General features: G+C 36.2%; 1 long non-coding RNA gene across 1 annotated transcript; it reads left to right on the top strand.

Moving 5' to 3' along the window:
* Positions 1-3,386: 3,386 nt before the first annotated feature.
* LOC144340333 (uncharacterized) lies at positions 3,387-37,948 on the top strand. Its single transcript, XR_013416322.1, has 3 exons — positions 3,387-3,702; positions 35,865-35,926; positions 36,366-37,948. It is a non-coding gene; the product is annotated as an uncharacterized LOC144340333 (long non-coding RNA).
* The last annotated feature ends 23,000 nt before the right edge of the window (positions 37,949-60,948 follow it).

Here is a 60,948-nt window from a genome sequence, read left to right as displayed (position 1 = left end):
AACATGTGACACTGGCAAAAGGGTCACTGATATGGAGGTAAGTTAAGATGGTTGGATTTGAAAGTTGAGAAGATTAAGTAGTTGTGAGGCTATGGTTCTTCTTGAACACTAAAATCATCCTAGATAATAGTTGGATGAGGGGACAAGAGTGAGACAGTAATCCTGATGTCATCTGTCCTTTTCCCCACACCAGGCTTGCCTCTTTTCACAGTCAATTTTCCAACTATTTATAGGAAGGAGTAATTGCTAATTTAATTGACTAGATAATCAGTGTGCCATGTTTTAATTGGGGAGTCACAAACCTATGCAATTGCGACTTCCTGCTTCCACAGGCTAAGTGGACCTAAGCCAGTCTCTGTTTTTTTTTTTTTTTCAGTTTTATGTGGCTAGCTAGGAAAGTCAGATATCTTCCTGTATTTCAGCTCAAGATAATATATCTTCACTCTAATTGGTTCCTCCTCTTAATCTTTATTCCAAATTTTCCCACCAAAGTTTACGTGGTTCTTGGTATACTTGGCTATCCCATTCGATTTTTAATATAGTTTCACCCATGAGTAGACATTCGAGGACTTAAAATTTCTGCATCCATTCTGAGTGGCTTTTGGTATTTTCCAATTAAAACTCCATTGCTGACCCATCAGTCTCTCACCACATTGCATTTTAATTCTCAGAATTAAAAAAAAAAAAAAGTCTACCATTAGTCCCATCACATCCATTTTATTCAAGGGCATGAAAGGCAAGAATTATTTTTTTCTATTTTTCTGGCTTGACTTCTTGCTTTTTTTCTTTGATACAGTTTAAACTTGATTAGTTCCAGCCTTCTGATGTTAATCTCTGTAGACTCTCTGTTGAGAATTTAGGAGATGTTCAAATTTTTAAATTTAAGTCCCAAATTGACCTTTTTAGACCTGATCTCTGATTTGCACTCCATTAAGCTGTTTATTGAACACTTAACTGTATAACAAAGGTTGAATGTTTTACATGCAAGATTTATTTTAATCCTAATTATACATTGTGCCTCTCATTATTTGATTCCTTTCCTAAACTGTCTTATTTTTCTCGTTGTCTTGTTACGTGTGTCTGTCCACTGTCTCAACCTGTACAGAATCTTTTATAGACCTAAGAAAATTTCCCTGCAGCCTAATTTCTTGGCCAAATGCTTGCTGATTTTCTTATAAATTAAGTCAATTCTAAATCAGAGGAAATAAAAGAGAGATAAAGGAATAGAGGTAGTAAGTATATTAAGTTCCTATAAGTGAACTTCAGGTAAATGACTTATTTTAATTTGTTTAGAATGTAGGTATTCAAGTAACTGTAACTGTGCTTCTTCCCTTTCTGTCTCTCCTCCTAATTTCTCTTAATACCAAAAATGAAGGATATGCTTTAGGTATTTCATTCAAGGTTAAGCACATTTTTAAAATGTGTTCTTTGCTTTCTATTTACAGAAATCATAGCAGTGAACAGTTTTAGACAATGAAATGAAGTGCAGGGATTTCAGTGGATTGCAAAGCCAGAAAAAACAAATTCATTACTATCTCTTTTATTGGGTAAAAAGCTATGTTTGTATTACCTGGGGAATTTAAGAAAAAGAAAAAAATTTTGGAGAAAGCTTATTGAATTTTGCAGAATAACACAGAGCAATGAAGGTGGATTGCCAGGTATAAGTTCCTCTAGCAATTATGAAGGGATAAAAAAAATCATACCAGCACAATGTTGGAACAAATCCAGTAGCTATTATTGATTTATAAATGTAAATCCAAACCAAAACTAATAGAAAATATAATTATTCTGTGACAATTCTTTTCCATACGTATTATACAAACAGCATTTCACTTAGCTTAGAAAGTTTTATTTTTAAAGCAGCTTCTGGCCTTGCTATAATAATTCTTGCTTTTTACCCAATTCACCAGTTGGATAATTTCTTTTAAAAACCTAAAAACTGAATTGTATAATTTGTGGATTAGTCAGATTTAGGTAGTAAACATGCATAACGATTTTTAAGGCCAAATTTTTATTCAGCAAAGGTCTAAGAGGCAAGTGCTGAAGGCTTTGTTGTTTTATTTGTTTGTTTTTATGAAATTGAATTTTTAAGAAAGGTGTTGGTATTTGATGGGTTGTGCAAGCCCTTTGGAAGTTATGTAGTACAAAAAGAGAGATTTTAATATGGGACATTCATCCAAAAATGCACATCCTGAACTGATTTAGAAAGCTAGCAGAGAACATAAGCAAACATAGGTCATACTGTATCATACTCTATAAGCCTGCTACAAAGAAAGGCAAATGTTTTGTTCACCTACTGTGCTCTCAATTTGTTCTATTCAGTGTTTAGTGTTTAAAAGAAAAAAGGAAAAGAAAACTCAAGCAATTCCACACAAACAATAAGTTAATTCAAGTATTTGGCCAACTTTAAATTTTTTAATAAGCTGTTTAATTAAAATAATCAATTTGGGTATACTGGGTAGACAAAATTTAAATAAATGCTTCAAGTTGATGTAATAAGAAACCCAGTTAAATGTATCTGTTTTATTTCTTTTCTTTACTTAAATATCCTCCATTGATAATATTAACTGCTAAACTGATTTTCTGTTCAATATAGAAATATGATGAAATCTTAAATACGCATTTGTTTCTCTTGAGTAGGTCACTTATGACTGATCAGGTTCAGATCTATTATTCAGTATTTTCCTAATCCAAATCTCTTGTTAGGAGTTTGGACCCTTTATTGCGTCATTTGACAAATGGTAAATTTTCCTTTTTTTGTAGTTAGTAGTGATTCCTTAGTGCCAAACAGCTCAAATATTTAACTCAATGACTGTCACAATCTTAGAAAACTCTCGGTTTAGAAAGATTGCTTTCTAAGATAAAACAGAATTAGCATCTAGGTGATGCTATATGAAGACAGCAGTGAGCATCTGGGTGCTATTTTTTTTTTTAACCTTTTATTTCCAGTTAAAAAGGAAGCGAAGGTTATCTTTAATAGCAGCTGGTGAAAAGATTGGAGTTTTGGAGGATACTTGGACTAGAAGCCTTGTATAGAGATACTTAGTGTGATTGTGTAGATATGACTCATGATGCTGTAATTTCCTAAATGGATTCAGTGCTTTATTTAACAAAACAAAACAACAATGTGCTTTGTTGTTAAGAAGCGAATTTAAGATCTGGCTGCTCTTGTCATGTTCTCACATCAATGAATGAAACACAGAAATCTGATACAAGAGGGGAAGACTGAGTGGTCAGGCAGAGAGAGGGTGCAGATTCCTGGGATCCAAAACAGGATTCAAACACACAAGCCTTAGTTTGACAGACAAGAGAATAAACTGTTTCCCTTTGAAATTTTGGTAAAGCACTATGTAATTGTGCAGTGGGATAGCTACTGATGACAAACACTTTTTTTTAAGCCAAAGATGATTCTATGTACTACTCAAAGTATTTAAATTATAAGGTATTTCAAACACAATGGAGACCTATGGAAAATTATATAACAATCCATGTATTCATTACGAAGATTATATACCTTTTTTTTTTTTTTTTGCCAAATTTGCTTAATATTTCTCTCTCTCTTTTTTTTTTTTTTTTTGAGACGGAGTCTCGCTCTGTTGCCCAGGCTGGAGTGCAGTGGCTGGATCTCAGCTCACTGCAAGCTCCACCTCCCGGGTTTACGCCATTCTCCTGCCTCAGCCTCCCAAGTAGTTGGGACTACAGGCGCCGGCCAACTCGCCCGGCTAGTTTTTTGTATTTTTTAGTAGAGACGGGGTTTCACCATGTTAGCCAGGATGGTCTCGATCTCCTGACCTCGTGATCTGCCCATCTCGGCCTCCCAAAGTGCTGGGATTACAGGCTTGAACCACTGCACCTGGCCAATATTTCTCTTTTTATAAAAATAAAATAATACATTATATGACTAAAGCCCAGCCATTCCATGCCTTCCTGACCTTCTCTTCTCAGGTTAGCCTCTCTCCTGAATTTGATATGTAGCATTCCTATGATTGTTACTTAGTATTTATTGTATATATTTATGCATCTCAAAGCAATATTTGCTTTATTTTACAGGTTTAAAAAATGGACATAAACAGTGTTGTATATCTTTTTTGCAGTTTGCTTTTATTCACCCTTAATATTATTTTTAAAGAGTTATCCATGTAGATACTGCATTCATTTAAATTACTGCACAATATTCATTAAACAGACATGCCGGTTTATTCAAATGTTTTTCTACTGAGGGACGGTTAGATTGTTTCCACATTTTGCCAGTAGTCTTCCAATGAACATCTGTGTTTTCCTCATCTTGTGGGTATGTGCAAGAGTGGAATTGTTGATTCACAGGATATGCCCACATTCAACTTTTATAGGTATTGTCAAATTGCTTTATAAATCAAATTGTATTAATTTTAGCACCTCAGCGTTTGTGTATACATGAAAACATTTCCTAACATCTCTGGTACTGATTTGGGTTATTGAATTAACAATTTTTCTCCAACCAAATGGGTTTAAAATAGTTTCTCCTTGGTTTGTATTTTACTGATTACTGATGAAGTTGTGTGTTTATTGAGATATTACTTAGCTATGAATGAATCTTATTTAACATGTTTATAAAAGCTTGAAACCAGATCTATGAGTATATTGGAAGTTATTACTGTGCTGATGCCACACTATTTAACTTACTGTATGTAGCGTTATGGAACACTTTAATATGTTGTGGGTGATGGCCTTTTAATTACTTCTCTTCAAAATTGTCTTGCCTAGTCTTGACCTTTTCCTCTGATGAATTTTAGCCATAGGTAACCAAACTTTGGGAAAGAGTCTTTTGAATTTATGGCGTTGAATCTATAGATTTGTTGGCAGAGACTGGCCATCTTTAAGTGTTGTTTTTGATATGGCATTTTTAAAATTAATTTAGGTCTTATTTACATTCTTCAGTAATAAAGTTCTTATACTTTCCTCACATGTTCAGATTTATTTATAGTTACCTAATAGTATTTATGTTGGATACATAAAAACCAATATTTTAGATCTGTTTTATTGTAAATGGTAGCTTTTAAATACTTTTTAAAGCATTTATTAATGATAGAAATATATTTGCTTTTTGATTATGATCTTGAATCCATAAAATATGCCATACTCTATTATTAATTCTGCTAATTTGTCAATAGATTTTCATAGATATTTTTATATAGGCAGTCTCACTGTTTATTTGTTTCCCTTGGGTATATACTCAAGAGCAGAATTGCTCGGGGAAGAGAATACATAAATGTTTAGTTAAGAGATACTGCCAAACTGTTTTTCAAAGTACTCATACCAATTTACATTTCATTCCACAATCAAAGAGTGTTACAGCTGTTTTTCATCCTTGCCAACATTGGGTGCTGTCAGTCTTTTAAATTTTAGACATTTTGGTGGGTGTGTGAAATCCCCTTGTCATTTTAATTTGCATTTCTTTGATTACTAATGACGTTTGAGTAGCATTTCATATGTTTATTGGCTAAATAGTGTATTGATATTCTTTCCTGTAGAGTGCCTACTGAAATTTTCTCCCTCTTTTAAAATTGTATTTTCTGCTTTTTAGATAATTGAAAATATCATGATGGGTACAAATATAATTGATTTGTAGGATACAAATCCTTTGTTTGATGGAAGTATTCTTCCCAGTATGCAGTTAGTCTTTTTATAGTCTTTTTTTTACCTTCTTAATGATATCTTTTGGTGAACAGATGTTCTTTATTTAATGAAGTCAAATGTATCAATTTTTTCTGTTATTACTAGTACATTTTATGTCTTAAGAAATTTTTATCTATCTCCAAATTAAGAATATATTCTCTTATGTTTCTCTTAGAAATGTGATCGTTTTGGCTTTCACACTTAGGAGTACAACTATTTCCAATTTAATTTTTGTCCATGATTATAATATTTATAATTATAACTAATTGCTTCAGCATCATTTATTGGAAATACCACCCTTTCTAACTGAGTTGAATTGGTACCTTTGTTATAAATCAGATGACTATGTGTTTGTTACCAATTTTAATATATTTCAGTCTTACCTGCCCTAATTTTTTCTACCACTCATTATGATGTCTTTCTTTGAGCTATGTTTTAAAATTTCCAAATATTTCCTCTTTGTAATTCTTTTAAATTTTACCATGAATATGTAATGACTCTGTTTGCTGTTAGGTACATATAAGCTCAAAAGCATTGTATTTTCTAGGAATGAACAAATTCCCTCATTCACTTAACACATTCTATTGAGTATCACACATTTATTTTTAAGGGACTAGGGACATAGCAATGAGCAAAAGAAAGAAAAATCTGTTTACATGGGCCCTACATTCTATTGATTGAAGAAAGATAAACAACATAAGATATATGTGTGTGTGTATACATATGCATATACACATATACATATGCATGTACACATACATATGCATATGTAAGTACCTATATGCTTGTATGCATACAAACGCATGTACATATGTTTACTTATATGTGTATGTATTTTTTAGATGGGGTTCAGTGTACAATGCAGAAAAATTGCTGGGAATGGTCACAGAGTATGTTAGAGCGAGATACTTGCAATTTTAAATAGGGAGAATGGTGAAGACCTCACACTTAAAAGGAGACATTTCAGCAAAGGCTTGAAGCAGGTACCTGCAGATACCTGAAGGAAGAAGATTCTAGGCAGACGGCACCGCAAGTGCAAATGCCCTGGATGACATGTTCTAAGAAAAGGAGCCAGTGTGGTTAGATTTGGTTAAGTGTGAGAGAAAGCAGTAAGAGACAAGTCATAGAGGTAATGGGACAAATAAACTGAGTAGGGCCTTGAGAGCTATCTGAATGCCTTTGGATTCTTATTTTGAGTGAAATGAGAATCCATTGGGAGGTTTTGAGCAGAGGAGTGATATGATATAGCTTCTGTTTGAACAGGATCACTCTGGCTGCTGTGTTAGGAACAGCCTGAAGGAGAACAAGGGTGGTAGTAGGAGACCATTAGGGGCTATTGTCATAATAGAGGGGAAAGACAATGGCTTGGACCAAAATGATAGATAGAGGTGGAGGTAGTGAAAAGTGCTCTGGCTCTGGGAATTTCTTTTGAAGACAGAGCCAAAATAATTTGCTGATGGTTTGGATTTATAATGTCAAAGAGCAAAATGTCAAGAATAATTTTAAGTTTTTGGTTCAAACAACTTTTTTGCTCACTGTGTTATGTCCTATTGTATCTTTATTAATTTGTTTTGCCTTAAAATCTATTCTAAATTATATTAATGCTGCTAAGTATTTGCCTTTTGTTTTCAACCTTTCTATGGCCTCCCTGGCTCATAGCTGAATTTTATTTTTAAAATCCATACTCAAATCTTATAAATTCTACTGGGTTAATCTATTTGCATTTATAATTATTAGTGTTATTTATTTCTATCGTCTTGTTTTGTACTTTCTATGTATCATTCTTTTGTTTTTTTTCTATCCCCTGCACCCCTACCTTCTACTGTAGTGATTACTCTTCTTTATTCTCTTTTTTCCCCTTTATTGTTTTGAAAATTATCTATTTTATATTTATTTACTTAGTAATTACCCTTAAATATATAACATACCATTCTTGATTTGACAGGCTAAAGGAAATCACTACTTCTCTACTCCTCCCAAAACATATCCAGGCAGAAAATTCTTGAACTTGAATCCTCCTTTCTGTTTTATATATTATTGCTTTCAGTATTTTATTTTAAACTTTTCCGAATGGAATTTCACATCTATTCACAAAAGCATAGAGAAACATATAATAAACACTATGTACCCTTCACTCGGCTTCAATAACTACTTGTAAAGTCCCATCCTGTTTCATCTATACCTCTTCATCCCCCCTCATCCCTTTCATGTATTCTTTAAGTAAAATAATTTCTTCTTTATTTTAAAACAAATTCCAAACATTTTAGATATAAATAATTGTATATGTTTTCCAAGAGAGAAATGAGCCACTGTTTTAGTTCCCTCTTGTTTATATTCCTTCAGATTATTTATTTTTATTATTGTTCTACACTGTGGTATCTGTTTAGATTTAGCTGCACATTTACCCATTTTATTGCTCATCTTTGCATTTTGCATCTCATTCATTCATTTTAGCTTAGCTCCCTTCCTTTGAAAGTACATTTTTAGTAGTTCTTTCAGCAAAAGTAATTAATTGTGACTCCTTGTGAATCCTCTCTGTATCAATTTTTAAAAATGTGTACTCCCTGTTGAATAATATTTATCTGAGAGTAAAATACTTGGTTGACAATTATTTTCCATAACATTTTGAAATTATTTCCCCATTGACTTCCAATCTTTACTGTGATTTTGTGAAATCAGTTATCAGTCTAGTTGTCTATTTCATAGTATTTCAATTCACTGCTATATGTGAGGCTGTCGAGTTTTAACCTATTTACCTTAGGTTTCTTAAAGCTGAGAATTCTTGGATGTAATCAATTCTGAAAATTTTTCACTATTGTCTTTTTAAATTGTCTCTCCCTGTTCTTTCAATTATCTTTTGGAAACTTATTTAAAAAATATTGAACTCTTCGTTGGTTTTCCATGATTTTTAACTTTTTTTTTTTTACGATTTCTGTCTCTGGACTAGAGTAATTTTCTCAGATTTATTTTTCAGTTCTCTAATTTTCTTTTCAACCATAGGTTTCATTTCTCAAAGCTCCATTGATTTTCAGATAGTTACTGATTACCTATTTTCATAATGTCTTACCTTTTGGGATAGTGCAATTTATTCCTTCTCTTATCACTTTAAACATGTGCATTTATATTCTCTTTCAGTTATTTCACATTCCTGTTTGTGTCTATTGACTCTTTCTCAGGGTCGATTTATCCCCAGGTTACTGTGACTCATTTTTGAAGATATGTTGCCTTTTTTTTTTTCCTTTGGTAGAAAATACCCCTTCCCTAAAGCCTAGAATGTGGAAGAATTCCTCCAGAGCAGTTTGGCCTTTTTTTTTTTTTTTTGCTATATGATCCAGGAACACCACTGATTCAGGATGAATTTTTGTGGTATTAATAATTTCTCAGATTAGAGTTCCCCAGACCACAAAGGTAGAAGAAATTAAGATTGAAAATCTGTGTGATTCACAAACCTGGAGTTTAAATTTGTGAGGGAATATTTTTATTTCATTTTTTTCTTTATTTTTGCTTTTCTAGAATTAGATGTTTTCCTAAGCAGATTTTTAAAATAAATAAATTTCTAAAACTCCTAGACTGTCACAATATGCTGCAAAAGAAATTTATATTTATTGTAGTAAATGGGAAAAAACTAGAAAATACACAATGAAGAAAGAAAAATTACTGATGATCCCACCACTAGGCTGATGATCACTTTCACATTTTGATATTCTTAAAGTTCTATTTTTTATAAATGTATATATTTTTCAAAAATGAAATTAGACCAGATAATATATTTTATAACTATGTTTTATTTAAAATAATATTTTATCTATTTTATAATATTTATTAAAATATTTAAAATTTATTTTACTTAAAATATTGTAAAAAACCTTGCATATCTTTAAATATTTTTCTATAGCACATTTTCAACTAGGATGATTTTGCTCTCCCACGGGACCTTTGGCAATATCTGGGGACAGTTTTTTGATAGCCATTAATGAGCAGTGACACTGGAATTTAGTAGGTAGAGGCTAGGGATACTGCTAAGCCTGCAATACACAGTACAGCCCCTACAACAAAGAATTAATCACTCCCAAATATCAATATTATCAAGGTTAAGAAACTGTTCTACAACATCATTTGAATGGGTGCTAATAAGATTGTCTTTCTAATGTGCTTTATTCTGATCATGATAGTCCTCAAAAACTCTAGTAACCTTTGTTGGTATTACTCCTTAAGCAGTAATATATGTTGTCTTGAAGTATTAATCATCTCTTTATGCTGTTCAGCTAGTCTATGTTCTTTAAGGAGCTGCTTCTCTGTGCTCTGTTTTGTTGATGACCAGTAGGCCCTCAAGTCTTGTCAGATGACCAGTAGGCCCTCAAGTCTTGTCAGATGGTAATAGTGAAGTTGATCAGTATTACCAAATTATGAGAATGTGAGCTCTCCTTTTGTAGAGAGGCAATGTAGTGTGTTGAAATACGCTTGGATCTGTCATCAGATTCAGGCTCTGTTTCTTAGCAGTTCATGTGACCTGGACTTATATTTTTCTAGCCTTAATTTAAGCAGCTATAATATGGACATAATAATATTAGCTTACAGGGTTTCTGTTAGAATATGAGAGCATGTGAGTAAAATGCCTGGTGAGAATAGGTAATATTTTTATTTTTTATTTTTATTTTTTGAGACGGGGTCTTGCGTTGCCACCCAGGCTGGAGTGCAGTGCTGGCAATCATGGCTCAATGCACCCTTGACCTCCAGAACTCAAGCGATCCTCTCTCCTTAGCCTCTCAAGTAGTTGGGACCGTAGGCATGTGGGTCCTCAGTAAGGCCCCATGGTTGGGCCAGGGAGCCCCTGAAGGCTGGGGAACAGGCTGCCAGTCCTGTGGACCAGAATGAGGACTCATGGTGCCTGTTCTGGGCATATCCATGGCCGCCCATGGACTAATTAGCATGCACTTCCTCCCCTCTGAGGTCCATAAAAGCCCTGGGCTCAGCCAGAGCAGGGCAAAGGATGGCCAGAGGACAAAGGGAGACATGGGACCTGATGACCAGCTGCAGAGAGGAGTACCCTCTCTGCTGAGAGCTGGAGACAATGCCATGACCAGCTGCAGAGAAGAGTACACTCTCTGCTGAGAGCTGCAGAGAGGACCTGCCAGGAAGAGAAGAGCTACCCTCTCTGTTGAGAGCTTCAGAGACCTGCTGAGATGTGGGAATGACTTGCTTGTGGAGAGAATCCACTCTCTCCAGGGCGTCCTCTTTGCTAAGAGCTGAACACTCGACTGGACAACCTGCCTACAGAGAGAAGCTATTCACTTCTCTGAGCTGTTCTAACACTAAATGAAACTCTTCTTCACCCTTCACTTGTCTGTGTACCTCATTCTTCCTGGACACAGGACAAGAACTTGGGCAAAGGCCGTGTGGCCACAGAGTTTTCCGGTCAGAAAAATCGACACCTCAGAGATCCTGTAACATTTCCATCGCCTCCAAAATCATATTTCGATATACTGCTTCTTTCTTATAAGGCTGATTAGGCCTTTGAAATTTAGGCAAATACTGAGAATCACTGAAGAATTGTAAAGTACTTGCAGGTACTATATCTTAATTTATTAAACAACTATCATACACAAGATACTGGGCCTGTTACTCTTGCATATATTAGTACCTCAATGAATCTTTATATCTATATTCTGATATAGATAATTGCATTTACAGATGAAGTGAAAAAGGTTGTATGAATACATCACAGAAGTTGTGAACAAACTCATTTTCATACCATTCACGTGAGAAGAGTTACTATGTATTTCTCTTACTGGCCCTGAAAAACACCAGTCATTTCTGTGGTAGTTTGTGGTAAACTAGGAGATAAGGATTTCTGTACCTCTGTGTTCAAGGTTTCAAGGGATTCTTCCAGGATAAGTAGCTATGGGCCATAGGGTGGAGAAAGAAATTATTATGTTTTCTTTCATGTATTTCCTGTCATCTCTGTTGCTAGTTATTCCTAGTCTAGTTTTGAAAAGGATGGGCCATAAATATATATGTTTATATGTGCCAATGTACAGAATGTGTATGGGCATGTGTGGCTATGTATATGAGGTTTTGAATTGACTTGGGTTTTGTACTATCCTGGCCCATTGACCACAATATCTCTCAACCAGTCCCAAGTAGTTTTAGAAAAAGTTAGTGTTGCCTCAGTATACATAACATCTGGTCTATCTTGTTTATCATCTATAAACATTGAAATTGGTATACTTCCACTGCCTTCCCTTCCACTCGACGAGTTTCATTTGGGTTTGTAGGACTTTGGCAAATTTTGAAGAGACTTCTAGATAGATATTGTAGGACCCATTCACTGCTAGTCACAGCTTACCTATGGTTTTATACTGAGAGAAAGCAAGAGCTTTGGAATCGTAGAATGAAGTTCTAATCCTACAATATACTTACAATGTAACCTTCCAGAATTCTGTCTGTAAATTGGGGATCATAGTATCTATCTCTATAATATGGGGGAGTTGAAAATAATATGTTTAAAGTACCTACAATGATGCCTGACACATTGTAGGAGTTTGAATAAAGGCCTAAATTTGTTTATGTGTTCATCTTATAAATGAACTATTGTATATGGAAGTCACTGAGCACTGTGTCTTTCATATAGTGTTCTGTAATTGTTTTTGTGGACAGATACACAAATTGCATTTTATTCATTTGTTGTGTATATCCACTTATGGCACACAATAGGAAACTGTGAATACTGGTCCTTAAATATGAGAAATTCACAGCAGTCCACCAAGAAAGGCTGCTGCTTCTAGAATTTGTCTACAGTGCAGTCTAGATGACAGAATCTCCCAATTAAAAATTTTATGTTTGCGTGTGCAGTATTTGTGAGGTGAAAACATTTGTGTTGGCGTTCACAAATTCGTATGTTTTAATATTTTGAAAATTAGAACCATAGTTCAAAGAACAGATTCTTAAATTTCATGAAAATTACATGCAGTAATTTTCTTAATTTCTCTTAATATTTTAGAGCTTTTTAGGTGATGTTTCTAAAGTTGGAATAAAAGATGACCTACAGAGGTGAAATGCATTTTTCTTCTCTCCAGGCTTAGGATGGGCTGTTTCTACATATTAAGTGAAACAAGATCTTGACTGATGCAGTCTGTTTCAAAAACAGGTCAAGGTTTTCTGACATTGCTCTGAGAGAAAAAGGAATCAGAATGTCTGGGGAAAAAATTCAGATGTTCGTCTTCTCTCTTTTACATGGGAAAAATACAGCAAGTTTCTGTTATTATCTCAGGATCTGAAGACTTAGGACAGTGCAGGAGAAAATTCTGTTTTGGATGCTTCTGATGTCCCCAAGTCTTTCAGGAGGAACAGAATTCTGAACTCAGTTCTTGACTTGTGTGTGAATAGGATGACATGCATTTTTGATTTTCACAGGGTCACTTTTATAGCTCAGTGCCTATAGGGCAGAATACAAAATAGGACTATAGAATACAGAATGCCCTAGAACAGCTATCCTTAAAATATCATTCTAAATATTCCAAGGAAAAACTCTGTTTATGATGGAAATAAAACCTTCAGCAATGCATACAAATAATAATTCAAACAGCACTAAATACGTATCTTACTATGGTTTATGGTAAGCAGTGAGACCCTAGTGGAACAGTACTGGGTCATGGAGTGCTTTGGAAACAAAAAATGGCAGCCTGGATCTCTTGCTACATTGTGAATTCCTTCAGGGCCAGAGGTATGTATCCTTTACCTTTGCACCACTGGCAGCAATGCTAAGACTGTCCTCTTGGTGTGGTTGACACTCAATAACTATTTGTTGATGGGATGAGTGAAAGACATACTTGACTACACTGACAAGGGACAGGCTTTAGTCCACATTAATTAGGGCTGTAAAATAGGTCATGTGGAGTTCTGGACAGATCCACTATCTCTGTCTTTGCACTTCCTGGGAGAGGCAGGGCAGACACATAAAGTATATCTTGTGACTAGAAGCTGTCACCACTGCACTGTTACATTGCTCTGGACAGAATGAGTCTCTAAAAGAAGCTTGCATATATATATATATTTGCAGACAACTGAGCATATTATATAAGTTGATAGTATATCTGCATTGTTGTCTTGGTGCTTCTTGAATATAACTTCCTTGAAAATCACATTTGTATCTTGTTCTGTTACATTGAGACACAGTGTTGTTTAATGGATAAAAAATAGACTCTGGGTCAGACTGCCTGCAGGAGAAGTCCTGAGTTTGGCAATTACTGTGCAACCTGGGCAGGTTATATAACCTACAGTTTCTTGGTATCTTCATCTGAAAAATGTGATTAGAGGGTTATTGTGAAGATGAAATAAAGTTAATGTACAAAAATAGACATCTAAATGTTATTTGGCATATGGTAAATTCTCAATAAAAGGTTGCCATTTGACAGTACTATGTACTTGTACTTTGCAACAGAATGTAAGAACAAAGATGCTTATTTTATAAGCAGCTACTCTATGCCTGTTGCTTTACATAACTTATTTATTATGAAACAAAGTGTTATATAAAGCATGTCTGTCTTGCCTCCTATCCAAGGATATCTAGTAACTGTAGGCTAAAGTGCTTATGTTAGTTTCCTAAGCCACCTATAACAAATTACCACAAATTTAGTGTCTTAAAAGAATACATATTTATTCTCTTATACAAATGGATGTCAGAAGTCTGCAATCAGTTTCCCAGGGCTGAAATCAAGGTGTCAACAGGGCCACACTCCATTTGGGTACTCTAGAGGAGAGTTCATTTCTTGCCTCTTCTAGCTTCTGGTGACTGTCAACATTCCTTGGCTTGTAGAGGCATCAGTCCCAGCTCTGTCTCCATGGTCACATTGCCTGTTCCTCTGCCATGTGTGTAAAGTCTCCCTTTGCCTCCTTCTTATAAGGATACTTGTGATTATATGTAGGACCCACCCAGATAATTCAGAATAATCTCCTTATCTCAATATATTTAACTTAATCATTTCTGCAAAGACCAATTTTGGTCATAAAGGTAACATTCACAGCTTTCAGGGATTAGGACATGGGTATCTTTTTGAGGGTCATTTCTCAGCCTACCACAGTATCCTATAAAGATATTTCAGAGAAGGCACTCTAAGACTCTGTAATAAGACTCAGTATACTTATTAAACCATCCTCACTGTTGCTATTAAATAGTCAAAATAATAGGGTATCTCAGTATCGAGTATCACTAAATTTGAGTTAATCATTATTCCTTTTTATTTTTTACTGTTATTTTAAACTGATTTTTAACAATTTCTGATACCATTTAAACATCAATTACATTAATCCTGATATTCTATAATTTCATATTCCCAGTGATTCTCTGATTTTGTCATGAGTGATGTTATCTTTTTATTATAAATGAGAAAACTAGTGTTTAGAAAAGATAAGTGCCTTGCCCAAGATTAAAACTTTGAGTAGATCAATGATGCCAGCCAAGGTCTTTTGACTTCGAAACACATAAACATATATATATATCTCACTCTGTCACCCATACTGGAGTGCAGTGGTGCAATCATAGGTCACTGCAACCTCAAACCCCTGGGCTCAACTGATCTTCCCACCCCAGCCTCCCAAGTAGCTGGGACTATAGGTACGTGCCACCACACCTGGCTGATTTTTTTCAATTTTTTGTAGACGTGGGTTCTTGCTTTGTTGCCTAGGCTGGTCTTGAACTCCTTGGCTCCAGTGATCCTACTGCCTTGGCCTCTCAAAGTGCTGGGATTATAGGCATGAGTTACTGTACCTGGCCTGGGTTTTTTGTTTGTTTGTTTGTTTGTTTAATAGGTTTTAATTTTTTGAAGGATCTTATACAAATTTAATAATTTTTTAGGATTTAGAAAACATTTTGATGATGAGCCAGGTATTATAGTTTAGAAAGGATAAATATTGCTCGGTATGAAGAAAAAGTAAAGAATAAAGAGGGAGCATTCTGGAAATTTTTAACTTTTTCTTCCCTATAGTTTAACACCTATAGTTTTTAAGAAAATATAGAGTTGCTATAGCATAACTCCTATGGAGTTCTGTATGTGCAAAAAGCAGGCTGATATTGGTCTGTTGAGCTGGCTGTGCACAATACAAGCATTAAAGCACTTACAGTTGTTGCCTGGCAAGGTTGAAAGATTGGAGTGAAATATTGGCAATTATAGAAGGATTAATGGCAAGAAATAGCTAACAAAAGGAAATAGTGCACTGTTAGATGAGGAGAAATTGGTGAGTGGCTGTGAAGAGGGCCTACATTATTAATATCTTCATCACATTTTTGTTTTCGTGTTTTGCTTGTTCTTCTGCTGTCTTGTAATATTTGCTCTCAGAGAATTACCAAAGCTATAATTGGAAAAGATGGTTCCCAAATGATTTTTTAATTCTTCATAGTTACAAGCATGAGCTCTAACCATGAAAGTCACATAAAGACTGTGCTTAAGTAGTTCTCCACCCAAAAGAGGAAGGGGGAGGTGTCAAGTAATGATTTATTCTATGTACATCGATTTAAAAAATTATAAAATTATAATATGGATTGAAAACATAGACAAATCTAATAGAATTCTAACAAAAATTAAAATAAGTACATTTTGTGGTTCATTTTATTTACCATTATGTGAGGAAAATGGAATTTTCTGTAGCTATTTTGGAGAAATAACATCAGATTGGAAAAGAACAATAAAATGAAGCAAAACAGGAAAATAATTGTCCCAGATGTTTCCTGGATATCCCTACATCATGCATTGACTAGTAAGTGACTTTCTTTCTCTTTTAAAATCCATCCAAGGACCACGGGAAAAATAGAGAGTTCTCTAGTAGAACTGGGTTTTATAAATGCAAGGAATGCAAGAGTTCCTTAAGACAAAGAAAGCTCTACATCAATTGAATGTTTCCAACACAGGAGCATAATAAATAGGTTAGAAATCAGCAAATGTGGTTCCTAAAATGGTCAAAGGGCATAATCACAAAAACGAGACCGACATTATTTGTGTAGATGCTGTAGTTTTTTGTTAAAACTATGTGTAAGCATATATACAAAACCCACCACTGACCTCACCTTCAGTTTGATTATTCTCTCTCTCCCTGTCTCTGTCTCTGTCTTTCTCTCTTTCATTTACTTTGAAACAACCTTTGTGGTGAGGTTAGTATCTGGGAAGAGTGGCCTAGAACCTAAGGTACCTTAAACCAGCACTCCCCAACCTTTTCGGCACCAAAGGTGGCGAGATGGATTTCGTGGAAGACAATTTTTCCACGGAACTCTTTGACTCAAGCAATACTCCTGCCTTGGCCTCCCAAAGTGCTGGGGGTCAGGGGATGGCTTCACTATGAAACTGTTCCACCTCAGATCATGAGGCGTTAGATTCTCCTAAGGAGTGCACCCTTGCATGCACAGTTCACAATAGGGTTCACGCTCCTATGAGAATCGAATGCGGCCGCTGATCTGACAGGGGAGCTCGGCAGTAATGCTCACCCACCCACTGCTGACCTCCTGCTGTGCAGCCCAGTTCCTAATAGACCACTGACTGGTACCGGTCCTGGGGACCCCTGCCCTAGACTCTCAAATTATGATACAACATCAAAGTTTCATAAAATGGCTGAAGTGAAAGAAGTTATTGAGAGGCAAATCTCAATGAGTTAGACTATTGGCCTAAATTAGGGACTCAATCAGTTTTTGCAGCTTCAAAACCATCCCAAATCTCAGTGGTTCAAAATAACATTGTTTACTTTTGATCTTGGCTACGTGTTGATGTGGGAAGGGGGGCCGGTGACAGGTGTCTATGTATCCGTCTTCCCCGAACTGAATTATGTTCTTCTCATGGTGATGGTGGAAGCCAAAAAGAACAAGCCCAGTCACAGGAACACATTTCAAATCTGTGTCAAATCTGCTAACATCAACTCTGCAATGAGAATTGGCCAAAGTGAGTCACATGGCCAAGCCCAAGCTAAATGAAATGAAGATACTCTTCCTATGGAAGTTGGGGGAGGAGACTGAAAATTTCTGAACAATAATTTAAATTACCACAAATACAAAAAAACTTACTTTTGCCTTGTGCATTGTAGCATGCAGAAGAACAGTGCCAGCTACAGTATTCCATGGCATCTAATGCCATTTCTCAGACTGCTGTGGCTTCTAGAGGAAGCCAAAGATGCTGTGCACTGCAGCTACCACTTCCCAGCATGCTTTGCAACCTCCATTTCTGTCTGCTATGACCAGGAAAGCAAACTGCCAGTTAGCATGGGTGTGTTGTAAAGGGATGTGGGGTCCTGAAATGGAAAGAGCTTGGGCTAGACTGTAAGAGAATCATGGGACGAATTCCAGTTCTGACACCACCTGTGCGACCTTAGATAATATCATTACTTGTGAATCTCATTTTCCTGAACATAAACTGAGAATAATATTTTCCTCTCCGTATCCGTGTGCAAACAAAATTATCTCATAAGTGATATGTCTAGCATGGCGCCTAGCCCCAAGTAGGTGCACTCTTCTTCCCTAAGAATCTAGGAAGAGTAAGTAGAATGAGTGAGATCAACCTCTGTGACACAACCATTTATCTCTATATTATTGCCTTGGATGGCACTTACCTCTGGTGGTATTGTCTTACTTTTTATAGGCCTCTGTTTCTACAATTACATTAAAAGATTTTTGGAAGGGAGGTTCTTATTGTACGCTCTATGCCTCACACAGCTCTTAGTACAGTCTCACCCTTGTGAGGCAGTATCAGGAGAGGGAGAACACTTGCCTTCAAAATTAAGCATCTCTGCTAGTTTTGGGTCTCACCTGTAGCTGGCAATTTCCTTCTCTGGCTCTCTTTTACTCATCTCTGAGATGAGCTTGGACTCCATTCCCTAGAACTGTTCCTGACACATAATAAACGCTTAATCAACGGTGAATGAATAATATCTATATAAAATTTCATCAGGCTCTAAAATTCTTTAATAAAGTTTAGTTCAGGCAGAGAAATAAGGAACTGAAAGTTTTTAAATAAAATGAATTAAATGTTATTGCTAATAATGCATAATCAGATTTCGTATTTCTCCTTCCCAGAAAAATAATAAATTGAAGCAAATGAAATCCCAGGAAAAAACATTTGCCATGTGAAAAGACAGACGTGAGCGTGCTTTCCTTTTGAAGTAACTTGTGATTTCTATTTAACTATGAAAACAGTATCTATTCAGGCAGACATCTTCCTAAGTTCATCATGTTGACAAAAATCCCAAGTAGAGTATACAATTTGGCACATTTAGTCTGTCTTGATGAGTTACAGCTTTTATATGATAACTCAATGAATCTGTTGGACATTGAATAACTTTCATGAGTTCCCTATTGACTCTCAATGACAAAAATTCCTGTATCAACCAAAAATACATTTACCATCAAAACACAGGAATGTTCTTCATTGTTTTTTTTTTTTTTTCCTGCAAACACATAGTTTGTAACCCTAGTTTTTCTATAAAAACTTGAAAGAAATACATTTAAACATCTTGGTCTATTAAAGTAGCAGGAGAGATGGTTGAAACCAGGCTATTAGGCTTTCTTGTGGAATTCCCAGCAGTAATTTATGGAACTTTGGGTAGTGCTGCTGTTTTTATCATTCCCCTGACACCAACCTACCCTGAGAAACATTTTTTTTCCACTACCCTTAAGAAACTGTGAAGAGTTTTGAAGAGATAAGAAAAGACAGAGTATCTATTCTGTCTCTCTCTGGCCTCACTGTTCCAAGAAACAGAATCTAGATTGCTAGATTCCTAGCAATCTCTTCCAGATCCATAGGATATTCTCAGTTGTCCTAAACTGGATGTTTTAGGTACTCTTGTATTGTGGTTAGGGCCTAGAATCTAGAGCCAGAGCTGCCTGTGTTTAAATCCTGGCTCCACACTTTGGGCAATTTGCTTAACTTTTTTGTGGCTCAATTTCCTTATCTACAGAATGGAAATAAAAGTTACTTCTGTTGTGAAGATTAAATGAGTCACTGTATGCTATGGGTTTACAGTAGTGCCTGGCATGTAGTAAGCTATCATTATTATATAATAATTATTATCATTATATCATTATATAAATTATATATTGTAACTATTATTATTATATAAATAACATCTTTCCAGGTTTATTGTTCTATTCCTGTTGGTTGAGGCTGAATGCTATTGTGGTTACAGTTTGTCAGCTTCTTTACTTTTGTCTTTTCACCATTTACTCCATTTTAAGAAACATCCGTTCAAATTTGAGGAGAAACAGTAAACTCTTTAATAATAAAAGCAGTTCATCAGGCAGGGAGAAATTTCCAAGCTATTTAGAGATGTTACTGTCTTTCTCTAGCTTTGGTGTGTTTTGTGTTTTCCTTTGGGCAGCAAACTCATTTTGAAATTGTAAAGAGTTGTGAAGCTCTGGTCTTGCATCAGAATGATTTTGGATGCATCCAATTTGCATGCTGAAAATCGTCTTTCCAGAAACACAAAGCCATGAGTTGGGGAAAAATAATCATTTCTCCAATTCAGTGTCAGTAAAGAATTTCCTGCAGCAGGAATGAAGGACAAGCTTAGAGGATACATCTGACAAGAAACTAAAAATGATCAGATTTTATTTATAATGAAATTCACAATGTATTAGACACCTCTGGGGCATCATTGTGTTCTCTGCATTAGTTTCTCATGTGTTCTGCTGTCCTTCATTAAGATGTCTCCTCTCTCTCTTTCTGGAGAATTAAACCAGAAATTTGAACTTCCAGGGCATATCAATAAGCCACCTGTTGTACAGATTCTTCATGTTGTTGTTGTGCGAGTGCAGACAGAAAAAAAAAAAAAAGAAATGCAACATTTGAAAAAATTGGGGTGCTGCAAATTGGGTCAAATACTTGCTTTTAAATTTTAATCTCTTAGAATACAAATTACTTATTTGACAAGTGCCCTAGATGGTTTATTAGAATACAGTAAGTGGGGTACAGATTGCCTGGACATTTTGCTGAAGAGAACAGCTTGCCTCTCTTGCCAAAAAAATCACTTTGGATACGGTCAGTATATCCCTAGAATATGTATTAGGAGGCAGCCTGTGTCCCTTGATAATGTACAGGAGAAATACTTAATGTCTGCTAAGAAATTCCAGTTTGGCATTTGTGTTTTGAAACAATGGCAAACTGGGGGTAGGAGGTGGGACCTTTTGTAGATCAAGAGCAGGTGGCCTACTTTTGGGGATACTCCAATGTTTAAAGACTATTAAAATAAAGGAATTGATTTTGAAAAAAACAAAACACAAGTGTTGTTTCTATGAGTCTGATGAAATTCGAAAATGTGCTTGCTCTTATATTCACTTATTCCTTCCTAAGATTTAGGATGGAAACAGAAAAATGGAGATACAATCTTGCTGCTATTGGGTACAATTCTTGTGACCTTTTCACATCTCTATGATGAAATGCAGAAGGTGAGAGGAGTAAGTTTCATCTATTCTTGGATAACATTAAAAAAACTACCTCTTTTCCTCCATTTTCACAGCCAGATCCTAATCAACTTTCCTCTGGGCTCTGATAAAGTTGCTGTGTCAGCCTCCTTGCCTGGCCCTTCTATTAGAGCTGAAAAAATAATTGCCCTCTCTTAAGGGTCATTTTGGCCATGCTGTATCTCTTTATTTAACTGTTTCCTCTCAATTGCTTTTTTTCCCCTTTTTTTTTGGTCCGGAAGAAAACTTTCAAGCTTGTTTTTTTGAAGTTGAACACAGTAAATCGTGAAAAACAAAACAAGAGAAAACTCCAAACTTAACTTCACCATAATCCCTAAACTGTTCCTATTATTAGGGTGGATGTATATGTATGTGTATACATATGTTTGACCTATTTCTTGCAATAAAAAACTCCAAAACTTAGTGGCTTAAAATACAACTACTTTCACATCTCTTATGACTTTGTGGCTTGATAATTTGAACAGATCTTGGCTGGGTGATTCTTCTACTCCATGTTGTGTTGACTGAGGTCACTTGGTAGTTTTTAACTGGTAGCTACCAGGGTCTAGAGATTTCAAGGCAGCTTTACTCACCTGCCTGGTATCTTGACCACAATGACTCTGCTGGGCCCTTTTCCCTCGCCAGATGAGCTGAAGGTCTCTCCATATGGTCTCTTCAGCTGGTAGTTAGAAGCTTTACACTTAGGCCTTGGGGCTCCAAGAGTGAGTTTCAAGAGATAGGAAGTGGAAGCTGCCAGTGTTTTAGGGGTGAGGAAGCGAGCATGATGTCACTTCTGCTGTATTTAATTGGTCAAAGCAGTTGCAGAGTCTGTCTAGTTTCTCAGACAGGAGTGTCAAAGGATTTATGTTCATCTTTAATTTTCTATAATTTACCCTTTGGTCACAAATGATTTATATTTCACTCATATGCAAAATACGCTTGTTCTAGATCACCAAAACCTCATCCCATTACATCGGGGATTGGCAAATTATGGTCTTCCACTTATTTTCATAAAGTTTTACAGGAACACAGACATGCCTTTTAATTTATATGTTGTCTATTGCTGCTTTCATGCTATAACAGTAGAGTTGAATAATTGTGACTAGAGGCCTTATGGCCTGCAAGTCTAAAATATTTACTATCTGGCCACCTCCTGCTATCAGCTCAAAGTCCAGGATCTCATCTTTTAAATTAAGGCAAGGTACAGATAAGGATCCTTAAGCACAGTTCATCAAGTACAGTTTCTTCCTATCTGAAGAACTGTGAACTCAAAAGACTAACCCCCACAATACACAATGGTAGCTCAGAGATAGGGGAACCCCAGTGGACACTCCATTTCAGAAAGAAATGGCAGGCACATAGCAGTCACTAGTCCCTAGCAATTCTAAAGTCTAATCAAGCATGTTTGCCAGTTCCTTGATTATGGCCCTGTCCTGCTCCTTGGGAAGACTTTTCCATGGCTTGTGGCTCAATCCTCTGGGCTTTTGATTCTGCCAAAATTAACCTTCCTTTTCTATGTGACCTGTGTTTAGAGCTGAGTAGTTTTCTCAGCCTGCTTCCTGCCCATAGAAGGTTGGGATCCAGTGATGTCTTTTCATTCTGAACTGTTTCCATGGCTTGTGGCTCAATCCTCTGGGCTTTTGATTCTGCCAAAATTAACCTTCCTTTTCTATGTGACCTGTGTTTAGAGCTGAGTAGTTTTCTCAGCCTGCTTCCTGCCCATAGAAGGTTGGGATCCAGTGATGTCTTTTCATTCTGAACTGTTTCTGTTTCTTTCAGTTAAAGTGAATGAAAGTGTTTTATAAACTTTATTAGTTTGTTAGGCATCATTTTATAATAAACTTCTTTAGACAAAAGCCAACCAATATTTCTTTATTAGATATGCCCTTCTCTACCTTTGCCAGCTGTGAACCTACTATGGGATAATACCCTGATGATTCTGAAAAGCCCAGCTGCTTAACTGAGAAGGTCTATGAAGCATACCCCAGAGATTCTTAGAAATCCTACTGGACTTAAATATTTCAGAATGGTCTTACAGCCATGCCTTGAGATCCTTAACTTGGAATCGTGCTTTACTGATGGCACTCAGGATTTGAGCTTTTCCTTGAAGCTATTTCATTGAGAATATTTTGCTGGGAGAGACTGGGAATGAAGAATAATTTTTACTTTCAAACTAAGCAAGTCCTAGCTTCCTCATGTTTTCTCTAAATTCTTCTGGAATACTGAATAGTTCCTTTTTAAACCTGTCAGTCTTCTCTAGTCTGTTGTCATAGGCATCTAGAAGCAAGTTGGCTCCTTCTACCTTCTGCGGGGCAATCTCCCCAGAAGAGATTCCCGAATTCATTAGGCATCCTTTCTGTTTTCCACATGACCACAGGTGTCAGTGTTGCCAAACTTCCCACGACACTTTTTTTTTTTACCCTCTTCAAACTCCCACCAACAAACTCCCTAGGCTTTGAGTTTCTTCTTGTTGCCCAGTCCCAGAACCAACGGCTCATAGTTTAGATTTTTTGTTTGGGCATCATTGCATTTCCAGGTACCAAATTCTTATGTATTTATTGCATAATTACTGACATCATTATCTTTTGCCTACCCTCTCCTATAACTTGATATATTCTGTCTATTGCACACACACCAAATTAAACTACTCTTTCTTATTCTTTCTCTAGGTCTTTTGCTACAATGACTATGTGTTCTGAATATTCTGAAAGAGTTAAGATTTGTGTGTCAAGGAATCCCTAAGTCAAACATAATTGTTTACACCTAAATTATTTCCTAGGATTGCTTTCCTCAATCTCTTTTAATGCTGCAACTTGGCAGGAAAAAAATTTTGAAAGAGAAAAACCGAAGGAAATTAAATATAAGGACAGGAGAAAGGTCATAGGCAGCTACCTCTTTATCTTTGGTGGAGTTTAGGAGTTGAGGAAATAACTTAAGAAGTGCTTGTTAGTTAAGTGTATCATGATAAATGGCCGTAGCATGGACTCTGGCCCTTTTTTCCTGTTTTTGCTTCTCCATTCTTGAATTCGCTACACATCTTCAACCTAATAGACTGGCAAAGCTGAGAGGTTGGCAGGTGAGTGTGGGCTGTGTATACAAACAACTAGTTGTTTCTGGGTTGCAAATACTGTTTTGTGTCAACTGGTTTTTGGTTAACTGTCTTAATTCACTACCACTATTTTCTCAGACCTATCAGGGCAGTTATTCTTGGGGAGGTAGCAGAATGGGAATGTTAGAGATGAAGGAAATGGAAGGAGAGAGAAAGGAAGCATACATATCAGAAAAAAATCACCTGGAAAGCTTATTTAAAATATACATACCTGGACTTCCCAGTAGGAATCATAAGAGAGGTGGGGGTTGTTTTCTAAGGGCTCTTCATAGTCTGATGGTATCTTCTTCAATAATTGGGCTTTTAATTCTATTTTATCAAACAATTCTGCTTGCTTTACAATTTTTTCATCTCATGGTTGGGCACTTGATTCATGGTCAGAATTTTATAGCAGAGAGCGCCGAACAAGTAAGTTCTACTTCTTTGTGGGCCTCATTTAGTGCCCATCCTTCCTACCTTGCAGAGGAGTTTCAAATACTATAATGGATTGGAAGTACCTGAAAACTCTAAAGAACCTTGAGCATCATTTCAAAGGGCCTTTGAAAGGCTTTCCTGTGGAAAAGGCTTTCCCGTGGAAGAAGCATTATCCATGTTGTCTGTGCTCCCACAGGTAGCACAGTTTAAAATGACACTAAATCAGCTTCACTTTCCACTGCACACCCCAAGTGTGGGCAGCCAGCTACTCTGCATTTGAGAGTGACGCATTAAAACATCATGAAAGACTTCCAAGGGGGTATTCAAAATCCAGTCAGGAAACCATTAGCAGCTCTTCCTCTTCAAAGGAATAGATGGGTTCACCTGGCGTCCCGAAAATGATTTTTTTTGGAGAGGACCGTTAGGGTGTTTTGACTGTCCCCAGTCATGTGTGGCAGGAATAAAGAAGGTACTTTTTTTCTCTTTGTAAGTTCAGAGAAAGAGGTTTTAGTGGACTGAACCACTGTTGAGAGCTAGACCTGCTTTTCTTAAAGTTGCCATCTGGCTTATTCAAAAAATATATCTACGTGGCTGAAGACTGTGGTTATCTGGCTGTGACTGTGGTGAGGAAAGAGGTAGATACAGTGGCACTAACCTGCTCAGACACTGGGGTCTTAATGCCATTTGATCAGACCATTGGTACTTGTTCCTTTAGAGTTAGTCTAGCTAAGGGTGCATGGTTATCTCCTCTGGGCTGGGTAAGGTCACACAGGAGGAGTTGTCTTGGATCTTGCCCCAGAGTGTCACATAAGAAGGAGTCTGGGATGTCAAAGGAAGTACTTGCAAGAAATCCAACAATGGTGGGATGTCAAGGGGCTTGAAAGAAAGCCCAACTTTAAATTTCTGCTAAGACCAGACAGCATCAAACTTATATTGCCATGACAGTACCAATGAAAATGAAATCTTTCTTAATCTTTGCTTCCAGTCTCTCTCTATCCTCAACCTGGAGGCGGCAGAGGTAGCCTAGTGAGTGACTGGGAGCAAAAGTGCCAGGTGGGGAAAAAGATATATATCTCATACAAGTATAAAGAAAAAAGTCATAGGGACTTTCCAAGTGTTTATAGGGGCATGAAAACAAAAGAACCAGCTCCTCAGAGCAAGCTTTAATGGCAGTGGCAGTAAAAATAAATTTATTTTCTGTTGCACTTTTGGAGTCTTAACTTGTTCAATGCAATGATTGTACAGATGCTTGTGTTAGAACCTAGGGGTGGAAGTTGCAGGCTTATTTCTAAGAAAACATTTGTAACCACAAGAGTTGTTCAAAAAAAAGTTTTTCAATAGAAGAATTTTGTTTGACTTAATTATAAAAGTTGTGATAGCTACAAAATTAGGACTCAAAAATATGCTATATAATGTTTTTTTATTGTCCATGCTTATCAGTTCTTTTCTTCCTCCCTCACCTTATTTTACAAGTTACTTTTGGCTGAAGCTGATATAAATTGCCACATTATTCCACACAATTTCCTGGTCTCACCTCTACAGATAACATATGGATTTAGCTACTAACATATTTTTCTAGCTTTCAGAAATGTGGACAAAAGTTGGAAGCTGTATCTCATTTCAGAAAACCTACTAACTTATTGAGCGAGAGAGATCATCCACCGATAATGAGGAAATAATCTTTTCTCATGCTGTGGACCACATTTTAATTCCAAGAGCTTATCTGATTAATTCTCAACTAAAATATGTAGACAGTAGATATAAAGATACGAAAGAATTCTAATTGGCACAACTTCCCAGAATCAGTGTCAAGGTAACAGTCTAACTGCTCATCAGAAGCAGAAACTGATAACAAAGTCTTTGAGAAATACCTTTCAGAGACTGGAGAAGTCTCTTATTTTGAAAAGTTCTTCTCTGCTGCTATTTTCAGACATTGAGTAATGCAAAAAGGTTTTTTAGGTGAACTCAGCTGACTACTTGTAAAAAAGTCAATAGTAGAAAAGGAGATTTAGAAATCTTTTTTCTTTTCCTTTCCTTTTTCTTTTTTTGGACCATTTGGAGTTTTCTAGGAATGGTTTGGGAGCTTTTCCTTTAATTACACCCAGGCTTTCTTCATAAAAATGAACACAAGATTGATCTATTCTCTAACTTTATAGTCATTTACTTTAAAAACTCCAGCCTAGTAGATGCATTTTTAGGGCGTATGCCCAGTCACAACCCTCTTTCCCTTAGAGCTGAACTGTCACTACCTACCCACATGGGCAGGCCTAACAGGAGTACATACAACCCTTCCTCTGGGGCCATAGCCAATCAGACTAGAGGTAAACTTCTAAATATGATGAGTCAATTTAGTCTTGTTTCTAGGAATTTGGAGTTAAGATTCAGAAATTCTAGTTGATTTATTCAGTTGTCTTAGTTGAGTAACACAAATTTCTGAAGAGAGGAAGGAATTTTCTATTGTGGTGGTCATTTTGAGCCGCATTGGTTTCAAAGAAAGAGAAATAGGAATCCAACATGCTGGGTATATACCCAAAGGAATAGAAATCATTCTACTAGAAAAACACATGCTGATAGACAAAGTGAGGCGACCACATAGATGGACAGAATGAGCGCAAGAGTGTGAAAGGGAGACCAGAAGAGCCATTGTCTTGGTTTTGGATGGATTTCCTCTGATGTTCCTAGACTTTGCTAATGCCATTGATAGGCCCTTGATTCCATGGCAAACCTCAGGGTCATCATAACATTTTGTCCCTTTTACTTGTCCTTTGTCCTTTTTGAATTAAGTGGGTTTTATTATTTGCAACCAAAAAACAAAAGTTAGTGGAATATTCACCCAATTACAAAAGTAAATTTTGACAGCTCAACACACTCTTTGACTTCAATTGCTAGTGACTGATCACTTAGAAGGGTACTTGTAATGCCAACTCAGTAATCTCAAAGAACATACTGTTTATATCCCCACATTTCCATGGTTGTTTTCCATGGTCCTTTGTCTTGAATCCTCTGTAGAGCACACTCACTTATTATGTATCATTGCAGGAAAACAGACTTTAAGAATACATCATCAACCAATATTTATGTCTGTCACTGGAGCTAGGGGTCCTCTATACTATGTCTTCTCCTGTTATTACCACAGGAGTCATAAAGACCAAGATTCAAATCCTTCAGCCTTTCCTCAAATCCTCCAGGCTTTCCTCAGATGATGAAGTTCTGCTGATGTTAAAAATCAGTGTAGACACCACACCTTCCTCTCTAGACTTCTTAGTTCCTTCTGTTGCAATTTACAATGTAGCCTTTTAATTTAATTTAATTTAATTTAATTTTTTGAAATATAATTTTAAGTTCCAGGATACATGTGCAGGACATGGAGGTTTGTTACATAGGTAAACATGTGCCATGGTGGTTTGCAATTATTAAAAAGTCAAAAAACAATAGATGCTGGCAAAGCTGTGGAGCAAGGCAATGCTTATACACTATTGGTGGGATGTACATTAGTTCAATGACTGTGGAAAGTACTTAGGAGATTTCTCAAATAACTTAAAAGAGAGTTACCAATCAACCCAGTAATCCCATTACTGGGTATATATCCAAAGAAAAATAAATTGTTCTACCAAATGTCACATGCACTTGTATGTTAATCACAGCACTATTTGCGATAGCAAAGACATGCAAACAACTTAAGTGCCCATAAACAGACTGGATGAAGCAAATGTGGTACATATATACCATGGAATACTATACAGCCATAAAAAGAATGAAATCATGCCCTTTGCTGCAACATGGATGAAGCTGGAGGCCATTATCCTAAGTGAATCAATGCAGGAAGGGAAAACCAAATACCGCATGTTCTCACGTGTAAGTGGAAACTAAACACTTGTGGACATAAAGACAGCAACAATACACACTGGGACTACTAGAAGGAGGAGGGAAGAAGGGGTATATGTGTTGAAAAACTAACTATTGGGTACTACGCTCAGTACCTGGGTGATGGTATCAATTGTATACCAAGCTTCAGCATCATGCAAAATACCCAGGTAATAAACCTGCACATGTACCCCATGAACGTAAAATAAGTTGAAGTTATTAAATAAACACATGTATTTTTTAAAAAATGTAGTGTTTGTCTCTGAAAGCAATCTTATTAATCATACTCAGATTTTGCACTTATTTATTGCCTACTGGTTTCCTCCAAGACTAGGAGCTGTGTTTAGATTCATCCTATATAATTGAGAAATTTTTTCCTTTTTCCATCTTTTCCTTGAATTTCTATCAGCTTTCATTCAATCGACCAATTATTACTGATCTCTCATCATGTTTTAGGCCATGTGCTAGACTCTGGCTATACAGTGGTGAATAATGAAAAATACTTGGTTTTCCTTTACTGGGGGAAATTGATATTAAGTATATAAATGAGCATAATAATAATTCGTATTGGTGATAAGAGTTCTGAAAGCAAGTGAAAATATGGAAGACTACAGAGGAAACACAATTGCTAGAGGAGGTAGGGAAGGCTTCTCAGCAGAGGTGACATTTTGTCCATGATGGGACAGCTGAGGTAAAAAGCCAAAGAAGTCAGTCCCCAGACAGGGAAGTAAGGGTTTTGAGATCTTTAGGATTTGAAGTAAGGGTGGAGGGCAGTGAATTTTTCCTGTCAAACCCTGAGCTGGGAAAAATTTGGCATTTTGGAATATTTTAAGGGAAGCCAATGTGAAATCCATTTATAACAAGTATTTTACAGTACCCCTTTTACTATCCTGAAGTGAAATTTGCATGTACTTACATTCATCATTTCAAAAAAAAAATAAAATCAATATAATGCCTTAACTGGAATACAATAAAGAAACAAAAGTCAGTAAATATATTGCAAGTTAATAAGAGTTTTAATGTGTGAATTCTTGACCACAAATATTCTAGAAGGTATAATGAAGTTGTTAGACGTTTGTAATCCAAACATCAAATCACTATGAATGAAATACAGCATAGTTAGGTTGCTTGGTAACTCACATTTCATGAGTTAGGTTGCTATTGATGACATGATATTCCTACATGAGGAACAAATATTTGGTAATTTTCTGAATAAAATGAAATCCACTTCCCTTGATTAACACAGAAGTCATTTATATTAAATCCTTGTAAAAGTTATTTCTTAAATATAAAAATATAATCACATTCAGGTATTAAGTTTGGAAGAAATGTTTTAACTTACATGAATATTTAGTGGGATATTCTAAAGTTGTGTGGAATGAAGGTAGTTTCTTCACCATGCTAGCTCAACCCATTAAATGTTAATAGTGACCTCCACTCACTCTGATAAACAAGAATGTACTTCCCAGGGAATGTGCTACATCCTTAAGAGTCCCTGGAGTTAAGCCTTATGACTAATTGGAAGAGATACTCAAGGCAAGGCTGGAGAATGGGCAGGGCTGGGTCATCCAGAAAGTCTACAACCCAGCAGGCTGGTCAGAGTTGCGGGCCCCTCCTTCAAGGTCTCATGGGTCGTTGCATAAACTTTTAACTTTAGTCTTTTGGCTTTGTTTTATGACTATTTCTTATAAACAACATATTTTTTTCTGAGTTGTTTTTAGACTCACTTTAAGAGACATTATCAACCCCTTGGGTCTCTAGGTTGCAAACCACTGTGTATAAACACAAACTGGAGCAGTGCCAATAAACAGAGGCTGCTCAAAATGTATTCGATAAGCAAATACAAATCAACTACTTTCTTTAATTTTCTTAAATCTTTTAGAAGTTATGCATCCTGATTTTATTTTATATGTGGTTATTTGTAAACGTTCTTAAATCATTATTGATATTTTCTGTAATTATCAAAATTAAGAGTGAAATAGTTTATTTTGAAACCTCTTTATTCAAGAGGGCTTCTATTCTTCCCTTATTACTTGTCTTTGTTAATCAGGTCTTGGGATTTAGATCTATTTTATAACTGAGACTTTGTTTCATTAAGAAACCTTTCTTTTTGACATTTACCTCTAGTTATATAACTAGATTTGCAATTATTTGGATATCTGATTTTAATTGGTCTCCATGTTCACTGCCTGTTCTTTTATGCTGACTTTTCTGTTCCTGAGTTGTTAATTATATCTCTTCTCCTGTTTGTCTTCAAATAATTTTTTTCAAGAGGGTTACAAAGGTGGCATCTTTCTAGAGACCTTGTATTTGATCACCTTCGGTAAGAGGCCACTTGGATAAGTATTGAATTCTTGGGTTACAACCCTTGAATAATTAGCTCCTGAAAACCGAAAGTTGATTTGAATAACATAGCATTTTAAAGAACACCATTTCCAAGAACACTGTTATTTACACTGTTTCAAAATGTAAATTTTTCAAAATCGATTTTTGTTTCAGCTTCTGTATGTGGAGCAACTTATTTATTGCTAGATATGAGATGCCCTATCCCATCTCTCCCTTAGAAGATCAGATACAACAGAGACATCAGAGGGTTTGGCAGTCATTTATTCTTTCATTTATTCAACCAAGAATACAAAGGTGTATGATTCACCTAACTTTTATTGAGCAGTTACATTTTTGCTTATAAACACTATTTAAAAGAAGAGAAGGTGATGATCCCTGACATTTAAGGAATTTACTATCTGGTTGGAGAGAAGAAATCTATAAAAATAACTGGAGAGCCAATTTTAGGGCAGGATACACATAAACCATGTCTGTAAAGCAACGAGATAGATGTTTCATGCTAGAAGTAAAAAACTAATATCTATACACACTTAATATATATCAAAGTCATAAAACTACTTATTTATTTACTTTTGCATTTAGTGTTTGCCCATCTCTGTTTAGGATATTGAATACCTATCTAAAAGTGATTAAAATTGAGTGAGGAACTCAGAGTTTATAGAACAGTGAGAAAGAATCAGTCATAAGAAAATGCATCTGGAGTAAAACTGGATAGTATAGACTTCCTGGAAAGGGCAGATATTGATGCTACCTCAGTGTGTTATTTGAGTAGATACACAGTTAAACAGAAAGGATGTAAAACCTCAGACTGAAGGTAAAGTGTCACTATGTTTATGATTTTTTTCTTTTGTTGAGTACAGGGGACTTTATTGATGGTACATGACAAGGTGGGGCTCCCTAGGCTTCTCCCATTCTTCAGGGGTCTGGCATTGAAACGGTGTTGAAGGGAGAGTCTCAGCATGTCAGGGACAGAATGTGGCAGGGACTTGCTAGCAGCCAAGGGCCTCTTTTCCTGTTGTTTTCTCACTGGGGATGATAGTCTAGGACAGTGTGGCACGGACTTGCCTGCAGCTAAGGGCCTCTGTTTTCTTGTTGTGTTCTCACAGGGACTGATGGTCTAGGGGGCTCTTACTCCTTGGAGGCCATGTGTACCATAAAGTCTACCACCCTGTTGCTGTAGCCAAATTCATTGTCATACCAGAATATGAGCTTGACAGAGTGATCGTGCAGGATAATGCCAGCCCCAGGGTCAAAGATCGAAGGGTCAATGTCACTGTTAAAGTTGAAGGAGATAACTTGGTGCTCAGTGTAGCCCCACCATGCTTTTGAGGGGACCCTTCCATGCCTCCTTCATTACCTTCTTGGTGTTACCATACCTGGCAGGTTTCTTTAGATGGCAGGTCAGGTCCACAACCAACATATTGGCAGTGGGGACACAGAAGGCCATGCCAGTGAGCTTCTCATTCAGTGTGGGGATGACCTTGCCTTGGCAGCACTAATTAATTGCAGGGATGATGTTCTGTAGAGCTCCATAGCTGTCATCCCAGTTTCCAGAGGGGCTGTCTTCATCTTCTGGGTGGCAGTGATGGCATGGACTGTGGTCATGAATCCCTCCATGATGCCAAAGTTGTCATGGATGACCTTGGCTGGGTGTGCTAAGCAGTAGGTGGAACAGGAAGCATTACTGATGATTGTGAAGTTGTTTTTGTTTTCCTCGTGATTCACACCCAACACAAACATGGGCCATCAGCAAAAGGGACGGAAATCATGACCTCTCTAAGTGAGCCCTAGGCTTTTCCAAGGTAGTGATGATGCTTGTGGATTCCACAACATAATCAGTACTGGTATCCCCCTGTTTGATTTGGATGGGATCTTGCTCCTGGAAGATAGTAATGGGATTGTCATTGATGACAAGCTTCCCATTCTCAGCCTTGATGGTGCGTGGAACTTGCCATGGGTGGAATCATACTGGAACATGTGGACCATGTAGTTGAGGTCAATGAAGAGGTCATTGATGGTGACAATAACCACTTTGCTAGAGTTAAAACTAGTCCTAGTGACCAGGCACCCAGTAAGGCCAAATCCATTTACTCTGGCCTTCACTTCAACCTTCGTGTCTCAGGGACATGGCTGGCACTGGACAAGATGTGACTGTCTGTAGAATGGGAGGAGCAGAAAGCCTATATTTATGATTTTTATATAATTGCATCAGCATGGAAGAACTGTTGGTGCCTAGTATGCATCTTGCATATTTGGCATCTAGAACTATTGCTTGATTTAATTGCATTTCAATCTAAAACTTTGTGTTTTTTTGTAATATTAACATTTGGGGGGATTTCTGCTCAACTGCTCTTCACAGAATAGAACACAGAGATGGTAGAATTGATAAACTGTAAACTAATGTGGCTGAATCTTTTGTAATGGTTGATTTTGTGTCACAGGGTGCCCAGATAATTTGGTTAAACATTTTTTCTGTGTGTGTGTGTGAGAGTATTTCTGGATAAGATTAACATTTGAATTAGTAAACTGAGTATAGCCGATTGCCCTGCACAATGTCCCCAGGCCTCATCCAATCAGTTGAGCATTGAATAAAAACAGAAGGCTGAGTAAGGAAGAATTCGCTCTCTCTGCTTGACTTCCTTTGAGTTGGGACATCAGTCTCCTCCTGCCTTTGGACTTGGACTGAGACTGAAACTTACACCATCAGCTCTCTTGCTTCTTGGGCCTCACACTGGGACTGGAGCTATACCATCAGCTCTCTCTGAGCCTGCTGACTCTCCTAGCTTGCAGATCTTAGGACTTGTCATCCCTCATACTGCATGAGCCAATTCTTTATAATAAATCTCTCTCTCTCCCCCACCCCCAACACACACACTAGTGGTTCTGTTCTCTGGACACATTTTGTATGGAGTCTAATACATATTTTGTATTGCATCTAATACACATTTTGATATGGAGTCTAGAGGAAAAGAATCTTAAGAATGAGCTTTCTGAATTGGTTCTGGGGTTTTGGAATTGGCTCTCAAACGTAATTGGATTTAGAGATGCTCATAACTCTATTTCCAGTAGTAAAAAGAGCATTGATAGTACATGTTGTGCTCTGGTGATAGTGATACACAAAATAGCACCATTTGATGCTCTTAACCACTTCCAGGAAGTAAAGATCTGAATGACTGTTTATATGATACTTTCTAACATTTTTGGCAAACTAATGAGTATAATGAGATTGGCTGGTTGCTCCTATTGTCACTAGACAGAGTGGGAAAAATAAAGGATGAGCTCAGGGATTTGAATATGATAAAGATCAGTGTCCTAGAGGCTGATGGGTGGATCATAGGAATCAATTAGCCTGTTTACCTGAAAGGGTGCTTGTACCAGGTGTTAACAGACTGGGTGAGTAATTTGAGGGACTTGCTCCAATATTGGGAAAAATGAAAACATGAGGCCCTCTTGGAAAGTTTTTAAGAGCAGAGATAAGCTTTGTTAATCTTTGAAAAAAATGCACATCCATGGGCTTGGTACCTTTTTACTGGGTAAAAGGTACTTGGTACCATTTTACTGTGTTCAATAAAAGCTGGTTAAACTGGGCCACATTCTTGATGATGGAGCATTTCCCTTCCTGTTTAGGCTTTTCAATGGCAATAGAATTGTCTAGTAGCTGAAGAATGAGTGCTCAGGTGCAAATTCTGGCAAACTAATAAGGAACGTTTATTGATATAAACTTGCCTTACTCCAGAATAAGTATTTTTTGGCTGGCAGTGTTTTTTTATTTTATAGTTGTCTCGATTACTAGCAATAAACTTAGGGCATATAAATTCTAACTTGGTTTTAACGGTAGGAGAGTATATGGCATGAGATCCCTCTCCTTCAATTTAAGTAGGATAATCATATTAACCAAATAATCAGGCTGTTATAAAATATATTTTAATAAAAATATCCCCATACCAAAGAATCCCTTTGGTGATTAATAAAAAGTTGGTATAATGAGGTTGTAATCTCCAGCTCAGTAGGAGGGAGGGAACTACAATGGGAAGTATTGAGATTCTTCAACCCCATCAGGGAACAATTACAATAATAATCATAATAACAATAACAATAGCAAAAAACCCAATAGTACTTGCCATTTATATTACGCTAGAGCCAGAAATTCTATACAGAGGGAGGGTGGCACCCTAGTTGGAAGGAGGTAGTAAGGCTAGGAGACACCTTGAGGTTGAATTGGTATAGCACTTTACCTTCGACTGAGAAGATGACAACTGTTAGGATCAAAGAATGGGTATGCGCCGGGCGCGGTGGCTCACACATGTAATCCCAGCACTTTAGGAGACCAAGATGGGCGGATCACCTGAGGTCAGGAGTTTGAGACCAGCCTGGCCAACATGGTGAAACGTCGTCTCTACTAAAAATACAAAAATTAGCTGGACATGTTTGCGGGCACCTGTACAGCTACTTGGGAGCCTGAGGCAAGAGAATCACTTGAACACGAGAGGTGGAGGTTGCAGTGAGCCGAGACTATGCCATTGAACACTTCAGCCTGGCCACAAGAGTGAAACTCTGTCTCACAAAAAAAAAAAAAAAAAAAAAAAAAAAAGAATGGGGATGGGGCAGGTGAGTGGAGGTGAGGAATCAGGATGGGGGTGACACATATCAGGCTGCCTCAGTCTTGTGGGCTGAACTGTTCTAAGCCAAGTAGGCACCTCACTACCAAATGAAAGACCCAGTGATGATTTTAAATGCATTCAATCCAAGCCTGTGCCTTTGACAGTCAGTTTTCTCTAAGAACTTATCCGTAATGTTGACCGGATACCCAACTAATTATCTTTGGTCACTTAATTAATTAATTCTTACAAGAAGTTTAACACCTGAACCCTCTTCTCACTCCCCACAAACTACTTCTTTATGGCTGATGCATGGTGCTTTGCCATTTCAGAACTTGAAATAGTTTATTCACATCAATATGCCTATTGCAGATATAATTCCTGTATAGTCTTTGTTCAAAGAAAATATTATTTGTTCTTTAATTTCTGTTATGTCATTCTCTCACAGGATGGTGCTAGCATATATAATACTGAAACACCAAAGTCCTCCGTGGAAGTTAATGAACTTCTGTGAGTACACTTTACGTTATATAGGAAGTTGTTTGGTAGCAACTAGCACATATTTGGGTGACAAGGGGTTAATATGCTTCCATCTACATAAAAGTTCAAAGTTTGATTATTATGCATTGCATACCAGGGTGGATGACAGTAGTTTTGATTTTGTCAGGATAAATGTGTTCTCCCTGCTCCAACCATTATGCCAAAGATGGCCTTATTCTAGAACCTCCAAATTCCGTTTTGAACATTCCTAGTCATCATTCTTAAAATTGAAATATTTTCTACTAGTACATGAGCTCATGAGAGCTTTCATAGCTGTAATTAAAGATGCATAAAAGGCATGTAACACTTTCAACTCAAGTCACATGCTGGTCTGTTTTATCAACTATTCGCAAAAGTTCTCCTGATTGGTGATTAAAAGTGGATTAACAATTTGAGTTTCTTTCTTCAGGGTTATCAGATTCTTCAGCAGAGTATTTGAGCCATGCCTTGAGGCACATACTTCAAGTTGCTGCATCCAGTTTTAAACTCCAGATTGAGCTTTACATATTAAACGTGCACATTTGTTCTCACATTTTTGAGCTTTGCCAGGGGCTCCCTCTCTAATTAATCATCCCACGGGTTTAGGAAACTTCTGCCCAGTCCTTTCTGATTTGTTAAAAGAAAGAGAGAAGGTTTTAGTCTGAAAAAGGCCTTTTCTGATAAACATCACATTATATGGATTTTTACATTTAAGTACATTTTCTTTTTAAATCTGGTGGCTTTCCCAAACTAGAAAGATGGAGTGTTTGCATACATCCACCATTCACCAACATTAACAGAAAGAAAGCTTGATACAGTAAGGGAAAGAAACGGCTATTTAATAGTTCTTTTATTTTCCATTCAGATCACATACACATTAACCAAACGAGGCCTCACAGCATGGAATCTGATATCACAGCAATGTTTTCAGGAAGCAATAATTGAACACTCCTCATTAAAAAGGTTCATAAAAGAATCCTATTAAAACCAATACAAATAATAAACCTTGAAAATGCTGCTTTAAATTCCAAGAGGATGGCAAAGATCTGCGACAGTAACAGTTTTCCTATTCATAGAGTGATTTTGAAAATCTTGTGGGCTGAATTTTTCCAAGCCAAGCAGGCATCTCACTACCCAATGAAAGACCCAAGGACTATTTTAAATGCATTCAATCCAAGCCTGTGCCTTTCACAATCAGTTTTCTCCAAGAATTTATCCCTAATCTTGACAGGATACCCAACCGAAAGGCTAATTATTTTTAATCACTTAATTAATAGGTAATTCTTACAAAGAGCCCAACACCTGAACCCACTAAGTCCTCTTTGCATGGGCAAATCCAGCTGGTTTGATGCGCTAATTTCACTAAATGAAATTTGGACAAACTGTATGTTACCGCAAATAATGGTAAATGTATCCAATTCAAAAACAATAATAAAAAAGTATTTTTTTGTTCCCCTTTTAATCACAGAGGCGGCTGTGGTAGGCCCCAAATGCACAGGGCATATGGCTCACCTCACCACCCCAGATGGTGCTGCTGGCCCAGCCTCCCCAGCGTCCACCCTGGCAGTCTGTCCTCATTTCCTTGGCCCTCACCCCGTCTCCTCAGCCTTCCAGCTGCACTGCTATTGTATGCTGCTCTTTCTCGACAATCTCCTTGTGTTTTCTGTGATGTCTCAGGATGTTTTCTTCTTCTCAGGGGTTTTCCAAGCTTCTTCTACACTCAGGTGCTCAGACCTGTTTATGGTCTGGGTTGTGAAGGAGATCAAAATTCATATGGACAGGCATTTGTGTATTAGCCAAGAGTTGCTAATGCATTACTTGATTATAAGTCTCAGAGAAATGGGATGAAAGATCTTAGATTTTTATACATTCTGGTTCAATGCTTTCTCAGTTCTTCTGATCTGAAAAGAATAAAGGACCCCTTTCAGCTAAGCACTTTCTGTTTTATTTCTTATAAAGCCATGTAGTGGCTGTTATTGCCAACACAGTAGTCATTTAATAAACCCCGAATGTAGCATTTCTTCTCATTCGTTTCAGTGAGTGCTGTTCTTTTCTGTGTTTATTTTTTATTTTTTTTCCATGCAATATTTCTTGCACCCTCTTATTACTCCTCAGTCTTTGGATTCTAGATCAGTGGTTCTCAAGCTTTGCCTGCATCAGAATACCTAAAGGGCTTGTACAACACTGATTGCTGGATCTCATTCCCAGAGTTGCTGATGTGGTAGGTCCAGGTGGGCCAGGGAATTTGCATTTCTTACATATTCTCAGGTGATTCTGCGGCTGCTGGTCCAGGGACAGCACTTTGGGAACCGCTGCTCTAGAGAGAAGAGAAACTAGAGGTTAAGTGTTTTAGCTTCAGGGTCAGTTGTAATCCCTGCTTCACTACCCTTCTAGCTGGGTAGTCTCTCAGCTGATAAAGCTCCCCCAAGTTCAGTTTCTTCACTCTTAAAATGAGTTTGTTAAAACATCCTTAGCAGGATTGTTTAAAGGAAAAAATTAGATAATGTTTATTAAGCCTTTGAAAGAAAAGTGATCATGGTGGGTGTTTTGTTGTTATTACTTTTTATTTCTTCCTGAGGACTCAACTTTTAGGACTTCTAATTGAATCATAAAGGATCCTTCGAGCATCCAATTTGGTTAAGGAATTGTGTGTCTGTTTAGAAAATAAGAAAATGAAATCCTTTTGGGAGGATCTTGACCAGATAATGATTCTAAAATCTCATGCTCAATAATAGTCAACAGAATTTTGAAAGGAGGCACCTCTTTTGATTGGGGTTATACCACAATCAAAACACAGTCCCAAGAAATCAAAATATATTATAAAGTCACAAAAATCAAAATAGCATGGTATTGGCTTAGGAAAATGTAAATCAATTAAATGAGCAGAGTAAAAAATTTTATATCACATTGAGAGACAGGACTAGCTGGATTTCCTAGGTCAACTAAGAATTCCTAAGCCTAGCTGGGGAAGGTGACCACATCTACCTTTAAACAGGGGTCTTGTAACTTAGTTCACACCCAACCAATCAGGTAGGAAAGAGGGCTCACTAAAATACTAATTAGGCTAAAAGCAGGAGGTAAAGAAATAGTCAAATCATATATCGCCTGAGAGCACAGTGGGAGGGACAATGATCGGGATATAAACCCAGGCATTTGAGCAGGGAGGGGCAACCCCCTTTGGGTCCCCTCCCATTGTATTGGAGTTCTGTTTTCACTCTATTAAATCTTACAACTGCACACTCTTCTGGTCTGTGTTACCCGCTCGAGCTGAGCTTTCGCTCACCGTCCACCACTGCTGTTTGCCCCAGTCGGCTGATTTCCACCCCTAGGGATCCAACAGGATGTCCATTGAGATCCTGATTCAGTGAGGCACCCATTGCCGCTCCCGATCCGGCTAAAGGCTTGCCATTGCTCCTGCGTGGCCAAGTGCCCTGGTTTGTCCTAATCGAGCTGAACACACTAGTCGCTGGATTTCATGGTTCTCTTCCATGACCCACGGCTTCTAATAGAGTTATAACACTCACTGCATGGCGCAAGGTTCCATTCCTTGGACTCCGTGAGGCCAAGAACTCCAGGTCAGAGAACAAAAGCTTGCCACCATTTTGGGAGCGGCCTGCAACCATCCCGGGAGCTCTAAGGACAAAGACCCGCCGGTAACAACATGCAAGCACACACACATGCACACATACTCATATATATATAGATATATAGATATATATGTATATGAGTATATATAAATGTGTGTGTATGTGTGTGTATGTGTATATATATATGAATATAATTTCAAGCTAGTGAGGGAAATACAGAGTGTTAAATGATATCGGGGCAATTATTGATTTGAAAACAACTTTGATATTTGCCTTATATCATACAAAATCAACTTCTGGATTGGTTTTTAAAGCTTAAAAAAATCAAAAGAAAATATAGTGTAATATTTCTATTATATTGGGGAGTAAAAGGAAATAAAGGTAAAAATGTTAGATTTGAAGTGACAGAAATTTGAAATTTCTGTATGAAAAAGGTGTTTATTATGGATAAATTTGAAAGACAAAATAGATTGGAAGAAAATATTTCCATCAGGTTATGGAAAAGGATTAATACCTGGATAATAAAACTACCTTATCAAAGCAATAAAATACATACAATACAATAAAAATACAAGTAAAGCATATCAATAGTCAATTCAGAAGAAAAGGAAGAAGAAGAGGAAGAAGAAGAAATAATAATAATATTAATAGAAATGCCAGATAAAGATTGGTAAGATTTAGTACTGTTAAGGTTATGAAAACCCTGTCACTATCATTCAGTGTTCCTGGAAATGTAAATTTATCCAGCTTTTTGATGAGAAAACTAAATGTGCACATATCCTTTGAAACAGCCAGTCCACTTCTAGAAATATATGCAATAGAAAGATTTTTATGTAGGCACAATAATATATTCACAGGAATTCTTGAGGCATTTCTATTAATACTAAAAAATAACAAACAATCTAAGTGTGCATTAACAGGAAAATAGTTAATTATGTTATGGTATATCCACACTATGGGATACACATGTAAAAGGCAGGACTTGAAATTCCAGCAAAATGAAAATCAGATATCATGAGAGACCCTTTGCTAGATAAAATACCACTATCCATTGAGAGGCATAGTTGAACTTGGAAGAAAGTAGGACATTTTCACAGGGGCCAAAAAGATGAATTAGAAAACCAGAATGTTAAGCAAGCCCAGAATGTTCTGAAGACATTTGTTTAGAGTGGAAATTGGAGATGGTGAATAGGTGACAAATTCTTGGGCCTGTGTGGGATGGGGAGCTGGAACTGAGGCTTCAGGATAAGTGATTCCTTGTGGTAGATCTTCTGTGAAAGAGTGTGCTAAACATCTGCAACCGATAGCTAAGGAAGATGAAAAAGATACTTGTTTGTCTCAGACTGGCCCTGAGGGGGAAAAATTAAATATATGTAAACTTCTTCACATTAATCAGAAAACCCTGATACCGTCCTACAGAAAAATGGGAAAAAAATACATGCAATTTTCAGAAGAGGAAACCTGAATAGCCAATAAGTATACAAAAGAGGCTTCAATCCCCTAGCGATTAGGAAATTGCAATGTAAAATCAAAATGAAATATCCATCAGATTGGCAAACCATTACAGGTCAGGGGATACCTCTTAGTAGAGTATCAGAACTTATGGTGGGAGAATACAAAGGAACAACTACCTTGCAAAATAATATGGCAATAACTAGAAAATTAAAGATACAATATCCTATGAATCATCAATCTATTTCTACATTCATACCTTAGAGAAACTCCTATACAAGCACACAACGATGCATTTACAAGAATAACAATAGCATTTGTAATAGCAAAAAATTATAAACAACCAAAGTAAAATAATGTATAAATTATTATATAATCAAATAGTAGATGACATATTGCAGTGAAAATTAGGAAACTAGAGTGCCCAGATGATCCTTAAAACACAATTTTGAGTGAAAAATTTAAGTTGTAGTGAAATACATACACTTTGATACTGGATAGGGATAAAGTTTCAAAGTATGCAGAATAATACTGAATTCAGCTCAGAAGTACATACATTTCTATTTGTAGGAAAAAAATAGAAATGGATGGGCTTGATAGACACATTTAGAAAAATTATTATCTTGGGTGGGGCCATGGGAAGGTCAGGTTGTTGTGGGATACACAACGTGGAACAAAATTTAGTGACTAGTGATAGGTAAGAATGTAATGTGTTGACACATTTCAGAATCTTTTCAATCTTTCCAAATGACAATTATGTAGATTACATATCAACGTGGAGAAAAATTTTGATGCATTTAATGAAAACAATACAAACTAGAGGTATGGATATTATGCTACATTAAAAAAATGCAGGTGCATGTAGATGAAGGTTGAAAGGTATCTAGCAAAAATGGAAATAATTAGAGTAGTCTGATTAATACAAATTATCTTTAATTTTGACATATTTTCAATTCTTAATATTTTTTTAGATTCAGTTAAGAATCAGATAAAAACTTCCAAACACTATAACTATTAATCTGATAACTCAATAAAAATAGAAATAATCTGTCATTCAGAACTTTGACAGCTCAGAGCCACTAAAATATGCAAAAGGTCTGAAGGAGCTAACTGAAGCACCTGTAATTTTTGTTGTGCATAAAGTATATATGGCAGATTGTATTATTTAAGCAACCTTTGTATCAATTTGAAATAAAAAAAATGCTAAAATATTAATGTGGAAAGAGTAAATACAGAGTAAAGATTCTAAAAAATAGGAGCAGTAAGAATTATCAATATGTATATTAAAACAATTTAAAGCTTCTATCATCAGAAGAATATGATACTGGAGGCAAATAACTAGACTTGATGCTTGCTACTCAGTTGGGAACAATGGAATCAGGAGCTATACTCAACCATTTGGTGAGACTATGGGTCTCAAGGTGGTTCAAGTTAGCTGCTTCAGACCTTTCACATAGTTTAGTGGCTCTGAACTGTAAAAGTTCTGAATGACAGTTTATTCCTATTTTGACTGAGTTATCAGATTAATACTTACAGTCTTTGGAGTTATTTTTATTTGATTCTTAGGTGAATTTTAAAAAGACTAAAAATCACTTGGCATTGACAAGCTACAGAAGCTCTGCCACAGCTCCCTAAGTCCTGGACATCCCACCACTGTCCTATCCCAAGTGGTCACTGCTTCAGGCTGCCCTTTCCACATGTAGTTCTCATTTGAATGCATCTAGTTGGCATGACCTGGGCCACTTTGCCCACTTACTAAGGAGAAGAAAGTGTGAGAAATTTAGTATTTATAAATCTACTTTGGGGGAGTGGGACATACAATATGTGAAACTACCAAGATATTGAGGAGATGTTTAAATTTGCTGGTCAATCAAGAATATAGATGGCCATTTAACTCCTGACTCAGGAAATGACTATTCTTATAAAGGGTGTCCACAAAGGGACACCAAGGCTTGGACTGAAAGACGGCATAGAATTGAATGAAGAGAAAAGTCAAGAGAAACTAGACTAAGGGGGCTCAAACTTGAATGTGCATTGGAATCACCTAGAGGGTTTGTTGAAGCCAAGATTGTTTGGCCCCAGCTCCTTGTAGTTTCTGATGCAGGAGTCCTGGGGTGGGGCAGATGATTCTACAGTTCTCATAGAGTCCCAGGTACTCTTGATAATGACAATCCTACGCTCACATCCTGAGAATCATTGAACTACTCAGACCATACATATTTCCTTCTGTAATAGCTGGTTTTCACAAATTCACAAATTCAAGTTTTCACAAGTTCAGTCTTAACGTCAGATTGAGAGTTGGTAGCAAAAGTACAGTATAAATTAGTAGTAATTTTATATTTTTTGAGCAAGTTTATGTAAATTGAAAAACAGAGCATACTGGCACATGAATAGACAGACCTTTGTAAATAACAGAAAGTTCAGGGCTGGGCACGGTGGCTCACACCTGTAATCCCAGAACTTTGGGAGGCAGAGGCAGGCGGATCATGAGATCAAGAGATTGAGACCATCCTGGCCAACATGGTGAAACCTCGTCTCTACTAAAAATACAAAAATTAGCTGGGCGTGGTGGTGCGTGCCTGTAATTCCAGCTACCCGGGAGGCTGAAGCAGGAGAATTGCTTGAACCAGGGAACCGGAGGTTGCAGTGAGCTGAGATTGCGCCACTGCACTCCAGCCTGGCAACAGAGCGAGACTCTGTCTCAAAAAAAAAAGGATAGAAAGTTCAGAAACAGAGACAGTATATATAGAAAACAGTATATACAGAAATTAAATATAGAAAGTAAATTTATATTAAATTTGTATATTAAATTACTGTGAACAGGATAGATAAAATGGTTTTGGAAAAACTGGATAATTTTGGAAAAAATAGAGTCCATATTCATAGTATGCAATTAAATAAACTCCAAATGGATCGTCAATTTTAATGAACTCATGACTTTAATAGATTCTCTTTCCTAGCTCTGTCCACTGAAAGGGCCAAGATGCTGTGACACATTGCAAACAAGGTTATATTAGTTTCCAAATACTATTCCCACCAAAAGGGCAGGACTTCCTGAAGTATTACATGATTCCAGGTCTTGTATTAGATTAGCATGAAACATCTTGTGCCAGAAAGCAAGGAATTGCTGAAAGAGTAACGGGAAGATGTCAAAAGAACATGGGAATGACCTCCTGACTGGCTAAATTTGAGACAATGTGAAAATAAAAAAAAAAAAAAACAGCAATAACACATTATAGAACATTGAATATCCAGAAAATAATGACAAGGGCCCTCAGACTGATCCAGATTGTAGGACATTTCCTAAGACAATTGATCTGAACTCTTCAAAAAATGTCAATGTCGTTAAACACTGAAATGAACAAAAAGGCAAGACACTGTTTAAGTTAAAGAGAAATAAAGAGACATAGAAACTAAATGGCATGTGTGAACCTTGATTGGATCTTGAATTACAAAACACGGCTATAAAGGATATCTTTGTAGATAATCAGGAAAATCTGAGTATGGACTGTGTATTAGAAAGTATTGTATCAATGTTAAATAATATTCATAGATCAGTTGTCAACATCTTCTCACATTGCTTTATCTCTTTGTATCCCTCTCTCTCACAAACATGTACACTTCATGACAAAACCACTTGAAAGTAAATTAAAGATATTATAACACCTTACCACTACTTACATCTCATGAAAATCTCAAGAACATTATTTTACATAAACACAATACCATTATCATACCCAAGAAATTTAACATTTCTTGGGTATGTTAAATTTCTTCATAGGTAGTTGGACTTCCAACTACCTATGAAGAAATGGGTTAAGAACCAGTCTATAAAGAACTGGGTTAAGAAACAGAAAGCATCCCTACTGATATTTCAATCCCTACTGAAATGTGAGTTAAAAATAGCAGCTACAAAAACAAAATCCTCAAAAGGTCTGTTCTCTTTGATAAGGTGTAATACAATGAGCTTCCTCAAACCAACAGATTGGAAAGAAAATTTCAAGTATTCAAAGAACCATATTTGATGTTCAGTTGCCATATAAAGCTCACAGAAATGGAATCTTATATATATTAGAATGTGACCTTAGGGGAGATAATTTATTCAAGGATCTGTGTCTTCATCTACCAAGTAAAGAGACAGATAGTTTCTACTTACATCATTTATTCCTTTATATACTCGCACATTTATTTCTTACATTTGCCTTAATTTGTAACTGGTGGATCTAAGTGAAGGATTCTTTCAATTTCCTATAGCTTTGCAATTCTTCAAAATAAAAAGCAGACAATAAAAATAAATAATATTATTAAATAATTAAATTACCATTTATATGTAAATAATATTTACATATATGTTAAGACTCTTAGTCTTCAGCAGCTTCTTGATCCTAAAACCATTTGAAGTCTGAGATGGAGATCTGAGCATAACAGCTTCTCCCTAGCCTTCTTATTCCTACCTTCTTACCTGTGATCCTTTAAGGCATCCTCTTCTCTTGGGCGACAATACTATGTTGCCCTTAGGAGAGGGCAGGGGAGGGCCTTATCTTTCAATAGTTCTGTTTGGGCATTGGTCCACAACGTTTTCTTGGCTTAACTTACATCCGTTACTGTGCTCAGTGCTTTATATACGTTTCAAAACTGCTAGGGAATTACAATGTGAAATACCTGGTAATTTCACTTAGAATCTTGAAGGCCACTGGGGATTTGGCTGACAGTTGGGGAACAAACATTTACAGTGAGTCTAGGGAAAGAATAACATTTGAGGAATTTGGTGATAGCTAGGCCATTTTCTTTGCCTTAAACTACTTAAAATCAAATGATTTATATGTAGGCTTTTCTTGGAGGTGCCAAATATGAAGATAACATCCAAGGAGTGATTTTCTAATGAGTATGAAGTCTTTCCATAAACAACCTATCTCAATGGAAATATTGTCCTTGTTGAGAGAGAAACTGAGGAGAACTTACATCTCAGTATAAAAGTCATGGTGATTTTTCTTTTGGTAATTTGTTTCCTGGCCTGATAAAATATTTGCATATAAATACATAAGGAAAATTATAGAAATGGAGCTAAAATGTATTTTCTCTGAGTACGTGTTAATATAATACTATTGAAATGCAAAGATCTGGTTGTCTGAATACAATACTAAAGTATTCCTGGAACCCCACCTCAAAACTGGTCAATATTTATTAAAACATATCTTTATACTGAAGAGCAAAGAGAAACAAGTATCAACAGGATGGACTTCTCATTGTTTCCAAGTGTGTGCATGTGTGCGCCTTCTCTGGATATACCCTTCCTCCTTAAGAAGAAATGTTATACTTATTCCTCAGAGGCTTATTCTAAGGGAATGATGAAAGCAAATGGGAATATTTATGTGTGGTTTGAGTTGTTAATTTTGTTAAATATTTACATCCCTGCCTATGGGTTCCAGAAGAAAACAGAACGAGCATGTTTAAAGAAATGAATAAATTAGAATCAATGAATTTAGATGACTTAATCCTATTAAAAATTCAGGATATAGGATAAATTGTAAGCAGAACATGGATGATTTAATTTTTGTTGTCTTCAATGGGAGAATATTTCATTCCCTGATCTTGCTGTCTTGGAAGGGTACTAAATGCAATGTAGAGCTTTTGGGAAGCAGCTGCGAACCTGGATATCCCACTCACTTGCCAATATTTTATGACCAAGCAGATGTGTACGCAAATCACACCTGTTCTAGTTCCAGAAGCTCTGCTTCAGTCAATCACTTTAAAATAACTTCTGTCTCTAAGATATAAAATGTACTAAAGAATCTTGAAGGCTGGACAATGAAGGTGTCAGCAGCTCCCCGACCAAGGGCACGGCTGAAACATATGGTCACATTTTCCATGCTTTCATGGGACTCCAGGGAGCACTCAATGACAAATCAATGAAAACTTCTCATGGACAGAAAAGTGAGAAGCCCAGAGAATGTGTTGGGAGGACAATAAGGCACATCTTGCTCTGTGGATGCCTTTCTTTTGCTGCTCTGTTCAGGAAAATCTTGAAGTAGTAATGGCCTTTTGCGATATAGTAACAGCAGGTAAATCTTATTTCAAAATTGTTCTCTGAGAAGGTGCAAGGTGAAATATTTGGCATTAACTGTTTTGATTGCTTTTAAAATATTTTTGTGTTTGTCTGACACAAAACAGGTATCATAACCTAGAAGAACAGACTGATACTTTTTCTGTAATGATTTACTAATAAAGTGAGAATTGCCTGCTTCTGTAACCCACATCCCTAAGCACCATTGTTTGAGTTGGATCCTGAGTATTTAAACAATTCTGAAGGATTTTTTTCCAGAACAATAAACGGGTTTTGAATTTATAATGGGCATTGTGTAATCTGGGTTCTGACAGATCCTTGTACTTTTCTTCTCTGCACATGGCCACATGTTATTTCTGCTTTGTAAAAGCAGGCTCTTTTGTATAAGGTCAGAATTTACTGTGTTCTGTTTGAACACAACACAGTGATTTTTCATTGCATTTCTTGCAGACACTCAACAGTTAATTGTTGATGACAGCCACTGTCTCTATTGTGTCTGGCTTTTTAATCCACAGTAACTATGGACACTGCCGTGAATGTAGCCACATTCACGGCAGTGTCCGTAGTTAACCCAGCTGATGATCTCTCACCGGTAGCCACTGTTCTTTGTCATAGTTTCACATCCTTTTTATTGTCAATTGTCCTTTCCTATATCACCATTGTAAACTTCTGGATATAAAGAGAGCAAGTTTAGATCTTTTTTAAAAATAATTTTTAAAATTTTATTGTTTACTATTTATTTACCTATGACATGCATAAAGAAAAATGAATGTATTATAAGTGTGAATACTCTATGTAAAAATTAAAATGAACACACCCAGGTAACCAGGACCCAGATAGAAAAATGCAGTATTGCCAGCACCACCTTCAGATTCTATCCCCAACTACCATAGATAACCACAGGTTTGGTTTCTAAGAGCTTAGCTTAGCTTTGCATGTTTCTGAACTTTATTTAAATGTTTGTATGTACAAACATTTTTCTTGCATGTAGTTTAGTGTGTTTATTTTCATTGCTGTATAATATCCCTTTATGTAAATTGCCACATTTTTTTTTTCATCCATTCTAGGATTGGGCATTTACACAGTCTGTAATGTTTAGCTAGTATGAAGAGAGTTGTTACATTCTAGTAAATGCCACTTGATGAACATATGTATGCATACCTCTATGAGTGGAGTTGTTAGATTATGTATATGCTTGATTGTAGAATTTTTTAAAAGTAATCAAATTAGGCTTTCAGAAAGACTTTCTCACAGCAGTGAAAATAATGGATGAAAGAATGGTAAGAATAATTTAGATGAGGAATGATAAGAATTTGAGCTGATGAGTGCCAGTGAGATAGAAATAAAAAGATGATTATGAGAACTATTTGCATGGGAAAATAACTGAACTCGATGGCCTAATTAAACACGGGGTGAGGTCAGTATGACTTCCAGATGGTGTCATTATAGAGCTAGAGAATCTCCTTAAATTAACATTAATATGCATCCAGGAAGTTGTTCGTGTTTATTTTGGAGATGAAGAAATAGGACTGATACAGATAATACCGAATAAGTGGCTTATTTCCTCCAAGATGTAATACTAATTCTTAAATAGCCAAAATAGTGCCTGGACTCATTTACCAAATGCCATGCATCCTAATAATTGTACTCACTGACACCTACAGAGCGCTTAAAGAGAAGACCTTGTTTAAATCTACCTCTGTCATTTAGAAGTTACATGGATTTCAGCTAGTTAACATTTAAAAGGCATTTTTTTTACATGTAATACAAGGTTAATAATATACATCTTGCATAATTCAATGAGATCAAGTATATAAAGTTTCTTTTAATGCCTGGCACATAGTAATTTTAAATGATAGCCATTATTATTGTTACATTTAGTCATTACATCTTAATGCTTTTAAAAAAAACTATTCATATTCTCAAATAAAGAGATGGGACCACCTTTCTCTTCTCCATATCGTCTCAACAGATTTACCCTAAAATCTGAGCATTTAGACATTAAGTAAAAACTGACATTGTATTTAGCAGCTTTAAACCAGGCTTGATCATTCCGCCCACCTCCAGGTAGTTTGTAATTGAAAATAAGGATGTAAGCATGCTTAGATCTTAATACAAATATATCCCAATTTTATCCAGCAAGCTTATCCTGATCTTTCATTATTAAGTATCCTACAATTGCTTCCTAGGATCTCAAAGTTTGCACCTAAGACGAATCGTCATCTATAAGATTCCACTACGTCTTCTTGACTTTTAAGGTATGAAACTCCACTTGTTTTGGAAACAAATTGTACAGAGTACAGTCTGGAAAAACTACAACTTCAGTTTTACAGCATGGGGATTATTACTATTCACCATGTGTACCGACATCTGCACAGAAAGCAAAAATACTCAACACAGCATCAGCTTCCAAATCCTGAGAAACATTTTTGAGACTCCATAAAAGCAATGATATTCTTTCTCTCCAGCTATATCTGCTTTTCGTGCTGCCATTTTCAGGAGCAACAAGCAAGACCAGGGGTCTATTTGTCGTTGCTCTCTCATGTTCAGATCTGCTAACTGCAGTGCAAGGTGGTAAGGAATTTTGAGGATGAAAATTTTGAATATAATATTGATTTCATCATTGAAACTGTCAGGATAACAGAGGAATACTTTCATAAAGCCTTTTAAATCTTCAGCTATTTGTTTCTAGGCAAAGTATCCCCTCATTCCTGTCAGTTTCTCTGTCCCCTCACTCCCTTCACATACAAATCCCATATAACTGTATATTTATGTAGTGATTCAATGAAATAAAAATATTATAGCAGTTTTGGCTAATATTATTATGAAGTAATGTTCATTATCTGTACAAGTTGACAGTGATATATGCCATTCAAAATTCACTGACTTTTCTGATATCTGCAAAGGACTCGGGATTGGATCTGGACTAGAACATATTAGTCATGTGACTAGATTCTCCAGTTACCAGGCTATAGAAAATTGTATCACATGACTATGCTTTGTTCTCTGAAAAACAGATGGAAGGTACACTGTTTTTTAAATATTAGATTGATTTTGCTGGTTTATTTTCATGTGACTTGCAGTAACTGAAGGAAGATGAACATGTTTTAAGATGAGCAGACCTGTACAAATGATAGTCCTGTTGATTACAGGGAGGGTAGCTACTGCATATGTCTCATTAGATGGATTTGAAGACTCTGTAGGCATGTTTTGTTTGCTAAAACACTAGGAAAGATGAACATATACATAACAACAGCATAAAAGCGGTAAAGGCAGAACATTCTGAGGTTGCCTTCAAATGCTTGTCTCATGAGTCTAAACTTAATATCACCCTTAAGCATTACAAGGAATAACTTCGGGGATAATGCTGCTCCAAACTGCAGTAGCATACCTTGGCAAAATCATCCCCTTACCACCACCCCAGCCATGATATCCTTCAAACATTTTACAGTTCTTTACATTGAGACATGAAAATAACTAAGATGAATAGAATCTCAGAAATTCTGTTTACTACAGATGTTCAGAGTAGATAAATATAGAGTTATATGGATTTATTGGTGGTGGAGGGGGACCTATGAGCCAGACACTGGTAAAGGGAACTGGGGAGTGTAGTGGCATCCAAGTCCGTTAGTTTGTAGCCACCACTAGGGTGCATTTATTGAGAATGCTGTCATTTTTCCCCATCATGGGCCTCTGGTCGTGTTGCCATCTTGATCACAGCCATCAGGATGTGGTGTGTCCATTCATTAGAAAGTCAGCCGGAGCAAACTCTATCAGTTAAATATTGAAAATGTGTCCTATAACTAAATCTATATTCTGTTGTGTTGTTTATCTGTCTATAGCAAATTCATGATTTCCCTATAAATTCACATTTCTACAGAAAATCAAGAAAAAGGCAGAGAAACTTGTTAAAAGGAAAACTTTCATATATTAAATTCAACAGAGTTTAATTGAACAAAGAATGATCAGTGAATCAGGCAACCCCCACGAACCAGAAGAGGCTCAGAATAACTCTGGCATTGTCTCGTGGTCTAAGAGAATTTATGAACAGAAAAAGGAAAATGACAAAAGTGAAGTATAGAAACTGCTGGATTGGTTACAGCTTGGCATTTGTCATATTTGAACATGGTTTGAACAGTTGGTTGCCTTTGGTTGTAGGAAACTTGGTGATTGGCACAAGAGTAGGTTACAGTCTGTTTACACATCCAATTAGGTTACAGTTCACTAAATATGGAAAAACTTTAGGCCAAACATAAAATATGTAAGGAGTAGCTTTAGGCTAAACTTAACAGGCTGAATGTTGCGAGTTTATTTTAGCATTGGTTTTCATGAGGACTCTGATTTCAGTGTCGGTGTCTTTGTTTTGATTTGTTGTGCTATTTTTTGACTTTCTGAAAGCATCCCTCTGTTATCCTGACAGTTTCAACGATGAAATCAACGTTATATTCAAAATTTTCATCCTCAAAATTCCTTCCCAGCTTGCACCACAGTTAACAGATCTGAACATGAGAGAGCAAGGTCAAGGAGATCCCTGGTCTTGCTTGTTGCTCCTGGAAATGACAGCACCAAAAACAGATCTAGCTGGATTGCAAGAACATTGTTTCTATGGCGTCTCACAAAATGTTTCAGGATTTGGAAGCTGATGCAGAGCTGGGTCTTTCTGTTTTCTGTGCGGATATAGGTACACATGGTGAAACAAAACAAACTGAATTTGTTTTCAGTTTTAGGCCTTTGTTTTATAAGCATTTTTACATTAAAACGTAGAAAAAGGGAATACATAAAATTTTTCTTGTGAGAGAGTGGTAATATGAATTCATAAAAATTTGACAAAATACAATGGATCTGTGAGATTCAGTCCCCTTTAGTGACATGGATGATGATGTGTTATTTGAATTGCTCTTTCCAAATGTACATTTTATTTTCTTATTAAGGGTCTGTCTTTATGAGAAGGTCTGTCTTTATCAGAAAGTCCAGATACATTTTTAGTGTAATACATGTGACATGTATTTGTATGTAAATTTCCCCAGGCATTTTTTGGTCATAGAATATTATCATTTGGTATTTCCACAACTCCTGGAAATATTTTAAGCAGGATAGATGTTTTTACCTCAATCATATTAGGCATTTATTTAACATGAACCATGCCAGATGGTGTTTTGTATATGAAACTGAGAATGTGCATGGTGTACAAAATTTGAAAGGTACAAAGAGGATTCAGTGAAAAGTAAGCCTTTATTCAGGGCCCCCAGCTACCCAGTCAGTGCATCTCCATCACCATTTTGTCATTTTATTCTCTATGTTTATACATAAATATACATAATGCATATATCATATTATATATGATATCCCTATATGTACATGTGATGTATATAATATATAATTTATTTAATCAAGTATCTATTGATAATTTTGGATTGTTTTCAATCTTTTACCAACAATGCTGTGATGATGGTGTGTTTAGACTACCTCTTCTAATAGGTATCTATGGAGCTTCTTTCCATATTTCCTTCAGGTTTCAGTTTAAATGTCACCTCCTTGCTAACTTACGTAAAGCAGAATCCCTTCCTCATTACTCCCTACTCCTCTTATTCTATTTTTCTTCATAGCACTTGCCATTAGTTGACATATTATGTATTTATTTGTTTAAAGGCTCTTTCCCCAACAAACGTAAGCTTCATGAGTCTCTCTACTGTGTTTGCTGCTCTATCTCCAGTGTCTAAAACAAGAGCTGGTGTGCCGTTGGTGTTCACTAAGTATTTATTAAATGAATAGCTCATTTTACACATTTGTGAGTAGATTTGTAGGAAAAATTACTAGAAGTGGAATTGCTCTGTTAAAGGGTGTGGGCATTTTTAATTTAGACACATGTTGCCAAATAGCTTTCCCTAGAAGTTGTAGAAATTTATATTTTTATCAGCAGTATACCTACACCTTCACCAGCATCAAACTTGTTATCAGTTGATATAACCAATGGTATCTCATTTTAGGTATAATTTGTATTTCTCTATTATGAGTGATGTACATACACTACCAAAACTCTTTAACTGTTTATGATGACTAAACATGTATGAAGTATTTTCATTCGATCTTTTTCAAAGACCAAAAGATCTTCCTGACACTCATGCTCTTATACCAGAAGTTGCCTAATATCTGCCCTCCTTGACTCTGTAGGAGTCATAATTTATCTGTGTTGAACACTGACTGATAAAATCAGGGATTTTTGTAGTTGCTTTTGACTTCTAGATTTCTTATGCAATGAAATCTATCTAATCTTCCTTTTATCTTATGAATTTAATATTCTCCTACTCCTAGGTTATATTTGGGACCTCAGTCTATGCCCCCTGGAATATTAACACCAAGTAGTATATCTTACCATAATGAAGTTAAAATTACCAGGGCTTTGATATAATGGGGTCTAATTTAAAAAGTGATATTGGCTAGGCATGGTGGCTCATGCATATAATCTCAGCATTTTGGGAGACTGAGGTGGACGCATCACTTAAGGTCAGAAGTTCGAGACCAGCCTGGCCAACATGGTGAAACCCTCTCTAAAATTATAAAAATTAGCTGGACGTGGTGGCACATGCCTGTAGTCCCAGCTGCTCAGGAGACTGAGGCAGGAGAAGCTCTTGAACCCAGGAGGTGGAGGTTACAGTGAGCTGAGATTGCACCACGGCGCTCCAGCCTGGGTGACAGAGTGAGTCTCTGCCATAAGAAAAAAAAAAAAAAAAGTAATATCAATCCATTGTGATGTTTCCTAGTTAACCATATTTCAGGAATTCTTTTAACTCCCCCTTTAAAAATGTTTACATATACTAAACTCATGTGTTTGAACTATCATGGTTTTGCTGGAAAGTAAAATAGACATTTCCTGTTAGAATTAATTATTTGAATTGTTAGATGAAATCTAAATGCACAAAATTCAGAATCCTCGTAGCAAGAATAAAATAATGTCATAAAGATGATCTTCAACACTAGAACCTCTTGCCACTGCAAATCTAATCATACCAATACTTTTATATACCCTCCCCCGCCACTGACAAAAAGACGTGGATCATTTACCTTTTAGGTACTGTACCAAAACTTTAATACATGGAACTATGATAAGAACACTGAGGCAAAGACATCAATTTTCAGGACTCCTGAAAACTTGTGTTGTCTGATTTCTAACAAGAAATAAAAAGCATTATAGCATGCGATTTTCTATTTTTGAGTGTTTGTCTAGGATCCTCTGAATTTTAATGTGGCTTATACTTATAATTTGTTATATGATGTTTGTTAAATAATACCTTCATTCCTTTTTTAAATTAGGTGAGGCATTATGAAGAGCCATTGTTTGACAAATATAAGTCATACTAATAAGATCTAATTTTTAAATGAGGTTAGTAATATATTGATTAATACATAACTGAAAATTCAGAGAAATATTTTTTTCTAAAATTTCTTGCTAAAGTTTTAAAATCTATAAATATTTGGAAATTTTATGAGCTAGAAACAGATCATGTATAGATTTTCACTGGTCAAGGAAAGACAAGGTAACAAAGGATTGTTAGAAGAAATATTTTGCACTAATAATATTCATGTTGCATATAACCTTGATGAGAAAATTTTTATAAGCAGCAACCATAATGTTAGGGCTCAGTGATTATGAAAAACTACAGTGGCTAACAGAAAATAACCTTGACACTCTAATATAAAATCCCTGAAGTGTTATGGATGACTATGTTGTATAAATGTAACTTAGAAATATCTTCATGCTGAGATTTAATACTTGGGGGTCAGTGCAGTGGTAAAGTTGGAAAAAAATAAACATATCAACTAAACAAACTTCATTATTATGTCCACCAGGGAGTCTCAGTATGAAACCTTTTCACATCAAGAATAATTTTAACACAAGTCAAAAACCCTAAAGCATGCAGATCAACTAAGCAACGACAAAATTCTTAAAAAGAAACACAAACTCCTGAGTTCTTGCATATAAAGTTTTACATATAACATGTTTAAGCATATATTATTTAAATATAGATATCTCAAGTATACCTATATATATAAAATCATTTACTTATTTTCCAAAAGAGTTGAGTTAATCAAAAAGATTAAAATGTTATTTTAGAATCATCATCACATCAGATACACATAAAATTAAAGTATTAAAATAAATTCAATAAAAAACTATTTTATTTATGTTTATATTAAGCAATAGCTTTTTTGAGGTACAACTGAACAATAAGCTGCACATATTTATAGTAAACATTTTGGTACATTTTCCCATACATGCACACTCTTGGAAGTATCAGCACAATCAAAATAGTGAACATTTTCATTATTTTCCAAAACTTTTTGTACCCCTTTGAAATCCCTTCTCCTGCCCCATCCTATTTCATTCTCCAGACAACTGCTATCCTGCTGTTACTGTAGTTAAGTTGGCATTTTCTAGAGCCTATATAAATGGAATCATACAGTATGTAACCTTTTTGCCTTCTTTCACTTAGCAAAATTATTTTGAAAATCATCCATGTTGCATTTACAATAGTTTATTTCTCTTCTATTGCTGAATAGTATTTCATTGTATAGATATACCACAGTTTGTTTACCCATTTACCTGTTGACAGACATTCGGGTTGTCTGGATGGTTCTGGCTATTACAAATGAAGCTGCTATGAACATTTGTGTATAAATCTTTGTATGGACATATGCTCTCTTTTCTCTTGAAAAAATACCTAGGAGTAAAATGGCTGGACTATATGGTACACGTATTTTTAACAAAGTGCCAAGCTCTTTCCAAAATGGTGGTATCATTATATGTTACTACCAATAGTGTGATAATAGAGTTCCAGTTCCTCTAAATGTTTGCCAACACTTGGTACAAGAAGTCTTTTTAATTCTTAGACATTCTAATAAGTGGGTTGTAGTCTCCAATTGTGGTTTTAATTTGCATTTTCCTATGACTAATGATGTTGGGCATCTTTGCATTTGCTTATTTGCCATCCATACATCTTTTTTGGTGAAGTGTATGCAAAAATCCTCTTTCACATTTGGGTTGAGTTTACTACCTTATTATTGAGTTTCAAGAGTTAAAAAAATATACTTTTTGGATTTGAATATACATATATATAGTGGATACAAGTTCTTTGTCAGAGAGCTGCTTTGCAAATAACTTCTCCTGGTTGGTAGTTCGCATTTTCATTCTCTGCATTTCATTCATTATGAGAAGAGGAATCTGCTGTTATCCTTATTTTTGTTCCCCTATAAGTAATGTGTATTTTTCTTTTAGCGGCTTTTAGGATTTCCTATTTATTCTTGGGTTTGAGCAATTTTATTATGATGTGCCTGTAGTCTTCTTTATGTTTCTTGTTCTTGAAGCTTGTTAAGATCCTTAATCTGTGGGTTTATGATTTTCATAAAATTGGGAAAAATTTCAAACATTATTTCTTCAAAGAAATGTCCTGTTTTCCCTTCACTATGATGTTCTTTCATGATTCCAATTACATATGTATTAAGCTACTTGAAGTTGTCCCAAGTTCACTCATTTACTTTTTAAAAATACTTTTCTATATATTTTATTTTCTAAAGTTTCTATTGCCATATCTTCATGTTCACTGAGCCTTTGTTTTGCAATATTGAATTTTCTTTTAATCCCTTCTACTGTATTTTTCAACTTTAGCATGGTAGTTTTCATATGTGGAAAAAGGTTGATTTGGATTTGATTTTATAACATTTTCAATGTCTCTGACTTTTGGAGCACAGGGAATATAGTTATAATAATTATTTTAGTGTCCTTGTCTAATAATTCTAACATCTGTGTCAATTCTGGCCAATTGATTCTCATTGTTATGTAGTTCCTTGCTTCTTTGCATGGTAATCTTGAATTAGATGCCAGACATTGTAAATTTTATCTTTTTAGATGTGAGATATATATTTTTTGTTTTTATAACTCTTTTTGAACTTTGTTCTGAGATGCAGTTAATTTACTTAGAAACAGTTTGATCTTTTCAAGTCTTATTTTTATGATTTGTTAAATGGATCTGGATTAATGTTCAACCTAGGGCTATTTCCCACTACTGAATCAAGGCCTTTCTGAATATTCTACCTAATGCTCCATGAATTATGAGGATTTTGGGATCTGGCTGTTGTGATCAGGCACTATTCCCAGTCCTATGTTAGCACCTGGCATATTCTTTCAAATCATTTCAAATGGTTCATTCCCCAGTCTTGCGTAGTCTTCTCAAACACAAGTGCTGATCAATACTTAGCTAAATACTCCAGGAGACCCTCTGTGGATGTCTGTATTTCTCTTTCCATATAGCTCTCTCCTTTCTGGTATTCTGTCCTGTGAACTCTTGCCTCTTTGGTCTCCCTGGACTGTCAACTATGTCTCTTCAACTCAGAGTACCTCAGGCTCAAGCTAGGTTCCCCCTCCCTCTACTGAGGCCTGAAAACTCTTTCAGTCAGTAAACTGGAGGCAATTGCAGGGCTTAATTTATTTCTTGTCTCTTGGGGATCCCTGCCCTTTGTTCCTTCCTGTCCAGTGTTTTCAAAATCTTGTTTCATTTATTTAATCTAGAATTTTTTCGGGGGGTTGTTTCAGACAAGCATTACTTCATCTTGTCTGGAAGTGGAGGTCTCCAAAGACTAATTCTCCAAACATTTGTATATTTTTTTAAGAGAGGAATAGGTAATATTTTAAAGATATAAGTGAGGAGAAAAGTGAATGCAACATTTCTGTTTATATAGAAAATTTATCCTGAGGTGTGGTGTTAATAGTATGGGCTTCCCTTTTTAATTTGTTCTGATATTGAAATTTTTATCATTTAATATATACTAAGCCTTCTAGATATGGACTCCATTGCTGTATTGTAATTAATCAAATTCCTACTTTGAGGAACTTGAAATCTAATGGCATTACATATACATATATAAATAATATTTAATATTGGAACTCAAATATATAATTAAATAGAATTAAAATGTAAGTGAACAAGGATAGCTAATGTGGAAATGCACTAGGTTGAAACTTTAATCTTCCCTTTTCAACCTTTCTTTAAATGAGGAGTCAAGCTACAAAGTAATAATGAAAGGAATAATTATTGAGAGTTATGAGAGGAGATAAATTAGGTGAATTTCCACAATTGGAATACTATTGGATGATCATACAGAAATAGAAAAGATGGCATGCACCATATAACAACCTCCTGAGGTAGTCAGGCAGGTATTATCTCAGTTTTAAAGATGAGAACACTGAAGTCTTGGGAGAAACATAATGGATGCTTCAAAGACATACCTCTGCCAGACACTCAAGTGCAGCTGATCATACCTGCTCTGGTGCCCCTGATTGTTCCTTTCTCGTAAGGCTATGGGATCACACTGAACCTGAACCAATAGTTCACATGATTATCTTCCTTACTACAATGTATGTAGATTTGTTACATGGAAAATATGTATGTTTGGAGGGATACAACTTGACATGAAGAGATCTTTGTGAGTTTATGTATGTTTAAACTTTTGAGCAGTATAACAATTGTGTGGTTTTGACACTGCAGCAGAACTGTACTATATCTTATCCATCTTTGAATTTCTATTATTCAGCATAGCATCATACATATAGTAAGTGGCCAGTAATTGTAGAATAAATGAATTAAGGGATACCCTGAATTTTAGAAGAATTGGAGCTAAGCATACTAACTTTGAAAGTAAAACAGTATTTTTTTTTAAATTGTGACTTCATTACTTTAAGTGGGGTAGAGGCAAATATTTGCTTTTAAAAAGGCAAGATTCAGAGTCTTCTAACCTCATATCTTCAATGTTTGAAAGAATAATGATGAATTTATTATTTTACACACTTTACTTTCTTTCATATCTACTGTTCCTTTTCTTCCAGTGTAACTCAATCTAACCACTCTCCACCACTGCTCCCCTTCTTGAAGCTACCATGACTTCACCTGCACCACATGATCTCCCTGCTGCCACTCTTGCCCCCTACCATCTGTTCTCTACTCAGCAGCCAGAGTAATTTTTAAATGTGTTTTATCACTTCCCTAGTTAAAAATTTTCATGGGTTCCCATTGAACTGAAAATAAGTTCTAAACTCTATTTCATAATCTAACAGGCCACACAGGTGTGCTGCTGCTGCTGCCGTGCCTTTTTCTTTCACCAATCTCCCCCCACTCACTCTGCTTGTATTGGCCTTGGCGTTCTTCAAACACTACTTGTGTTGCACTTGCTCTCCCTTCCACTTGAAATGTCTTGCCCATTTTATCCCAAAGTTATTTGAATAATGATGTCTCTAATACAGTAGACATATAAAACTCCCAATGGACTCCTCTGAAAAGCAACACATGTTTGGGTAGATAAGTTGTGGGTTTGTTAAAGAACCAGTCACAGTGACTTCTAGTTACAAAGCTTTTGGAAATAAAGATGGTTTACTCTCATTCTGCAAAAGGATGGCTTTCCATGTCTCATGGCTGACATTACTGTTTGAACCATGAATTACCCAGCATCTATATTGGTAGAATAAGCAGCTATTATTCCTTCTGTCTCCCTCAGTGTATTGTCGCCTCTACCATCGACATTTTCCAGCTTGAATGATCATCCTTAGGGATGTAACACCTCCCCTTTTCCCTCCAAGGTCAATTGTAGTTCAGTTGACAGGGATAGAACTATTATAGCTATGTTATACAATTTGTTTTTTTACTCTGATCCATTTTGTACCATTAATATGGGTATGGCTGTTTTGTTAGAAAAAGGAACTATGTTCAGGGAGAAGAACATGAAAAATGACCTGGGAAGAAATGGGATCTTTCTAACAAAGAGATATATCAATATAAGAACTTATTAAAAACATACCATTTGTAACACACAAATTGTAGTCATTGCAATGGCCATAATTGTTATTCTAAACTGCTCCTCTAGACTTTCAAAGGAGACCAGTGTCCTCAGACAGTCTCTTTTGTCAATGATGGATTTTTTCTTTTTATGTTGCAGTACTGTAGGATTTGTTTCTCTGCTTAGTTCAGAGGGCTGCACTTCTATTTATCCCTGTTTTCACCAATTTCTCTTCCATCTTGTCTCTTCTCAGCTAGTTACAAGAGCTAAGAATATTTTTTCCTTTCCAAAAATAAGCCAAACATAATTTACCTTTCAGCTTTGGGAAATTTAAAACTTTCATATAAATACTAATAAAAACATGATTCCTGTAGAATCTCTGTAACAATCCATTTTTGCTTCCCATAAGAATATTTTGACACCTTGCTTTTTAATGGCCAAGAATAATTTCTGTGATACTCAGGAAGATGGTGCATTTTACCACAGGTGGACTTTTTATATATCTACATGTAGAGTGTTTGCAAATATTTGGCTTCTCTTTTTCAGGGTAGAAATAGCCACTGTTGTATCACTTGAACCAGTTCAACCAGCATACTGATAATTGTGAATAAACAGAGTACGTAGAGTGTACCGGTCTCTAGGAGTCAGAAGTGGTATTGTTTAATTTGAAGGAAACTTCTGTGCTAGCAGCAGTGTGACAGGCCCAAAAAACAGTTCAAATGGAGGGAAGACAATATATTGTAGAAAAAGAACTACAGATAATTCTTTAATCTCTTCTTATATACTCAAAAATCAAGGAAGTAATGCAACTAGTGGAAATACTTTAGTGAAGAATGTGTGATCCACAGTGCTCAAGTCAGGTAAGGTGGTAGATGCTATTTGCAGATTAAGGGCTTTTATGGACTGTTTTTGTCCCCCTCACATCAATGTGTTGAAATTCTAAACCCCAATGTGGTGACATTAGGACATGGAAACTTTGGGAGGTAATTAGGGTTGGACAAGGTCATGAGAGTGGAGCCCTTGTGATAGGATTAGTGCCCTTGCAAGAAGAAACACCAGGGAGTTGCTCTCTTTCTCTCCCTGCCACA

The sequence above is a fragment of the Macaca mulatta genome, chromosome 4 (assembly GCF_049350105.2).
Source record: "Macaca mulatta isolate MMU2019108-1 chromosome 4, T2T-MMU8v2.0, whole genome shotgun sequence".
Lineage (NCBI taxonomy): Eukaryota > Metazoa > Chordata > Mammalia > Primates > Cercopithecidae > Macaca > Macaca mulatta.
Note: the sequence above shows the minus strand (reverse complement) of the source record. Positions and strands in the feature narration are given on the sequence as shown.